The 65,303-nt window shown below is 45.8% G+C and overlaps 1 protein-coding gene and 1 long non-coding RNA gene across 2 annotated transcripts; both read right to left on the reverse strand.

The window, feature by feature from the left end:
- Nucleotides 1-20,589: 20,589 nt before the first annotated feature.
- On the reverse strand, nucleotides 20,590-52,923 carry LOC134935117 (uncharacterized). Its single transcript, XR_010179912.1, has 2 exons — nucleotides 52,839-52,923; nucleotides 20,590-21,434 (listed from the first exon to the last, which is right to left on the reverse strand). It is a non-coding gene; the product is annotated as an uncharacterized LOC134935117 (long non-coding RNA).
- Nucleotides 29,033-30,766, reverse strand: LOC134935116 (uncharacterized). Its single transcript, XM_063930387.1, has 2 exons — nucleotides 30,558-30,766; nucleotides 29,033-29,781 (listed from the first exon to the last, which is right to left on the reverse strand). The coding sequence occupies exons 1-2, from the start codon at nucleotides 30,703-30,705 to the stop codon at nucleotides 29,093-29,095; spliced, it is 837 nt and encodes a 278-aa protein (XP_063786457.1). The 5' UTR covers nucleotides 30,706-30,766; the 3' UTR covers nucleotides 29,033-29,092.
- Nucleotides 52,924-65,303: the final 12,380 nt, after the last annotated feature.

Genomic DNA, 65,303 nt, shown 5'->3' on the forward strand with positions numbered 1-65,303 from the left:
GTTATACTGCAGCAGTGGACATATAGCAGCAGCGTATATCGTCACTAGAATTACTGATGACACAGGACACTACCACTGGTCTGATGCAGCACAACAGGTTGTTGTTGTTATAATTATTATACTGCAGCAGTGGACATATAGCAGCAGCGTATATCGTCACTGTAATTACTGATGACACAGGGCACTACCACTGGTCTGCACAACACAGCACCACTTTATACAGCTACACTGACAGCAGAGAACACCAACACTGTGAATGGCTGGACTGATGCAGCACAATACACTGACTACACTGGACTGGTCTGCACAACACAGCACCACTTATACAGCTACACTGGATATATGGCAGCAGAGAACACCAACACTGTGAATGGCTGGACTGATGCAGCACAATACACTGACTACACTGGACTGGTCTGCACAACACAGCACCACTTATACAGCTACACATTGATATATGGCAGCAGCAGAGCCGGCCATAGGCATAGGTAAAGTAGGCAATTGCCTAGGGCATTTGATATGCATAGGGGCATCAGCAGCTTCTGCTGATTAAAATGATATGCGGCATGCCTATATTCTAAGTGTAGCATTTCATATGCAGATACAGCCACAGTCTCACACAGTATATAGGCATGCTGCATATCGGTTTAATCAGCAAAAGCTGCTTGTGCATCCTAGCCACATAGCAATGCAAATAAAATGCATTTTCATTAAAAAAAAAGGTGTCTGATGTTAGCATTGAGGCAAGATTTATGAGGACACATCTGTATCCAAGCAGAGGCAGAGGTCACAGTGTTAGTGGCAGTGTGAGTGCTGTGTGCATGTGAGTGGGTTGGTTGTGCAGTAGTGTTCGGAATATGTGTAAGGAGCATTATGTGTGTCATGTAAAAATGCATTAATAATGTGCAACATATGTGTAAAGGGGCACTATGTGTGTCATTATGTGTATAAGGGCATTAATAATGTGCGGCATATGTGTAACAGGGTACTACTGTATGTGTGTCATTATGTGTATAGGGGCACTAATAATGTGCAGCAAATGTATAGGGGGCACTATGTGTGTCATTATGTGTATAAGGGCATTAATAATGTGTGGCATATGTGTAAGGGACATTATGTGTAAAAGGGCATTAATAAAGGTTGTCATAATGTGTAAGGCACATTATGTTTATAAGGACATTAATAATGTGTCTCATATGTGTAAGGGGCATTACTGTGTGGAATTGTGTATAAATGCATTACTAATGTGTGGCATTATGTGTATAAGGTGCTCTAATATGTGGCGTTGCGTATAGAAAGGGCACTACTGTGTCGTCTAGTGTGAATAAAGAGCAATAGGGTGTGATGTAATGCGAATAAGGGGCTCTACTGTGAGGAGTAACATTTATAAGATAAAGTGATACTACTGTGGGATGTAATATGAATCATGGACACTATCGCATGATCAAATGTGAATAAAGTTGCAGTACTGTGTGGCGTATTTGGAATTGGGGTTACTATTGTGTGGCCATGCCCCTTGCCAGCAAAAACACACCCCTTTTTGGGCTGTGCGCCAAATGTGTGAACTTTTCCTATTTAAAATATAGGGGGTACAAATACCAAAATAAGGACTGCTATGGGTGAGGGGTGATGGTGCTAGGAGAGGTGCAAGGTCAGAGGTGGAACCAGCGGTGGTGCTAGGGGGCACCAGCCAAAATCTTGCCTAGGGCATCATATTGGTTAGGGCCGGCTCTGACAGCAGAGAACACCAACACTGTGAATGGCTGGACTGATGCAGCACAATACACTGACTGACTACACTGGACTGGACTGAGCAGCACAACACTTGCCACCCCACTTTCCCACCCCAACACAGACACTGAACACTGAGGACACGTCCTCTATATACACTCTCTGAGACAGGAGCGAAAATGGCCGAGACGCCTGGCTCCTTATATGGAATCCAAATCCCGCGAGAATCCGACAGCGGGATGATGACATTTTGCCGCGTCGTACGGGTTTCTGAGTCAGGCTGGAAAACCCGAGCCGGACTCGGATCCGGGCTCGGAAGGCAAAGTTCGGTAGGGTTCGGTTCTCTGAGAACCGAACCCGCTCATCTCTAGTCAAAATGTATTGAAAAGTGTTTATTTATTGCAAATGTGCTTGAAAAGTGTACTTATAATTGATTTCCAACATTTTCATAACCAATTCGGCCAACAAAAACACCTCTAAATTCTTTGGGAGTTTTAGAGCTGTTTTGTGTCCAACTTGCAATATAGGACTCCATTACATCGGCAAAGTTGTATACTTAATAGAGATGAGCGGGTTCGGTTTCTCTGAAACCGAACCCGCACGAACTTCATGTTTTTTTCACGGGTCCGAGCAGACTCGGATCCTCCCGCCTTGCTCGGTTAACCCGAGCGCGCCCGAACGTCATCATGACGCTGTCGGATTCTCGCGAGACTCGGATTCTATATAAGGAGCCGCGCGTCGCCGCCATTTTCACACGTGCATTGAGATTGATAGGGAGAGGACGTGGCTGGCGTCCTCTCCATTAGAAATTAGATTAGAAGAGAGAGAGAGATTGTGCAGAGTCAGACAGAGTTTACCACAGTGACCAGTGCAGTTGTTGTTAGTTAACTTTTATTTATTTTAATATAATATATCCGTTCTCTGCTATATCCGTTCTCTGCCTGAAAAAAAACGATACACAGCAGCAGCCAGTCACACAGTGTGACTCAGTCTGTGTGCACTCAGCTCAGCCCAGTGTGCTGCACATCAATGTATAAAAGGCAAAGCTTATAATAATTGTGGGGGAGACTGGGGAGCACTGCAGGTTGTTATAGCAGGAGCCCCCAGGAGTACATAATATTATATTAATTTAAAATTAAACAGTGCACACTTTTGCTGCAGGAGTGCCACTGCCATTGTGACTAGTGGTGACCAGTGCCTGACCACCAGTATAGTAGTATATTGTTGTATGTATTGTATACTATCTCTTTATCAACCAGTCTATATTAGCAGCAGACACAGTACAGTGCGGTAGTTCACGGCTGTGGCTACCTCTGTGTCGGCAGTCGGAACTCGGCAGGCAGTCCGTCCATCCATAATTGTATTACAATATATACCACCTAACCGTGGTATTTTTTTTTCTTTCTTTATACCGTCGTCATAGTGTCATACTAGTTGTTACGAGTATACTACTATCTCTTTATCAACCAGTGTACAGTGCGGTAGTTCACGGCTGTGGCTACCTCTGTGTCGGCAGTCGGCAGGCAGTCCGTCCATCCATAATTGTATTATTATTATAATATATACCACCTAACCGTGGTTTTTTTTTCATTCTTTATACCGTCATAGTGTCATACTAGTTGTTACTAGAGATGAGCGGGTTCGGTTTCTTTGAATCCGAACCCGCACGAACTTCACTTTTTTTTCCACGGGTCCGAGCGACTCGGATCTTCCCGCCTTGCTCGGTTAACCCGAGCGCGCCCGAACGTCATCATGACGCTGTCGGATTCTCGCGAGGCTCGGATTCTATCGCGAGACTCGGATTCTATATAAGGAGCCGCGCGTCGCCGCCATTTTCACTCGTGCATTGAGATTGATAGGGAGAGGACGTGTCTGGCGTCCTCTCCATTAGAATAGAGATAGATAGATTAGATAGAGAGAGATTGTGCAGAGTCGCAGACAGAGTTAGTTTACCACAGTCAGTGACCAGTGCAGTTGCTAGTTAACTTTTATTTAATATAATATATCCGTTCACTTCTCTCTGCTATATCCGTTCTCTGCCTGAAAAAAAAAACGATACACAGCACAGTCAGTCACACAGTGTGACTCAGTCTGTGTGCACTCAGCTCAGCCCAGTGTGCTGCACAGTCATCAATGTATAAATTAAAAGCTTATAATTAATTGTGGGGGAGACTGGGGAGCACTGCAGGTTGTTAGCAGGAGCCAGGAGTACAATTATATTAATTAACAGTGCACACTTTTGCTGCAGGAGTGGTGACCAGTGCCTGACCACCAGTATAGTATTGTTGTATACTACTAATATCTCTTTAAATATCAACCAGTCTATATTAGCAGCAGACACAGTACAGTGCGGTAGTTCACGGCTGTGGCTACCTCTGTGTCGGCACACGGCAGGCAGTCCGTCCGACCAGAATTGTATTATTTATTATTATATACCTACCACCTAACCGTGGTTTTTTTTTCATTCTTTATACCGTCATAGTGTCATCCTAATTGTTACGAGTATACTACTATCTCTTTATCAACCAGTGTACAGTGCGGTAGTTCACGGCTGTGGCTACCTCTGTGTCGGCACACGGCAGGCAGTCCGTCCGACCAGAATTGTATTATTTATTATTATATACCTACCACCTAACCGTGGTTTTTTTTTCATTCTTTATACCGTCATAGTGTCATCCTAATTGTTACGAGTATACTACTATCTCTTTATCAACCAGTGTACAGTGCGGTAGTTCACGGCTGTGGCTACCTCTGTGTCGGCACACGGCAGGCAGTCCGTCCGACCAGAATTGTATTATTTATTATTATATACCTACCACCTAACCGTGGTTTTTTTTTCATTCTTTATACCGTCATAGTGTCATCCTAATTGTTACGAGTATACTACTATCTCTTTATCAACCAGTGTACAGTGCGGTAGTTCACGGCTGTGGCTACCTCTGTGTCGGCACACGGCAGGCAGTCCGTCCGACCAGAATTGTATTATTTATTATTATATACCTACCACCTAACCGTGGTTTTTTTTTCATTCTTTATACCGTCATAGTGTCATCCTAATTGTTACGAGTATACTACTATCTCTTTATCAACCAGTGTACAGTGCGGTAGTTCACGGCTGTGGCTACCTCTGTGTCGGCAGTCGGCAGGCAGTCCGTCCATCCATAATTGTATTATTATTATAATATATACCACCTAACCGTGGTTTTTTTTTCATTCTTTATACCGTCATAGTGTCATACTAGTTGTTACGAGTATACTACTATCTCTTTATCAACCAGTGTACAGTGCGGTAGTTCACGGCTGTGGCTACCTCTGTGTCGGCAGTCGGCAGGCAGTCCGTCCATCCATAATTGTATTATTATTATAATATATACCACCTAACTGTGGTTTTTTTTGCATTCTTTATACCGTCGTCATAGTGTCATACTAGTTGTTACGAGTATACTACTATCTCTTTATCAACCAGTGTACAGTGCGGTAGTTCACGGCTGTGGCTACCTCTGTGTCGGCACACGGCAGGCAGTCCGTCCGACCAGAATTGTATTATTTATTATTATATACCTACCACCTAACCGTGGTTTTTTTTTCATTCTTTATACCGTCATAGTGTCATCCTAATTGTTACGAGTATACTACTATCTCTTTATCAACCAGTGTACAGTGCGGTAGTTCACGGCTGTGGCTACCTCTGTGTCGGCACACGGCAGGCAGTCCGTCCGACCAGAATTGTATTATTTATTATTATATACCTACCACCTAACCGTGGTTTTTTTTTCATTCTTTATACCGTCATAGTGTCATCCTAATTGTTACGAGTATACTACTATCTCTTTATCAACCAGTGTACAGTGCGGTAGTTCACGGCTGTGGCTACCTCTGTGTCGGCACACGGCAGGCAGTCCGTCCGACCAGAATTGTATTATTTATTATTATATACCTACCACCTAACCGTGGTTTTTTTTTCATTCTTTATACCGTCATAGTGTCATCCTAATTGTTACGAGTATACTACTATCTCTTTATCAACCAGTGTACAGTGCGGTAGTTCACGGCTGTGGCTACCTCTGTGTCGGCAGTCGGCAGGCAGTCCGTCCATCCATAATTGTATTATTATTATAATATATACCACCTAACCGTGGTTTTTTTTTCATTCTTTATACCGTCATAGTGTCATACTAGTTGTTACGAGTATACTACTATCTCTTTATCAACCAGTGTACAGTGCGGTAGTTCACGGCTGTGGCTACCTCTGTGTCGGCAGTCGGCAGGCAGTCCGTCCATCCATAATTGTATTATTATTATAATATATACCACCTAACTGTGGTTTTTTTTGCATTCTTTATACCGTCGTCATAGTGTCATACTAGTTGTTACGAGTATACTACTATCTCTTTATCAACCAGTGTACAGTGCGGTAGTTCACGGCTGTGGCTACCTCTGTGTCGGCACACGGCAGGCAGTCCGTCCGACCAGAATTGTATTATTTATTATTATATACCTACCACCTAACCGTGGTTTTTTTTTCATTCTTTATACCGTCATAGTGTCATCCTAATTGTTACGAGTATACTACTATCTCTTTATCAACCAGTGTACAGTGCGGTAGTTCACGGCTGTGGCTACCTCTGTGTCGGCACACGGCAGGCAGTCCGTCCGACCAGAATTGTATTATTTATTATTATATACCTACCACCTAACCGTGGTTTTTTTTTTCATTCTTTATACCGTCATAGTGTCATCCTAATTGTTACGAGTATACTACTATCTCTTTATCAACCAGTGTACAGTGCGGTAGTTCACGGCTGTGGCTACCTCTGTGTCGGCAGTCGGCAGGCAGTCCGTCCATCCATAATTGTATTATTATTATAATATATACCACCTAACCGTGGTTTTTTTTTCATTCTTTATACCGTCATAGTGTCATACTAGTTGTTACGAGTATACTACTATCTCTTTATCAACCAGTGTACAGTGCGGTAGTTCACGGCTGTGGCTACCTCTGTGTCGGCACTCGGCAGCCCGTCCATAATTGTATATACCACCTAACCGTGGTTTTTTTTTCTTTCTTTATACATACATACTAGTTACGAGTATACTATCTCTTTATCAACCAGTCTATATATTAGCAGCAGACACAGTACAGTGCGGTAGTTCACGGCTGTGGCTACCTCTGTGTCGGCACTCGGCAGCCCGTCCATAATTGTATATACCACCTAACCGTGGTTTTTTTTTCTTTCTTTATACATACATACTAGTTACGAGTATACTATCTCTTTATCAACCAGTCTATATATTAGCAGCAGACACAGTACAGTGCGGTAGTTCACGGCTGTGGCTACCTCTGTGTCGGCACTCGGCAGCCCGTCCATAATTGTATATACCACCTAACCGTGGTTTTTTTTTCTTTCTTTATACATACATACTAGTTACGAGTATACTATCTCTTTATCAACCAGTCTATATATTAGCAGCAGACACAGTACAGTGCGGTAGTTCACGGCTGTGGCTACCTCTGTGTCGGCACTCGGCAGCCCGTCCATAATTGTATATACCACCTAACCGTGGTTTTTTTTTCTTTCTTTATACATACATACTAGTTACGAGTATACTATCTCTTTATCAACCAGTCTATATATTAGCAGCAGACACAGTACAGTGCGGTAGTTCACGGCTGTGGCTACCTCTGTGTCGGCACTCGGCAGCCCGTCCATAATTGTATACTAGTATCCAATCCATCCATCTCCATTGTTTACCTGAGGTGCCTTTTAGTTGTGCCTATTAAAATATGGAGAACAAAAATGTTGAGGTTCCAAAATTAGGGAAAGATCAAGATCCACTTCCACCTCGTGCTGAAGCTGCTGCCACTAGTCATGGCCGAGACGATGAAATGCCAGCAACGTCGTCTGCCAAGGCCGATGCCCAATGTCATAGTACAGAGCATGTCAAATCCAAAACACCAAATATCAGTAAAAAGCCTCTTTTTTTCTTTGCGTCATGTGCTGTTTGGGGAGGGTTTTTTGGAAGGGACATCCTGCGTGACACTGCAGTGCCACTCCTAGATGGGCCCGGTGTTTGTGTCGGCCACTAGGGTCGCTAATCTTACTCACACAGCTACCTCATTGCGCCTCTTTTTTTCTTTGCGTCATGTGCTGTTTGGGGAGGGTTTTTTGGAAGGGACATCCTGCGTGACACTGCAGTGCCACTCCTAGATGGGCCCGGTGTTTGTGTCGGCCACTAGGGTCGCTTATCTTACTCACACAGCGACCTCGGTGCAAATTTTAGGACTAAAAATAATATTGTGAGGTGTGAGGTATTCAGAATAGACTGAAAATGAGTGTAAATTATGGTTTTTGAGGTTAATAATACTTTGGGATCAAAATGACCCCCAAATTCTATGATTTAAGCTGTTTTTTAGTGTTTTTTGAAAAAAACACCCGAATCCAAAACACACCCGAATCCGACAAAAAAAATTCGGTGAGGTTTTGCCAAAACGCGGTCGAACCCAAAACACGGCCGCGGAACCGAACCCAAAACCAAAACACAAAACCCGAAAAATTTCAGGCGCTCATCTCTAGTTGTTACGAGTATACTACTATCTCTTTATCAACCAGTGTACAGTGCGGTAGTTCACGGCTGTGGCTACCTCTGTGTCGGCAGTCGGCAGGCAGTCCGTCCATCCATAATTGTATTATTATTATAATATATACCACCTAACTGTGGTATTTTTTTCTCTTTCTTTATACCGTCGTCATAGTGTCATACTAGTTGTTACGAGTATACTACTATCTCTTTATCAACCAGTGTACAGTGCGGTAGTTCACGGCTGTGGCTACCTCTGTGTCGGCAGTCGGCAGGCAGTCCGTCCATCCATAATTGTATTATTATTATAATATATACCACCTAACCGTGGTTTTTTTTTCATTCTTTATACCGTCGTCATAGTGTCATACTAGTTGTTACGAGTATACTACTATCTCTTTATCAACCAGTGTACAGTGCGGTAGTTCACGGCTGTGGCTACCTCTGTGTCGGCAGTCGGCAGGCAGTCCGTCCATCCATAATTGTATTATTATTATAATATATTCCACCTAACCGTGGTTTTTTTTTCATTCTTTATACCGTCGTCATAGTGTCATACTAGTTGTTACGAGTATACTACTATCTCTTTATCAACCAGTGTACAGTGCGGTAGTTCACGGCTGTGGCTACCTCTGTGTCGGCAGTCGGCAGGCAGTCCGTCCATCCATAATTGTATTATTATTATAATATATACCACCTAACCGTGGTTTTTTTTTCATTCTTTATACCGTCGTCATAGTGTCATACTAGTTGTTACGAGTATACTACTATCTCTTTATCAACCAGTGTACAGTGCGGTAGTTCACGGCTGTGGCTACCTCTGTGTCGGCAGTCGGCAGGCAGTCCGTCCATCCATAATTGTATTATTATTATAATATATACCACCTAACCGTGGTTTTTTTTTCATTCTTTATACCGTCGTCATAGTGTCATACTAGTTGTTACGAGTATACTACTATCTCTTTATCAACCAGTGTACAGTGCGGTAGTTCACGGCTGTGGCTACCTCTGTGTCGGCAGTCGGCAGGCAGTCCGTCCATCCATAATTGTATTATTATTATAATATATACCACCTAACCGTGGTTTTTTTTTCATTCTTTATACCGTCGTCATAGTGTCATACTAGTTGTTACGAGTATACTACTATCTCTTTATCAACCAGTGTACAGTGCGGTAGTTCACGGCTGTGGCTACCTCTGTGTCGGAACTCGGCAGGCAGTCCGTCCATCCATAATTGTATTATATACCACCTAACCGTGGTTTTTTTATACCACCTAACCGTGGCAGTCCGTCCATAATTGTATACTAGTATCCAATCCATCCATCTCCATTGTTTACCTGAGGTGCCTTTTAGTTCTGCCTATAAAATATGGAGAACAAAAAAGTTGAGGTTCCAAAATTAGGGAAAGATCAAGATCCACTTCCACCTCGTGCTGAAGCTGCTGCCACTAGTCATGGCCGAGACGATGAAATGCCAGCAACGTCGTCTGCCAAGGCCGATGCCCAATGTCATAGTACAGAGCATGTCAAATCCAAAACACCAAATATCAGAAAAAAAAGGACTCCAAAACCTAAAATAAAATTGTCGGAGGAGAAGCGTAAACTTGCCAATATGCCATTTACCACACGGAGTGGCAAGGAACGGCTGAGGCCCTGGCCTATGTTCATGGCTAGTGGTTCAGCTTCACATGAGGATGGAAGCACTCAGCCTCTCGCTAGAAAAATGAAAAGACTCAAGCTGGCAAAAGCAGCACAGCAAAGAACTGTGCATTCTTCGAAATCCCAAATCCGAATTCCGAGCCCACCCGCTGGCGGTGATGCAGGGCAGTCTGGAGCGACTGCTGATGCTGACATCTGGTCCGGACTGAAGGACCTGACAACCATTACGGACATGTCGTCTACTGTCACTGCATATGATTCTCTCACCATTGATAGAATGGTGGAGGATTATATGAGTGACCGCATCCAAGTAGGCACGTCACACAGTCCGTACTTATACTGGCAGGAAAAAGAGGCAATTTGGAGGCCCTTGCACAAACTGGCTTTATTCTACCTAAGTTGCCCTCCCACAAGTGTGTACTCCGAAAGAGTGTTTAGTGCCGCCGCTCACCTTGTCAGCAATCGGCGTACGAGGTTACATCCAGAAAATGTGGAGAAGATGATGTTCATTAAAATGAATTATAATCAATTCCTCCGCGGAGACATTGACCAGCAGCAATTGCCTCCACAAAGTACACAGGGAGCTGACATGGTGGATTCCAGTGGGGACGAATTGATAATCTGTGAGGAGGGGGATGTACACGGTGATATATCGGAGGATGATGATGAGGTGGACATCTTGCCTCTGTAGAGCCAGTTTGTGCAAGGAGAGATTAATTGCTTCTTTTTTGGTGGGGGTCCAAACCAACCCGTCATTTCAGTCACAGTCGTGTGGCAGACCCTGTCACTGAAATGATGGGTTGGTTAAAGTGTGCATGTCCTGTTTTGTTTATACAACATAAGGGTGGGTGGGAAGGGCCCAAGGACAATTCCATCTTGCACCTCTTTTTTCTTTTATTTTTCTTTGCGTCATGTGCTGTTTGGGGAGGGTTTTTTGGAAGGGACATCCTGCGTGACACTGCAGTGCCACTCCTAGATGGGCCCGGTGTTTGTGTCGGCCACTAGGGTCGCTTATCTTTCTCACACAGTCAGCTACCTCATTGCGCCTCTTTTTTTCTTTGCGTCATGTGCTGTTTGGGGAGGGTTTTTTGGAAGGGACATCCTGCGTGACACTGCAGTGCCACTCCTAGATGGGCCCGGTGTTTGTGTCGGCCACTAGGGTCGCTTATCTTTCTCACACAGTCAGCTACCTCATTGCGCCTCTTTTTTTCTTTGCGTCATGTGCTGTTTGGGGAGGGTTTTTTGGAAGGGACATCCTGCGTGACACTGCAGTGCCACTCCTAGATGGGCCAGGTGTTTGTGTCGGCCACTAGGGTCGCTAATCTTACTCACACAGCTACCTCATTGCGCCTCTTTTTTTCTTTGCGTCATGTGCTGTTTGGGGAGGGTTTTTTGGAAGGGACATCCTGCGTGACACTGCAGTGCCACTCCTAGATGGGCCCGGTGTTTGTGTCGGCCACTAGGGTCGCTTATCTTTCTCACACAGTCAGCTACCTCATTGCGCCTCTTTTTTTCTTTGCGTCATGTGCTGTTTGGGGAGGGTTTTTTGGAAGGGACATCCTGCGTGACACTGCAGTGCCACTCCTAGATGGGCCCGGTGTTTGTGTCGGCCACTAGGGTCGCTAATCTTACTCACACAGCTACCTCATTGCGCCTCTTTTTTTCTTTGCGTCATGTGCTGTTTGGGGAGGGTTTTTTGGAAGGGACATCCTGCGTGACACTGCAGTGCCACTCCTAGATGGGCCCGGTGTTTGTGTCGGCCACTAGGGTCGCTGAGCTTAGTCATCCAGCGACCTCGGTGCAAATTTTAGGACTAAAAATAATATTGTGAGGTGTAAGGTGTTCAGAATAGACTGAAAATGAGTGTTAATTATGGTTATTGAGGTTAATAATACTATGGGATCAAAATGACCCCCAAATTCAATGTTTTAAGATGTTTTTTAGGGTTTTTTGAAAAAACCACCCGAATCCAAAACACACCCGAATCCGACAAAAAAAATTCGGTGAGGTTTTGCCAAAACGCGGTCGAACCCAAAACACGGCCGCGGAACCGAACCCAAAACCAAAACACAAAACCCGAAAAATTTCAGGCGCTCATCTCTACTATCTAATAGAGATGAGGAATCCGAACCCCCCCCGAACTTCAGCCTTTTTACACGGGTCCGAGGCAGACTCGGATCTTCCCGCCTTGCTCGGTTAACCCGAGCGCGCCCGAACGTCATCATCCCGCTGTCGGATTCTCGCGAGGCTCGGATTCTATCGCGAGACTCGGATTCTATATAAGGAGCCGCGCGTCGCCGCCATTTTCACACGTGCATTGAGATTGATAGGGAGAGGACGTGGCTGGCGTCCTCTCCGTTAGAATAGATAGAGACACTTGAGTTGATTTACTACTAACTTAGTAATTTTGGGGAGCATTACGAGTACTCAGAGTGCAGAGTTTTGCTGATAGTTACTAGTGACCACCACCAGTTTTATTTATTATTTAATATAATCCGTTCTCTGCCTGAAAAAAAACGATACACAGTCACATACCATATCTGTGCTCAGCCTCAGTGTGCTGCATGATAATAACATCTATGTATATCTGACTGTGCTGAGTGCTCACTGCTCACACAGCTGAATTGTGGGGGAGACTGGGGTGCAGTTATAGCAGGAGTACAGTGCACACTTTTGCTGCCAGTGTGACTGACCAGTGACCACCAGTATATTGTCTGCCTGAAAAAGTTAAACACTCCTGTGGTGTTTTTTTTTTTTATTCTATAAACGCATTCTGCTGACAGTGTCCAGCAGGTCCGTCATTCATTATATTATATAAATATTTACCTGCAGTAGTGTTATATTTTTTTTGTTCATCTCTATCATCTTTATCATCTCTATATTAGCAGACGCAGTACGGTAGTCCACGGCTGTGGCTACCTCTGTGTCGTCAGTGCTCGTCCATAATTGTATACCTACCTGTGGTGGGGTTTTTTTTTCTATCTTCTTCATACTAGTAGTAGGAGTCTGCTGACAGTGTCCAGCAGGTCCGTCATTATATTATATATACCTGCAGTAGTGATATATATATATATTTTATATCATTATCATCTCTATACTAGCAGACGCAGTACGGTAGTCCACGGCTGTAGCTACCTCTGTGTCGTCAGTGCTCGTCCATAATTGTATACCTACCTGTGGTGGGGTTTTTTTTTTCTATCTTCTTCATACTAGTAGTTTAGGAGTCTGCTGACAGTGTCCAGCAGGTCCGTCATTATATTATATATACCTGCAGTAGTGATATATATATATTTTTTATATCATTATCATCTCTATACTAGCAGACGCAGTACGGTAGTCCACGGCTGTAGCTACCTCTGTGTCGTCAGTGCTCGTCCATAATTGTATTCCTACCTGTGGTGGGGTTTTTTTTTTCTATCTTCTTCATACTAGTAGTTTAGGAGTCTGCTGACAGTGTCCAGCAGGTCCGTCATTATATTATATATACCTGCAGTAGTGATATATATATATTTTTTATATCATTATCATCTCTATACTAGCAGACGCAGTACGGTAGTCCACGGCTGTAGCTACCTCTGTGTCGTCAGTGCTCGTCCATAATTGTATACCTACCCGTGGTGGGGTTTTTTTTTCTATCTTCTTCATACTAGTAGTTTAGGAGTCTGCTGACAGTGTCCAGCAGGTCCGTCATTATATTATATATACCTGCAGTAGTGATATATATATATTGTTTATATCATTATCATCTCTATACTAGCAGACGTAGTACGGTAGTCCACGGCTGTAGCTACCTCTGTGTCGTCAGTGCTCGTCCATAATTGTATACCTACCTGTGGTGGGGTTTTTTTTTTCTATCTTCTTCATACTAGTAGTAGGAGTCTGCTGACAGTGTCCAGCAGGTCCGTCATTATATTATATATACCTGCAGTAGTGATATATATATATTTTTTATATCATTATCATCTCTATACTAGCAGACGCAGTACGGTAGTCCACGGCTGTAGCTACCTCTGTGTCGTCAGTCACTCGTCATCCATAAGTATACTAGTATCCATCCATCTCCATTGTATACCTGAGGTGCCTTTTAGTTGTGCCTATTAAAATATGGAGAACAAAAATGTTGAGGTTCCAAAAATAGGGAAAGATCAAGATCCACTTCCACCTCATGCTGAAGCTGCTGCCACTAGTCATGGCCGAGACGATGAAATTCCATCAACGTCGTCTGCCAAGGCCGATGCCCAATGTCATAGTACAGAGCATGTAAAATCCAAAACACAAAATATCAGTAAAAAAAGGACTCAAAAACCTAAAATAAAATCGTCGGAGGAGAAGCGTAAACTTGCCAATATGCCATTTACCACACGGAGTGGCAAGGAACGGCTGAGGCCCTGGCCTATGTTCATGGCTAGTGGTTCAGCTTCACATGAGGATGGAAGCACTCAGCCTCTCGCTAGAAAAATGAAAAGACTTAAGCTGGCAAAAGCACAGCAAAGAACTGTGCGTTCTTCGAAATCACAAATCCACAAGGAGAGTCCAATTGTGTTGGTTGCGATGCCTGACCTTCCCAACACTGGACGTGAAGAGCATGCGCCTTCCACCATTTGCACGCCCCCTGCAAGTGCTGGAAGGAGCACCCGCAGTCCAGTTCCTGATAGTCAGATTGAAGATGTCAGTGTTGAAGTACACCAGGATGAGGAGGATATGGGTGTTGCTGGCGCTGGGGAGGAAATTGACAAGAAGGATTCTGATGGTGAGGTGGTTTGTTTAAGTCAGGCACCCGGGGAGACACCTGTTGTCCGTGGGAGGAATATGGCCATTGACATGCCTGGTGAAAATACAAAAAAAATCAGCTCTTCGGTGTGGAAGTATTTCAACAGAAATGTGGACAACAGGTGTCAAGCCGTGTGTTGCCTTTGTCAAGCTGTAATAAGTAGGGGTAAGGACGTTAACCACCTCGGAACATCCTCCCTTATACGTCACCTGCAGCGCATTCATGATAAGTCAGTGACAAGTTCAAAAACTTTGGGCGACAGCGGAAGCAGTCCACTGACCAGTAAATCCCTTCCTCTTGTAACCAAGCTCACGCAAACCACCCCACCAACTCCCTCAGTGTCAATTTCCTCCTTCCCCAGGAATGCCAATAGTCCTGAAGGCCATGTCACTGGCAATTCTGACGAGTCCTCTCCTGCCTGGGATTCCTCCGATGCATCCTTGAGTGTAACGCCTACTGCTGCTGGCGCTGCTGTTGTTGCTGCTGGGAGTCGATGGTCATCCCAGAGGGGAAGTCGTAAGACCACTTTTACTACTTCCACCAAGCAATTGACTGTCCAACAGTCCTTTGCGGGGAAGATGAAATATCACAGCAGTCATCCTGCTGCAAAGCGGATAACTGAGGCCTTGGCATCCTGGGCGGTGAGAAACGTGGTTCCGGTATCCATCATTACTGCAGAGCCAACTATAGACTTGTTTGAGGTACTGTGTCCCCGGTACCAAATACCATCTAGGTTCCATTTCTCTAGGCAGGCGATACCGAAAATGTACACAGACCTCAGAAAAAGACTCACCAGTGTCCTAAAAAATGCAGTTGTACCCAATGTCCACTTAACCACGGACATGTGGACAAGTGGAGCAGGGCAGACTCAGGACTATATGACTGTGACAGCCCACTGGGTAGATGTATTGACTCCCGCCGCAAGAACAGCAGCGGCGGCACCATTAGCAGCATCTCGCAAACGACAACTCTTTCCTTGGCAGGCTACGCTTTGTATCACCGGTTTCCAGAATACGCACACAGCTGAAAACCTCTTACGGCAACTGAGGAAGATCATCGCAGAATGGCTTACCCCAATTGGACTCCTGTGGATTTGTGGCATCGGACAATGCCAGCAATATTGTGTGTGCATTAAATCTGGGCAAATTCCAGCACGTCCCATGTTTTGCACATACCTTGAATTTGGTGGTGCAGAATTATTTAAAAAACGACAGGGGCGTGCAAGAGATGCTGTCGGTGGCCAGAAGAATTGCGGGACACTTTCGGCGTACAGGCACCACATACAGAAGACTGGAGCAACACCAAAAACGCCTGAACCTGCCCTGCCATCATCTGAAGCAAGAAGTGGTAACGAGGTGGAATTCAACCCTCTATATGCTTCAGAGGTTGGAGGAGCAGCAAAAGGCCATTCAAGCCTATACAACTGACCACGATATAGGAGGTGGAATGCACCTGTCTCAAGCGCAGTGGAGAATGATTTCAACGTTGTGCAAGGTTCTGCAACCTTTTGAACTTGCCACACGTGAAGTCAGTTCAGACACTGCCAGCCTGAGTCAGGTCATTCCCCTCATCAGGCTTTTGCAGAAGAAGCTGGAGACATTGAAGGAGGAGCTAACACAGAGCGATTCCGCTAGGCATGTGGGACTTGTGGATGGAGCCCTTAATTCGCTTAACAAGGATTCACGGGTGGTCAATCTGTTGAAATCAGAGCACTACATTTTGGCCACCGTGCTCGATCCTAGATTTAAAACCTACGTTGTATCTCTCTTTCCGGCAGACACAAGTCTGCAGGGGTTCAAAGAACTGCTGGTGAGAAAATTGTCAAGTCAAGCGGAACGCGACCTGTCAACATCTCCTCCTTCACATTCTCCCGCAACTGGGGGTGCGAGGAAAAGGCTCAGAATTCCGAGCCCACCCGCTGGCGGTGATGCAGGGCAGTCTGGAGCGACTGCTGATGCTGACATCTGGTCCGGACTGAAGGACCTGCCAACGATTACGGACATGTCGTCTACTGTCACTGCATATGATTCTCTCACCATTGAAAGAATGGTGGAGGATTATATGAGTGACCGCATCCAAGTAGGCACGTCAGACAGTCCGTACGTATACTGGCAGGAAAAAGAGGCAATTTGGAGGCCCTTGCACAAACTGGCTTTATTCTACCTAAGTTGCCCTCCCACAAGTGTGTACTCCGAAAGAGTGTTTAGTGCCGCCGCTCACCTTGTCAGCAATCGGCGTACGAGGTTACTTCCAGAAAATGTGGAGAAGATGATGTTCATTAAAATGAATTATAATCAATTCCTCCGTGGAGACATTCACCAGCAGCAATTGCCTCCACAAAGTACACAGGGAGCTGTGATGGTGGATTCCAGTGGGGACGAATTGATAATCTGTGAGGAGGGGGATGTACACGGTGATGAATCGGAGGATGATGATGATGAGGTGGACATCTTGCCTCTGTAGAGCCAGTTTGTGCAAGGAGAGATTAATTGCTTCTTTTTTGGTGGGGTCCAAACCAACCCGTCATTTCAGTCACAGTCGTGTGGCAGACCCTGTCACTGAAATGATGGGTTGGTTAAAGTGTGCATGTCCTGTTTATACAACATAAGGTTGGGTGGGAGGGCCCAGGGACAATTCCATCTTGCACCTCTTTTTTCTTTCATTTTTCTTTGCGTCATGTGCTGTTTGGGGAGTATTTTTTGGAAGGGCCATCCTGCGTGACACTGCAGTGACACTCCTAGATGGGCCAGGTGTTTGTGTCGGCCACTAGGGTCACTTATCTTAGTCACACAGCTACCTCATTGCGCCTCTTTTTTTTCTTCTTTGCGTCATGTGCTGTTTGGGGAGTATTTTTTGGAAGGGCCATCCGGCCTGACACTGCAGTGCCACTCCTAGATGGGCCAGGTGTTTGTGTCGGCCACTAGGGTCGCTTAGCTTACTCACACAGCTACCTCATTGCGCCTCTTTTTTTCTTTGCGTCATGTGCTGTTTGGGGGGGGTTTTTTGGAAGGGCCATCCTGCGTGACACTGCAGTGCCACTCCTAGATGGGCCAGGTGTTTGTGTCGGCCACTTGGGTCGCTGAGCTTAGTCATCCAGCGACCTCGGTGCAAATTTTAGGACTAAAAATAATATTGTGAGGTGTGAGGTGTTCAGAATAGACTGAAAATGAGTGGAAATTATGGTTATTGAGGTTAATAATACTTTGGGATCAAAATGACCCCCAAATTCAATGATTTAAGCTGTTTTTTAGGGTTTTTGAAAAAAACACCCGAATCCAAAACACACCCGAATCCGACAAAAAAAATTCGGTGAGGTTTTGCCAAAACGCGTTCGAACCCAAAACACGGCCACGGAACCAAACCCAAAACTAAAACACAAAACCCGAAAAATTTCCGGTGCACATCTCTACTATCTAATTAGCCCCGATAAGCTGGTGCATGCCTTGGCTTATCAGGGAATTTGTTTCACCTGCCTCCTGCAGGCAAAGCAAAATCCCCGATAACAGCCCCGTTTTCACCCGAAAATGGGGCCATTTCATCCGAAAACACACAGGTTTCACTGAACCTGTGTGTTTACGGGTGTAACAGTATGTTTTATCGGCCGAGCTAATCAAATAGTCCGACTGCAGCACCCGAAGAAACATCGGGGGTTGTTACTCCCGATGTCTCTTCGGGCCAAATTGAATATCCCAGTATTTCTTGAAATGGAAAATGCTAATAAATATTATTTGTGGTGCCTCTTTTCCTCTTGGATTCTGCGCAGGCATGAAGAAAAGCATGACTCTTCAGGAAGAACATGTAAATGAGCCAAGGGTGCCAAAAATGTTGATGGAGCATGGTATTTCTTATGTGCGTCTGACACTTGAAATCCCAAGACAAATAGTGCCATCACTTTCTAGACTTGTGAAAGTACTGCAGTCTGGCACTGTGGAGTCTGCAGCAGCATCACCAAGAGAAACTGGTTGTTGATACTGGGGTAGATAATGGAGAATTTGAGGGAGGGGTGGGGGTGGGTTGTAGATGTCTCATATCTCAAAAGTCATCCTTAGGTCAATGTGTTCAGAGCAATTTCAGAAGCCCTAACAAATAAGACTATGCAACAACTTTGTCAGATATTATCTTGACCTATTAGGGTCACTTTTGACAGCTGTCCTAGAAAGGAAATGAATGAGGGGGAAGTTAAACAACTGAAAAAGGAGAATGAGATTCTTAGAGATCATGAAGATTTATAAGGAAGATATAGAGTCCCCAGAGATTTCTAAATGTAATAGAAAATCTATTTTTAAGTGGGGGTCTTGCTGAGGTTTGCAGATAAAAACTATTATTATGACATCATCAAGGACAATTAGAGTGGTAGAGTTTGCCATGCATTGCAGTAGTTCTCGTGAGAGCATCTGATGAGAAGTGGGGCCATTTCACAAAGGCCTTAGCTTAAATTTGCTAAACAATATCACAGAAGCCTGTTATACAGTCTCATGTTGGCTGACATGTCATAGTCTTCTAATATTTGTGAGAACATACAAAAAATGATGTGCATACAAAATGTGTCCACTACTAAAGCAATTGTCTTTAAGTGTCTGAGAAAATTCTGTACATTGTTGAAAAGAGTTAGGATGAATTTGCTCAAGTGCCATTACTGTATGCCATTGCACAAGCCATAAATATGGGTTACGACGGTCATTGAGCTTGACAGGACTTCTCATGAGAGTCTGTGGATATGGGGTGAAACTAATCAAAGGTAAATTCCATGTTACAGTATCTTTAAATTTGAGGGTCCGTAATTCAGATCATCAGAAACTCCAGATCACATTAAGTATGTATGGTTGACTACATTATCTTCTATATTGTGTTAAAAGAACTGTAATATTTGTGTTTGTAATTGCATCTGGAACAACTACCAGGACATCGTACCTATGCATTGCTTTAAATATATACACATCTAAGTTTGCCACTTTAAAATAACGTTAAAAACTTTTTGAGGGGTCTGATTGGTCTTTCCCTTCACACATTCCCTCCACAGCACTAGGCTGTGTGATGAACTAAAAGCCCCTAACATAGTGTTCTTCTGCGAGAGGAGAACTGCCAGTTGGATCTCACACGCTTCTATAGTAAAGTGGGTGGTCTGTGGACTTAGGAGTCTATTTACTAAGCCTTGGATGGAGATAAAGTGCGTGGAGATAAAGTCTCAACCAACTACAGATCCTCCAACATGACCCGCCCCACTAGGTACAAAATGCTCTGTTCCTGGACTTCCCTCTTAATTTATGATTTCTATCTCCTGTGTTGAACTAGTTAAATGATAAGAAAGCTGTTTCTTCACAGGTGATTGCAATAATAAATGAAGAGGGAAGTCCAGAAACAGAGCATTTTGTACCTAGTGGGGCGGGTCATGTTGGAGGGTATGCAACTAGCTCCTAGCTGCTTTTTTTTCAAACACAGGGGCAGATGTATTAACCTGGAAAAGGCATAAGGAAGTGATAAACCAGTGATATGTGCAAGGTGATAAAGGCACCAGCCAATCAGCTCCAATATGTAAATTAACAGTTAGGATCTGATTGGCTGGTGCCTTTATCACCTTGCACATATCACTGGTTTATCCCTTCCTTATGCCTTCTCCAGGTTAATACATCTGCCCCAAAGTCTGTAACATGTAAGTTAGGAGCTGATTGGCTGGTACTTTATCTCCATCCACTTTATCTCCATCCAAGGCTTAGAAAATAGACCCCTTAATTTGCTGCAAATTGTGCCTTTATGGCCTTGTTGCCCAATGGCACAAATTGGCTGATTCTAAAGTTAATTCAAAGCAAGTAGGAATGCATATGAGAAATAAAGCCAGATACAATGTCCTCTTCCCCTGATGATTTATTTAGGTCTCTATATACAAGTGTATAACAATGCTGCATCCTGTATGTCTGTTATTGTTTCAAAACACCTCTGTGATTTGAATATAGATTTTATTCTTTACTACTCTTGCATAGTAATCTAGAATTTTGAGCACAATATCTTAAACATGCATGAGGCATATACAGATACACAGGATGAAATAAATGTCTGTGATCAGATGGCAATTATGTTTGTCCTATCCAGTACTGTAACATAGATGAGAACATTTTAAAATAGCTTCCAGGGCTGTTGAGCGGTTGCATCTGATCTAAGTTGTTACAATACTGTATTGGTAGATCTTTGGGCATTATAAATAATCATAAAGATATTTATTAAATTTTATCATAACACTCTCCTCAATAAATAATAACTTAATAGCCCAGAGGATTTAAAAATGCGGAGAGAACTGTGTTCAGCATGCTGATTGAGGGGACTTGTATTCTGTAGTTGGTCAATATTGAAAACTGGGAATATTACAATGGAGAACATTTTCAGGGGATGTGTCTTTAAACCCTGTACATATCCTTGGAAAAAAGACATACTTGCCTAGGAGACTCAAATATTGTACAGTTCCCCTTGTCTCCCAGGAGAGCAGGAAGCCCTCTGCAGAATTGGAGCAGGGATCACTATCACACTGTGCTGGCCCCCGGTCCCGAACTCATGGCATTATGCGAGTGGAAGAGGCACCCTGGTGTCATATCAAGTATAAATAGTGTCATTATTGTCCTGCATAGTGATGAGACAATTCTCAGGAAACAGGGCCATGGTGACACTAATCACATCGTTGCGCCCTCTGAATTGCCATTTGGACCTGAAAGACAGCAAGTATGCATAAAGGACGGCTAGCTATTATGGTCCAGCCTTATATTTATATTTATAGAAATTTAATAAAATATATTGTTAAATGCTTAGCTCTATGACATACAGTATACATATACAAGTGGATCCTTGTAGTCTAACTGAAAACAGCAGAGATAGAGAATATATGGTTCTCTTGTTGTTTTTAAATTTCTGAAGTTGCAGTTCAAAATAATCTGTTTTAAAAATAACTGCACAATTTTTTCCGCTATTTATGAGTAGTAGGGAATTCTTATGGATGTCACCTGGTTTAGTACATAACAGTCATCGACTTAGTTCTCTGTGGGTACAGCCAGGGGTTCATCTAGCCACTGTGCCAGAAACATACTGTATGTCCACACTGTGCCAGAAAACATATGCCTCCAATGTGCTCACTGCCGCTGCTGCCTGCTATCAGGGACATCCTGCCTGGCTGAGTGTGAGGGCAGGAGAATGCAGTGCATGCCTCTCCTGCTCCTCAGTCCAGTCTCCGGTGGCGGCACGGGTACCTTAAGTCAGACGCCAGTTCGTGAGCCAATCAGAGCTCGTGGACCGGCAGCTCCTGATTGGCTAACATTCCGGCGCCTGATTTAAGATACCGGCGGCGCCGCCGGAGAAGGTAGTTGGGCCGCAAAAGGAACCCTGCCTGACCGCTGCATGTGGGCCACAAAAGGAAGCAGAGGGGGTTGCATGTGGCCCGTAAGTTTGACACCCCTGATCTAGGTGTCTGAGCGCCCCTGGCAACGTAAGGGTTGGTGCCGCCCCCTCCCCAGCATTTGAAATAGAAATGTGTGTGTACCAAAAAAGGGGTGTGTTCTTGTAGGGAAGGAGTGGGACCACACAATAGTGCCCAACATACAAATTATGCCACACAGAAGAGCTCCATACTCACATTACCCCGCATAGTAGTGTTCCTTATTTACATTACACCACACAGTAGTCCCATACCCTCCAACGTGACCCATTCCATTAGGTACAAAATGTTCTGTTCCTGGACTTTCTTCCAGTGGCGGCTCCAGAGGTTGGGTTGCAGCACAGTCCAAAATTCAAATAGGGGAGACACACCAACTGCTGCCCCAAACACTGGCAAACATCGCTGCCGGGACTCACTGGCAGTTGGTGTGGCTCCCCTATTTGAATTTCGGACTGTGCTGCAGCCCGCCACTGTAACTGCCACTAGTAAGAAAGTCCAGGAACAGAGCATTTTGTACCTAATGGAATGGGTCATATTGGAGGGTATGTAGTCCCTATATTCACATTACACCACACGTTATAGTCCCTTACTCATGTTATGCCACACAGTAGTAACACTTACACATGTTACGTCAAACACTACAGCCCCTTATTAATGTTACGCTACATAGTAGTACCCCTTATACACATTATGCCACACAGTAGTGCCCCTTGCACATTATGCCACAAAGTAGTAGTGCCACTAACACATTATGCCCACAGTAGCAGCGCCCTTACACATTATGCCACTCAGTAATAGCACCCTTTACACATTATGCACACACAGTAGTAGTTCCTTTTACACATTATGCACAGTACTAGTGCCGCTTACTGATTATCCGCACTGTAGTAGTGCCCCTTATACATTAAATCCACAGTAGTAGTGTCCCTTACACATTAAGCCCACAGTAGTAGTGCCCCTTATACATTAAGTCCACAGTAGTAGCACACTTACATATTATGAACACACATAAGTAGTGTCCATTACACATTATGCCACACAGTAGTAGAGCCCCTTATACATTATGCCACAGAGTAGCAGTGTCCCATACACTTTATACCCATACCGTAGTAGTGCCCCTTACACATTAGGCCATATAGCAGTAGTGCCCATACACATTATGCCACACAATTGTAGTGCCCCTTACACAATATGCCCACAATAGAAGTGCCCTTTACAAATTATGTCCACACAATAATACTTATCACACCCAAGATTTACTTGATCTTTATTTTACTCAATCAAAATAAACGTGAGCTCCTGGCAGCACCCCTTGAGAGTGCTATCCTGGCCAATGGGTAGATATGCCCCTGGCTACAGCATTATGATCCTGATCAATAAGCTCTGAAAACATTAGCTTGTGTCCGTTAGCTAACACTATATACTCATTGTGCCTATAGAGTCTGATCAGAAGTTCTTCTGATGCCTCCCTGGTAGGCTGGGCATGCCTCCCCTCCCTCCTTTCCCCATAAATGTGTATGCGTATGTGCAGTGCTAACAGATGATATCTATCAGAGAAAATATATGAATAACAGTCTGGAAATTAAAGTGTTGAAAATTTCAATTAACAAAGGCTTCACCCTGCATTGTTGCACTGAGATTCTGATGTTCAGTGCAACCCTGCACAAAGGATTTTTATTCACTTTGTTACAGTATCACTTCCATACTGCAAAACTCAGAGGGAACAGTGGCCAGGAAGTCCATAGGCAAATGCAGAAGGGGTGGGGGTACCAGTTGCCCATAAACTGCCCCACTAGGTTTGAGAATAAGTGATTTAGGCCATCTATAGTGTTAAATAGGAAATATGTATTATATGGAGAATCCAGTGTATAAGGAGACCAGTGTGTACATGTATGCCCAGTGCATGTGCTAAGTTCTTCTGCAACTCCCAGAGACCCATTCCAATACTCCGCACAGCAGGAGACTTGGAGAGCTCAAGGAGGCTGGTCCTACTGCCGCATCTAATGAATTAGGAGCTGATACTGAGGTGCAGGCAAAGTGGCTGTAGCTGCAGGCAGCCATGGAAGCCTGATTCACTATCTTATTCTAGTGTGAGAATCCATAGGGCATCAGCACATGGAAACCCATGCCGCCCATTGTAGTTATGACAGCTGTTTCAACCATCATTAATATTGGCACTTGTACAAGTCCCATGGTAGGTGCTACATATCTGTCCGAAGAAGGCTTCTATTCCCAGTACTGTTGACTCAGAGCCTTTGTTACATGCTGATAACACTCCCTCAAGGCAGGCAGTTCTGCGCACTCGCATTTTTGTCAATCAGTTGCCGCCCTTTCATAGAAAGACATCCAGCAGAGTTCCGTACCCAGTGGTTAAAGTGGGCCGGAACGGGACGGAACTGCGTTCCGTCACCTCTAATTGCAGGTGGAACCAGTTCCGCCTCCGCCCGGCCACAGCATCATGTCCCTGTTCCATTATAAAGGTGGCAGCGGCCGCCAGCCAATCACGGCTCGCGGACCGGCTGCAGCACCAATTAGAAGTAGATGAGGCTTTTTCAAAATCTGGCGTGAGCCAATCACGGCTCGCAGACCGCCAGCCAATGAAAAGCTGCCAAGTGGCAGCTTCTCATTAGCTGACGGTCCAGGAGCCGTGAATGGCGCTCAGCCGGCGCCAGGTTCAAAGTGCCCTCACTCCCCCCCTCTGCCGCAGCCACAGCCGCCGGAGTGTGACTGAGCCGCGGGCTGTAACGCCCGATCCCCCCCCCCCCCGCCCCCCCGCAAATAGACTGTGCAGCTGCCTCCACTAACTGAGGAGAGGACGGAGGCAGGCTGGCTGAATGTACGGGGAGCAACAGTAGCTGCAGAGAAAGTTGCAGCTCCTCCCAGGCAGACCTCCCATGTGACAGAGCTGGCCGGCCGGGTGAGGCAGGACGGAAATGTTTGCAGTGAACTGTACTGCAGTTGAGCACAGGTATTTGTTTTAAGTGTGGGGGGGGGGGGGGGCTTAGTTGGCCGGGTGAGGAACCCACTGCCCTGGTGTTTGGAAGGAAGAGGGGGGGGTGCTATGTGTTCATAAGCTACGTGTGTATCATGTGCTGTGTGCATGTATCCTATGTGTGTATCATGTGCTGTGTGCATGTATCCTATGTGTGTATCATGTGCTGTGTGCATGTATCCTATGTGTGTATCATGTGCTGTGTTCATGTATCCTATGTGTGTATCATGTGCTGTGTGCATGTATCCTATGTGTGTATCATGTGCTGTGTTCATGTATCCTGTATGTGTATCATGTGTCTGTGTGTATGTATCCTGTGTGTGTATCATGTGCTGTGTGCATGTATCCTGTGTGTGTATCATGTGCTGTGTATGTATCCTATGTGTGTATCATGTGCCGTGTGTATGTATCCTGTGTGTGTGTATGTGCTGTGTGTGTGTGTATGCATGCTATGTGTGTATGTGTATATGCTGTGTGTATGTATGCTCTGTGTGTATATGTATTCATGCTTTGTGTGTATGCATGCATGTATGCTCCGTGTGTGTGTCTGCAGTGTGTATGTTTGATCCGAGTAGTTATGTATTGTATATATGTTTTTGAAAGTACGCCATGAATGTATGTATGCTGTGTGTAAGTATGTATGTATATGTACAGAAGTGTATGTATGTGTGTGTGTGTGTGTATGTGTATATATCTATATATATATATATATATATATATATATATATATCACAACATATGTACATGCATACGTGAACGGAACCCCCCCCAAGAAAATCCTGCGTTTGCCCCTGCCTGGGCGTCTGGTAGGAGAGTCAACTCTCCCTCCTCATGAAGACCTCCAGGTAACTGCTGCCACAATTCACAGCTCTGGGTGCCCAGTCTTTCTGCTGCTGATATTCTCTCTCTCTCCATGTTCCTCTCTCTCTCTCTCTCCATGTCACTCTATTTTGCCATGTCTCCTCTTCATCTCTCTCTTTTGCCATGTCTCTCTCTCTCTCTTGCAATGTCTCTATCTCCATGTCTCTCTCACCCTCTCTTGCCATGTCACTCTTTTTGTCTGTTTTTGCACTTTCAAGACTGTGTGTGTGTGTGTGTGTGTGTGTGTGTGTATATGTATATATATATATATATATATATAACCCCCTCATAAAATCCTGCGTTTGCCCCTGGAAGGGGCTCTACCTGTCGTACTGTGTAAAAGGGGACGCTGTCTGCCGTACTGTGTAAAAGGGGGGACTCTGAAAATTGTGGGCATTGTGTGTAAAGGGCACTAGTATGTGGGGCGGGCAATGTGAATAAGATTGTGCTACTGTGAAGCATTATTTTGAATTGGTGGTACTTTTGTGTGGCCACGCCCCTTCCTTGTGAGGCCACACCCTTTCTGTGGCATTGCAGGTGAGGTGAGTTCCCCCACCTCTCCAAGACCACTTTAAGCCCTGTCCGTACCACTCAGGATATGTTCTAATGTAAGCAATAACCAGTCCAGCAAATTAACCAGGCTTTATGCTTTATTGGCTCATATGATTGTGCAGCTGTTCTCACTGCTTGGATGACAGAAAGAGAGGAGCCTGGAGCGGAGCAGGGGTGTAGGCTATTCACCAGCCGGTGACTGTCTTCTTTATACAAGGTAGCTGTGCAGGGATCTGGAACAGTGATCACAAGCAGGTAAACACGCTGGGGTCAGGAGCTAAGGGAAGGATGTCCGTCCTCCAACATGTTGCTCTTACACAGTGACAAGATAGCGTTGTGCATGCGCAGATACCCTATTAGCGGCCATCTTTGTTAGGAAATGAGGTCTCTCTATTGGAGACTGCACAGTAGCGCACTTCACTTCTAACAGTTGTTGGGCTGGACACACTCCCACTAATGTAATGCATTTAGAACCGTCCCCCATCCCTCGCCTTTCCTCCAGAAATCCTGCATTGGCCCCTGAGGTCTGGAAGTATTTTCTCAATTTAAATAAAAAATTATTCATTGTGTTTTTTAACACATTTATCTACATGATAAGCCAGTAAATCACTTAGTAGGAAGAAACATAAGCTGCACAAACCACTTACTTTCATACACCAGCCTGTATTAATCAGTGCATGTTGCCTTGAGTAATCCATGCTCTATGTGCACTTAGAAGTAGAACATGTCTTTCCCTCACAGTGTTTCGTGTTCTGCATCTCTAGACAGAAAGTTTATTGGAAAATAAGATAATCCACTGAAGCAATTACAGCAAGGGTGTAATCAGGAAATTCAGCTGTTTTGTCTTCTGCTGGTTGGTATGCAATTCATGAAGATGTGGCCAGTTTTCTCAGATGAGGAAATTGTAGTTATTGCCTTTGGCAAAACATCTGCTGTAATGGCTTCCACAAATAAACTGCTAAGTGTTAAAGAGTTGTGCTGAAATCCCGGTACATTTTGGAATAGGGACAAGATGTCACGTGTAGCCACTTTTAGGGAATTTACTGATCTCTGGACATTCCTAATACATAAGAACTAAAACTAGGGGGTATATTTACTAAGCTCCTGATTTTGACCGATTTTGTGTTTTTTCTTCAAAGTGTCATCTCGAGAATTTACTAAACTCAAACCTCGGCAGTGTTGAGGGCATTCGTATTTTTTTTTTAAGTCAAAGTTAAAAAATACGAATGAATACACCATCGGTCAAACGCAGCTGTTTAGGTATACAACTCGGTAATTTACTATGCATTCGTATTTTAAATCTCTACCGTGAAAGTGCATTGGCGGCCGTGAAAAAAAATGAATCGTAAAAAAAGGCAGGAAAAAAATAGACCTGCTTTTGAGAAGCGTGTTTACATGTGTTTACAATTCTACATTAATCACACCTTCATTTTGGGCCCTTTAAAAGGGAAACAAGCACATTTTTTTACATCTCTCACTCTGAAATAACTGCTGCCGTGTGTAGTTTTTATTTTATTTTTGCCTGTGGGATACCTGAGAGTGCTCCAGCAGGCTACAATAAACCAGGGCCACGAAACTGACCATGGTCAGCAGGTTGTCCATGTTCCGCGGAGGCTGCGCAGGGCTAGTTTTTTTAGGGGGCGTTTAAACTTTAACACATTGGCCGTTGACCACCTCATACAGATGTTCTGGCTACATACAAACATAATTTCCCATATGTATGACCTTGTCAAACTGGACTTAGACCCTGAGACAGCATGCTCTCGCTCTGTCTCAGGCCTGGACAAGCTCCTGCCTGTGTTGCACTTTATGGCTACTGGCAGCTTTCACGCTGTGACTGGCGATGTAATTGCTATCTCACAGGCCACCTTTTCTAAATTTTAAAATCAGATAAGTTAACACATACATACTCCTCTATGTCTAAGTTGTGCTTCTGTTATGTACTCTAACACAGTATTGTATTTTAAACACTTCATGACACTCACATTATATTTTGAAATGTCCACTCAGGTTTGGGATGCTTTGTATCCACACATAGATGCCTCTTTCTGCTTCCCTACCCAGGAGTCGTAGTGGCATGCAGTCAGGGTATCTTTCTATGAGCTTGCAGGCATGCCCAATGTGCTGGGTGCCATAGATTGCACACATGAAGTAAACAGTCAGCAAGTAGAGGAGATAGAAACATCTTTCCACAGTGTGAGTACAGATGTAGGGAGGCAGGTAAGGCGGTAACTGATTTTGCGTCATTTTACAGGTAACTCTTAATTTATGTAACTCAACATTGGCTAACCCAAAACATAAAATATATGTATGTATGAATTATGTTTGTGAAGCGTTTTTGTTTGATATTAGCCATGTTGTTTACAATTACTCAATAACATTTTTAGATTACACTGTCAGGTTATAGCAAAGTAAACATTACACATATAGCATTTGAATTCTTTATTATCTTAAACACTATAATTGTGTTGGGCACAAATCTAGAATCGTGAGTGATATGTGACAATACTTTATTTTTTGTTTTTTTGCTTGCTCATTTTCGTGTGCTTTTTTTGGTGGCAGCAGAGGATTCTGTTGGCACATTGGGCCGTGTTCTGCTTGATCGCCTAACTGGAGAGGAAATTGGGGTCTGGCTAGGTGTGGTTGTCCCTGAGCTTGAGCCTTGTTGCTGTGCTGCCAACAAATTGATGTTTTGGCTCAAGTTGTTGATGCTTGCTGTCAGTTGTGTTGTTGCTGCTGTGTTGTTGGCAACTATTCTGGACATACTTTCTGTGATCATCTGATTGTTCTGGATTAGTTGTATGAGGACTTGTTGCTGGCGGTTTTGTTCATCCATGATGCGTTGAAAGCTTCCTATCATTTGGCTGTTGTCTGCTCTCATTTGTTCCATGCTATTGGCCACTCTGCCAAGTTGAACAATCAGTCTGCCTGAGTTTCTACTCAGTCTCGGTAGATGATGTGGCAGACTGGCAAGGTATTGGCTGTGGTTTTGCAGACAGGCATAATGTTGGGCCTGTTGTGTGGTCCAACTGGACCAAAAGTCTTGTCCCATTTGTGGCTGGGGTGGTGTTGGGCTCACTTGTTGGGTGGGGGTTGTTTGGGGTGGGGGAGTAATGTCAGCCGGCGTGGGTGGCTGGTTAGGATCAACTGCTTGCAGGTGTAGTGTGTAAGTTTGCTGCAAGTCAGTTTCCTGCTGGGTATCCTGGGGCATGACGTCTGGATCTGTATGGGGTTGAAGACAGTCACAATTTAGTTACTGTTGGGCTTCTGCTTTTATTGTGCTTTATGACAACATGCATTACTTCTTAATATGCATGTTGAAAAATATAAATAGAGTGTGGCCTAAACTTATGATATTGGGCATTATATTTTCAAAATGTCACTTCTTTGGTTCCCTACTCATTACAACAATCTTTAAGGTAAATGTTGGGCTATGAGCTTAACGTAATGGTCAAACACGTTGAACTGTAAAAATGCTACATTACACACTTTACATATTCTGTTTAAAGCTTCCTTTTGACCAAAAAACAGAATACATTAAATGTGTACAACAATGCACTCATACATTGTTAAAGGATGTCAGTCTTTACCAGTAAACATTTTCAATTATAGTGAAAAAACATATACTTACAAATATGTTTGGCATGAGTGGCAACACCTATGTAGCGCATATTGTTAATTTGAGATGTGTACCACGAAAGAATGCTTACCATGGGGTCAAATTAATAACATTGAATTTGTTTTTAAGATGGGATGTTGTCCATAGCAACAAATAACATTGCAGGGAGTATATTGGAGAAGGTGCTGTATTAATGTTACGGAGAATAGGATTGGTTGGTATGGGCAACATCACATCTTAAATAGAAGTTCCATCATAGTAACGTTACCCACATGTGTTTGCTGGTGTTGCTTACTACAAGGATGAGTGTGTGCTTTTGTTTAAATTTGGTAAACACTGTGTAAAATGCATTGAATTTTTAGAAATAAGGTTTACTCACCAGACAGCTGAGGGGATTGAGGCTCATCGGTTTGTGGACTGGCCAAAATGGCATTGGGTGGCTGAGGCAACACAGTTGAGATGCGCCGTTGTGGTGGCGAGGATGCGGGTGTAGGTACGGACTCAAGACGGCGTCTCTTACTACCCATCTTCTGGAGACTGCCAGACCCCTGCGAATGTCGTCTTAGTGGAGTGCGGTGCGATGATGAAGTTCCTATGAAATAAAAACATTATAATTCTGTATTTATATGGGGCCTATTCATAAAGAAGTGAAAAGTGTGGAGAAGTGAGCCAGTGGAGAAGTTGTCCATGGCAACCAATCAGCATTAACGTTACATTTATAATTTGCATACTTTAAGATTATACTGAGCCACTGATTGGTTGCCATGGCCAACTTCTCCACTGACTCACTGCTCCACTTTTTACACTGCTTCTTGAATAGAGCCCTAGGTGTTAAAGAATATGTGTACCCACAACATTCTTACCTGCATCGCCAGCATCCGCATCTCTTGCCTGTGTGGTTTGTGACCTGGCTGTGCTGGCTCTCTTTCGTACTGTTGAAATATGAATTTTGACCTTATGTTCAGTAAATTGTGAATACATATTTACTCCAAAACATTATTGTGATGTGGACATATGAAGAACATTAAGACTATTACACTAAACTTGGCTTATGCTTTTATGGCTGAGTTCATTAGGTGTGTTTACTTTAATCATGAACCAATTACAACAAACAATCCATACCCTAAGGCAGGCCTGTCCAAAATGCAGCCCTCCAGCTGTTGTGAAACTACATATCCCAGCATGCCCTGACCCAGTTTTGTTGTCAGAGAATGCTAAAGCTGTGTCAGGGCATGCTGGGATATGTAGTTTCACAACAGGTGGTGGGCCGCATTTTGGACATGGCTGCCCTAAGATGCATAATTAACGATATTATGCAACTACAAAACCAACCGTGGAACTTTTAAACAACAAGAATATTAGTCTGTTAGAAACATAAAAATTGTAGCCACAAATAACTCACAATAAACAAATATATTATTTAAATTTTAAAAGTATAAAATTTTTAGGCGGCAAAAATCACATCTTCCACACAAAGCCCTATCCACAACAACATACATTAACCAAAAAAAATAAAAAATGGATTAAACATTCATGAAAACACATGAGTCACATTTCATTTAAATGGAAAAAAAAATTACATTTAAAATTTTTTAAAAAAAATAATGCTGCAAAAGGGACAGGCCAACTGCTAACTTCACAAAACAATGGGAAATAACATAACTATTTATGTTAAAAAAAACATCACCAACACATTACAATATTTAAGCCACTTACAAACAGAATCAGCTACAATGCATTTCACACAACTAAGGACAAAGCAAATATGTTAAAATAATATAAATATTGAACCACAAACTCACCATCCTGCCTTGGACGATCCGAATCCCGGACATGAGTCGCACCAACCACTTCAGGCGGAATAAGGGACCGCACAGGCTTCTCCCAATCGCGATATGATGCTCTGAAGGGATGGCCACCCCCTGTTTGCCTGGCAGACTTTGCCTCCTTGGCCATCTTCGCCTTGACACGGCGCTTGATATCGTAGAATCGCTTACGACACGTGTCCTCGGTCCTCCTCACCACACCCTCACTATTAACTGCCGCTACTACCTTCCCCCACAGAACACTCTTCCTGCGTGAAGGTACCTTGGCAGCATCATACCCAAACAGATGACAATGATGTTTCATCAGCTCCTGCACCAATGCCACATTCTCTGCATAGCTGAATTTAACATTGCGCCCAGTCTTTGTAGTGGTGCGCAGTGCCGTAACTAGGCATTTTAGCGCTGTGTGCAAGAAACGACATTGGCGCCCCCCATGCAAGATAGGGGCAGTGCGCGCCGTAGGCGTGAGAAAATATATATAGGGGCGTGGCTTCATGTGGAAGGGGCGTGGCCACAAAATAATAGCAATTCATACTACGGTGCACAGTAGTCTCCATTATTCAAATTACGCTGCACAGTAGCGCCACTACACCAGGTAGAGCCCCTTTTATACATTACAGCAGACAGCGTCCCCCTTTTTACACATTACAGCAGACAGTCCCCCTTTTTACACATTGCGGCAGCCAGGCCCCCTTTTTACACATTGCGGCAGCCAGGCCCCCTTTTTACACATTGCGGCAGCCAGTCCCCCTTTTTACACATTGCGGCAGCCAGGCCCCCTTTTTACACATTGCGGCAGACAGCGTCCCCCTTTTCTCTAACGTCCTAAGTGGATGCTGGGGACTCAGAAAGGACCATGGGAATAGCGGCTCCGCAGGAGACTGGGCACAAAAGTAAAAGCTTTAGGACTACCTGGTGTGCACTGGCTCCTCCCCCCATGACCCTCCTCCAAGCCTCAGTTAGATTTTTGTGCCCGGCCGAGAAGGGTGCATTCTAGGACTCTCCTGAGTTTCTAAGAAAAAGTTTAGTTTTAGGTTTTTTATTTTCAGTGAATCCTGCTGGCAACAGGTTCACTGCTCCGAGGGACTAAGGGGAGAAGAAGCGAACTCACCTGCGTGCAGAGTGGATTGGGCTTCTTAGGCTACTGGACATTAGCTCCAGAGGGACGATCACAGGCCCAGCCATGGATGGGTCCCAGAGCCGCGCCGCCGGCCCCCTTACAGAGCCAGAAGACTGAAGAGGTCCGGAAAATCGTCGGCAGAAGACGTCCTGTCTTCAATAAGGTAGCGCACAGCACCGCAGCTGTGCGCCATTGCTCTCAGCACACTTCACACTCCGGCCACTGAGGGTGCAGGGCGCTGGGGGGGGCGCCCTGAGACGCAATAAAAACACCTTAGATGGCAAAAAATACATCACATATAGCTCCTGGGCTATATGGATGCATTTAACCCCTGCCAATTTTTCCTTAAAAAAGCGGGAGAAAGGCCGCCGAGAAGGGGGCGGAGCCTATCTCCTCAGCACACTGGCGCCATTTTCCCTCACAGCTCCGTTGGAGGAAAGCTTCCTGACTCTCCCCTGCAGTCCTGCACTACAGAAACAGGGTAAAACAAGAGAGGGGGGGCACTAAATTGGCAGATAAATCTATACAGCAGCTATATAAGGGAAAAACACTTATATAAGGTTATCCCTTTATATATATAGCGCTCTGGTGTGTGCTGGCAAACTCTACCTCTGTCTCCCCAAAGGGCTAGTGGGGTCCTGTCCTCTATCAGAGCATTCCCTGTGTGTCTGCTGTGTGTCGGTACGTTGTGTCGACATGTATGAGGAGGAAAATGGTATGGAGGCGGAGCAATTGCCTGTAATAGTGATGTCACCCCCTAGGGAGTCGACACCTGACTGGATGGTCTTATGGAAGGAATTACGTGATAGTGTCAGCACTTTACAAAAGACTGTTGACGACATGAGACAGCCGGCAAATCAGTTATTACCTGTACAGGCGTCTCAAACACCGTCAGGGTCTCTAAAGCGCCCGTTACCTCAGATGGTCGACACAGACCCAGACACGGACACTGACTCCAGTGTCGACGGTGAGGAAACAAACGTATTTTCCAGTAGGGCCACACGTTACATGATCACGGCAATGAAGGAGGTTTTGAACATTTCTGATACTACAAGTACCACAAAAAAGGGTATTATGTGGGGTGTGAAAAAACTACCTGTAGTTTTTCCTGAATCAGATGAATTAAATGAGGTGTGTGATGAAGCGTGGGTTTCCCCCGATAAAAAACTGCTAATTTCTAAAAAATTACTGGCATTATACCCTTTCCCGCCAGAGGTTAGGGCGCGTTGGGAAACACCCCCTAGGGTAGATAAGGCGCTCACACGCTTATCAAAACAAGTGGCGTTACCGTCTCCTGATACGGCCGCCCTCAAGGAACCAGCTGATAGGAAGCTGGAAAATATCCTAAAAAGTATATACACACATACTGGTATTATACTGCGACCAGCAATCGCCTCAGCCTGGATGTGCAGTGCTGGGGTGGCTTGGTCGGATTCCCTGACTGAAAATATTGATACCCTGGATAGGGACAATATATTATTGACTATAGAGCATTTAAAGGATGCATTTCTATATATGCGAGATGCACAGAGGGATATTTGCACTCTGGCATCAAGAGTAAGTGCGCTGTCCATTTCTGCCAGAAGAGGGTTATGGACGCGACAGTGGTCAGGTGATGCGGATTCCAAACGGCATATGGAAGTATTGCCGTATAAAGGGGAGGAGTTATTTGGGGTCGGTCTATCGGACCTGGTGGCCACGGCAACGGCTGGGAAATCCACCTTTTTACCCCAGGTCGCCTCTCAGCAGAAAAAGACACCGTCTTTTCAGGCTCAGTCCTTTCGTCCCCATAAGGGCAAGCGGGCAAAAGGCCACTCATATCTGCCCCGGGGCAGAGGAAGGGGAAAAAGACTGCAGCAGGCAGCCTCTTCCCAGGAACAGAAGCCCTCCCCCGCTTCTGCCAAGTCCTCAGCATGACGCTGGGGCCTTACAAGCGGACTCAGGCACGGTGGGGGCCCGTCTCAAGAATTTCAGCACGCAGTGGGCTCACTCGCAAGTGGACCCCTGGATCCTGCAGGTAGTATCTCAGGGGTACAAATTGGAATTCGAGACGTCTCCCCCTCACCGGTTCCTGAAGTCTGCCTTACCAAGGTCTCCCTCCGACAGGGAGGCGGTATTGGAAGCCATTCACAAGCTGTATTCCCAGCAGGTGATACTCAAGGTACCCCTTCTACAACAGGGAAAGGGGTATTATTCCACGCTGTTTGTGGTACCGAAGCCAGACGGCTCGGTGAGACCTATTTTAAATCTGAAATCCTTGAACACTTACATACAAAGGTTCAAATTCAAGATGGAGTCACTCAGAGCAGTGATAGCGAACCTGGAAGAAGGGGACTATATGGTGTCTCTGGACATCAAGGATGCTTACCTCCATGTCCCAATTTGCCCTTCTCACCAAGGGTACCTCAGGTTTGTGGTACAGAACTGTCACTATCAGTTTCAGACGCTGCCGTTTGGATTGTCCACGGCACCCCGGGTCTTTACCAAGGTAATGGCCGAAATGATGATTCTTCTTCGAAGAAAAGGCGTCTTAATTATCCCTTACTTGGACGATCTCCTGATAAGGGCAAGGTCCAGAGAACAGTTAGAGGTCGGAGTAGCACTATCTCAAGTAGTACTACAACAGCACGGGTGGATTCTAAATATTCCAAAATCGCAGCTGATTCCGACGACACGTCTGCTGTTCCTAGGGATGATTCTGGACACAGTCCAGAAAAAGGTGTTTCTCCCGGAGGAGAAAGCCAGGGAGTTATCCAACCTAGTCAGGAACCTCCTAAAACCAGGCCAAGTGTCAGTGCATCAATGCACAAGGGTCCTGGGAAAGATGGTGGCTTCTTACGAAGCGATTCCATTCGGCAGATTCCACGCAAGAACTTTTCAGTGGGATCTGCTGGACAAATGGTCCGGATCGCATCTTCAAATGCATCAGCGGATAACCCTGTCTCCAAGGACAAGGGTGTCTCTCCTGTGGTGGTTGCAGAGTGCTCATCTTCTAGAGGGCCGCAGATTCGGCATTCAGGACTGGGTCCTGGTGACCACGGATGCCAGCCTGAGAGGCTGGGGAGCAGTCACACAAGGAAGAAATTTCCAGGGCTTGTGGTCAAGCATGGAAACGTCACTTCACATAAATATCCTGGAACTAAGGGCCATTTACAATGCCCTAAGTCAGGCAAGGCCTCTGCTTCAGGGTCAGCCGGTGTTGATCCAGTCGGACAACATCACGGCAGTCGCCCACGTAAACAGACAGGGCGGCACAAGAAGCAGGAGGGCAATGACGGAAGTTGCAAGGATTCTTCGCTGGGCGGAAAATCATGCGATAGCACTGTCAGCAGTGTTCATTCCGGGAGTGGACAACTGGGAAGCAGACTTCCTCAGCAGACACGACCTCCACCCGGGGGAGTGGGGACTTCACCCAGAAGTCTTCCACATGATTGTGAACCGTTGGGAAAAACCAAAGGTGGACATGATGGCGTCCCGCCTCAACAAAAAACTGGACAGATATTGCGCCAGGTCAAGGGACCCTCAGGCAATAGCTGTGGACGCTCTGGTAACACCGTGGGTGTACCAGTCAGTGCATGTGTTCCCCCCTCTGCCTCTCATACCCAAGGTACTGAGAATCATAAGAAGGAGAGGAGTAAGGACTATACTCGTAGCTCCGGATTGGCCAAGAAGGACTTGGTACCCGGAACTTCAAGAGATGCTCACGGAGGACCCGTGGCCTCTACCTCTAAGAAAGGACCTGCTCCAGCAGGGACCCTGTCTGTTCCAAGACTTACCGTGGCTGCGTTTGACGGCATGGCGGTTGAACGCCGGATCCTGAAGGAAAAAGGCATTCCGGATGAAGTCATCCCTACCCTGATCAAAGCCAGGAAGGATGTAACTGTGCAACATTATCACCGTATTTGGCGTAAATATGTTGCGTGGTGTGAGGCCAGGAAGGCCCCTACAGAGGAATTTCAACTGGGTCGTTTCCTGCATTTCCTGCAAACAGGACTTTCTATGGGCCTAAAATTAGGGTCCATTAAGGTTCAAATTTCGGCCCTGTCGATATTCTTCCAGAAAGAACTAGCTTCAGTTCCTGAAGTTCAGACGTTTGTCAAGGGGGTACTGCATATACAGCCTCCTTTTGTGCCTCCAGTGGCACCTTGGGATCTCAATGTAGTTTTGGGGTTCCTAAAATCACATTGGTTTGAACCACTCACCACTGTGGACTTAAAATATCTCACATGGAAAGTGGTAATGCTGTTAGCCCTGGCTTCAGCCAGGCGTGTCTCAGAATTGGCGGCTTTATCCTATAAAAGCCCTTACCTAATTTTTCATACGGACAGGGCAGAATTGAGGACTCGTCCTCAATTTCTCCCTAAGGTGGTTTCAGCGTTTCACTTAAACCAGCCTATTGTGGTACCTGCGGCTACTATGGACTTGGAGGATTCCAAGTTACTGGACGTAGTCAGGGCCCTGAAAATATATGTTTCCAGGACGGCTGGAGTCAGAAAATCTGACTCGCTGTTTATCCTGTATGCACCCAACAAGCTGGGTGCTCCTGCTTCTAAGCAGACTATTGCTCGTTGGATTTGTAGTACAATTCAGCTTGCACATTCTGTGGCAGGCTTGCCACAGCCAAAATCTGTAAAAGCCCATTCCACAAGGAAGGTGGGCTCATCTTGGGCGGCTGCCCGAGGGGTCTCGGCTTTACAACTTTGCCGAGCAGCTACTTGGTCAGGGGCAAACACGTTTGCTAAATTCTACAAATTTGATACCCTGGCTGAGGAGGACCTGGAGTTCTCTCATTCGGTGCTGCAGAGTCATCCGCACTCTCCCGCCCGTTTGGGAGCTTTGGTATAATCCCCATGGTCCTTTCGGAGTCCCCAGCATCCACTTAGGACGTTAGAGAAAATAAGAATTTACTTACCGATAATTCTATTTCTCATAGTCCGTAGTGGATGCTGGGCGCCCATCCCAAGTGCGGATTGTCTGCAATACTTGTACATAGTTATTGTTACAAAAATCAGGTTATTATTGTTGTGAGCCATCTTTCAGAGGCTCCTCTGTTATCATGCTGTTAACTGGGTTCAGATCACAAGTTGTACGGTGTGATTGGTGTGGCTGGTATGAGTCTTAACCGGGATTCAAAATCCTTCCTTATTGTGTACGCTCGTCCGAGCACAGTATCCTAACTGAGGCTTGGAGGAGGGTCATGGGGGGAGGAGCCAGTGCACACCAGGTAGTCCTAAAGCTTTTACTTTTGTGCCCAGTCTCCTGCGGAGCCGCTATTCCCATGGTCCTTTCGGAGTCCCCAGCATCCACTACGGACTATGAGAAATAGAATTATCGGTAAGTAAATTCTTATTTTTACACATTACAGCAGACAGTCCCCCTTTGTACACATTGCGGCAGCCAGGCCCCCTTTTTACACATTGCGGCAGCCAGGCCCCCTTTCTAGAGATGAGCGGATTCGGTTTTACTCGGTTTTACTCGGTTCTCAAAACCGAATCTTATTGGCTATCCAAAACACGTGACACCCGTGAGCCAATAAGATTCGGTTTTGAGAACCGAGTAAAACCGAGTAAAACCGAATCCGCTTATCTCTACTTTTTACACATTGCAGCAGCCAGTCCCCCTTTTTACACATTGCGGCAGCCAGGACCCCTTTTTACACATTATGGCAGACGGTGACCCCCAGAGAGAGAGAGAAAGAGAGAGAGAGAGAAAGAGAGAGAGGGATATACTTACCTTCTCCCCGCTGACAGGCTCCTCGTGCTGGCATCTCCCTCTGTGCAGGCATCGGACAAGGAGGAGGAGGGAGGGGGACTGGAGCCACAGCAGCGCTATGTCATTGGTAGTAAGCGCCGCTGCAGCATCCCCCTCTCCTTCCGTATAGGCTGCCTGGCGCTGCTGTGGATGCTGGGATGGAGGAACCGCATCCCAGCATCCACAGCAGCGCCGGGCAGCCTATACGGAAGGAGAGGGGGATGCTGCAGCGGTGCTTACTACCAATGAAATAGCGCTGCTGCGGCTCCAGTCCCCCTCCCTCCTCCTCCTTCTCAGCTGCCTCCGGCGCTTCTCTCTCCTCCAGCGCGGCTGCGGCGCACGGCGCAGACTTCAGAGGCGGCATGTAATGAGTCAATTTGACTCATTACATGCCGCTGGCCGTGCGCCCTCAGGGCAACTGCGCTGTGTGCCAAGCCCACTTGGCACACACGTAGTTACGGCCCTGGTGGTGCGTGGATGCGGAGCCACAGCACCATCACTGTCACTCTCACTCGAGGCCGCAGCAACAACCTCCCCCTCCTCCTCACTAACCTCTTCCACCTCAGTCACCTCCTCCCTCTCACTCACCTCCTCCACCTCACTCACCTCCTCCCTCTCACTAACCTCCTCCACCTCACTCACCTCCTCCACCTCACTCACCTCCTCCCTCTCACTCACCTCTGACTGGGACATATTCAGGACAAACAACAAATAACAAATATAAAAAAAAATACACAACACACTCCTCCACTACCACTACACACCACACACCAAACACACACACACACACACACACACACACACACACACACACACACTCACAAACAATGACAATAGACTGTAAAAAAAATGTACAAAGACAAAAAATAAAACAGACTTTTAAATAACTACACAACAAGTATGACAAGACTACTTACACACACAGTACAGCACTCACAATCTCAAAAAACCACCTCCAAACCACAAAATACTCCAAACTACTCACCAACACCAAACACCACTTCCTCTCACCTCTCCACTAGCTAAACCCACGAGGTACGGACGGTTTGGGGGCGTTTTTATGGTAATGAGCACAGACACTCCTCCATCACTAAACAAACCAATCACGGACGAGTGACAAAAACAAAAGTTAGACCAAAATCGCGTCCGGGAACGGAAAAACACTGCCGTAACATTCAAATGACGCATTCATTAAAAAAAAAAAAACACGCCCGCAAAAACACAAAATCGGCCGCATTCTATCATTAAAAACCACAAATGACATCGACATCGATAAATGAAAATAATCAAAATACGACAGCTTAGTAAATGAGGCGTAATAAAAACAAAAAGTTGCACATTCACACATTCGATGTCATTCGTGTTTAATTACACTCCAAATCGACACAGATACGAATTTTAGTAAATATACCCCTAGGTACACAATGGGGGTAATTCCAAGTTGATCGCAGCAGCAATTTTTTTAGCAGTTGGGCAAAACCATGTGCACTGCGGGGGGGGGGGGGGGGGGGGCAGATATAACATGTGCAGAGGGAGTTAGATTTGGGTGGGGTGTATTCAAACTGAAATCTAAATTGCAGTGTTAAAATAAAGCAGCCAGTATTTACCCTGCACAGAAACAAAATAACCCACCCAAATCTAACTCTCTCTGCAAATGTTGGGGGTAATTCCAAGTTGATCGCAGCAGGAATTTTTTTTAGCAGTTAGGCAAAACCATGTGCACTGCAGGAGAGGCAGAAATAACATGTGCAGAGAGAGTTAGATTTGGGTGTGGTGTGTTCAATCTGCAATCTAATTTGCAGTTTAAAAATAAAGCAGCCAGTATTTACCCTGCACAGAAATAAAATAACCCACCCAAATCTAACTCTCTCTGCACATGTTATATCTACCCCACCTGCAGTGCACATGGTTTTGCCCAATTGCTAACAAAAATCCTGCTGCGATCAACTTGGAATTACCCCCCGTTATACAGTATCTGCCTCCCCTGCAGTGCACATGGTTTTGCCCAATTGCTAACAAACTTGCTGCTGCGATCAACTCAGAATTACCCCCAATATACAATAATTGTACCAATGGTCAATAATCGAGCACTCAGCCACTTTTATTGGACAGTCTATATGAACTATTGTTTTGGTGTCTCGCTGAAAAACAAACACACTTTTTCGATTATCTGATCAGTTGGCCAAGACCGACAATCTCAACCTCAATCTCTGGATATTGTTCAGTGTGTGAGCATTCTCGATAATCTGCCTCTATTTCCTATGCTTTTTCCTTAAATACGTCATCCTCTTTGTGGGTGACATATGCAGATTCAGGGCCTGATTTAGGTTTGTTAGCAAAAAAGCAAGCAACTGGGCAAAACCATGGGGGTCATTTCGAGTTAGACATGTGGGGGGACGCCCAGCAGAGGGCTAGTCCGCCCCGCATGTCAGTGCCGCCTCCCCCCACGCAGAAATGCAAAAGCATCGTACAGCGGCGATGCTTATGCATTTCAGGAGTAACTCCCGACCAGCGCAGGTTCTGCGGCTGGCCGGGAGAACCTCTCCGCTGCCTGGGTCGCAGCGGCTGCGTGTGATGTCACGCAGTCGCTGCGGCCCGCCCCCCCCCCCCCCATTGTTCCGGCCACGCCTGTGTTGGCCAGACTGCGCCCCCTAAATAGCGGCTTACCACCGCCATCCAGCCCCCTCCCACCCAGCGACCGCCTCTTCCTGTCAATCAGGCAGAGGCGATCGCTATGGTGCATGCGCAGATCCGGCCCGATCGCTGCACTGCGATAAACTGCAGCGAGCGAACGGGTCAGAATCACCCCCAATGTGCGCTGCAGGTGGGGCAGATATAATATGTGCAAAGATTTAGATTTGGGTGGGGTGTGCTCAAACTGAAATCTAAATTGTAGTGTAAAAAAAGAAGCAGCCAGTATTTACCCTGCACAGAAACAATATAACCCATCTAAATCAAAATCTCTCTGCACATGTTACATCTGCCCCACCTGCAGTGCAACGTGGTTTTGCTCAGTTGTGTGCTTTTTTGCTTTGCTAACAAACCTAAAACAGGACCTCAGGGTGGTGTGTCAGAAAATCGTTAACTTTAAAACTGTGCTCAGATATTGGAGCCTTTGATTTCCCCCAAAAATCACACCAATTGTCGTCATGACCAAAAATCAGCCAATGTGTACCTAGCTTACTAAGCACCTAGACCAGACATGTCCAAACTGTGGCCCTCCAGCTGTTGAGAAACTACACATACCAGCATGCCCTGACACAGCTTTTGTATTCTCTGACAGCAAAACTGTGTCAGGGCATGCTGGGATATGTAGTTTCACAATCAGTGCCGTAACTAGGCATTTTAGCGCTGTGTGCAAGAAACGACATTGGTGCCCCCTCCTGCAAGATAGGGGCAGTGCGCGCCGTAGGTGCGCAAAAAATATATAGGTGCGTGGCTTCATGGGGAAGGGGCGTGGCCACAAAATAATAGCAATTCATACTACGGTGCACAGTAGTCTCCATTATTCAAATTACGCTGCACAGTAGCGCCACTACACCAGGTAGAGCCCCTTTTATACATTACAGCAGACAGCATCCCCCTTTTTACACATTACAGCAGACAGTCCCCCTTTTTACGCATTACGGAAGACAGCGCCCCCTTTTTACACATTACGGCAGACAGCGTCCCCCTTTTTTACACATTACAGCAGACAGCGTCCCCTTTTTACACATTACGGCAGACAGCGTCCCCCTTTTTACACATTACGGCAGACAGCGTCCCCCTTTTTACACATTACGGCAGACAGTGTCCCCCTTTTTACACATTGCGGCAGCCAGTCCCCCCATTTTACACATTGCGGCAGCCAGTCCCCCTTTTTACACATTACGGCAGACGGTGTCCCCCTGAGAGAGAGAGAGAGAGAGAGAAAGAGATATATATATACTTACCATCTCCCCGCTGACAGGCTCCTCGTGCTGGCAGCTCCCTCGGTGCAGGCATCGGACAAGGAGGAGGAGGGAGGGGGACAGGAGCCGCAGCAGCGCTATTTCATTAATAGTAAGCGCCGCTGCAGCTGTCCCCTCTCCTTCCGTATTGGCTGCCTGGCGCTGCTGTGGATGCCGGGAAGGAGGAATCGCATCCCAGCATCCACAGCAGCGCCGGGCAGCCAATACGGAAGGAGAGGGGACAGCTGCAGCGGCGTTTACTACCAATGAAATAGCGCTGCTGCGGCTCCAGTCCCCCTCCCTCCTCCTCCTTCTCCGCTGCCCGGCTCTGCTCTCTCCTATACAGCGCGGCTGCGGCGCACAGCACACAGCAGAGGCGGCATGTAATGAGTCAATTTGACTCATTACATGCCGCTAGCCGTGCGCCCTCAGGGCAACTGCGCTGTGTGCCAGGCCCACTTGGCACACACGTAGTTTCGGCCCTGTTCACAACAGCCAGAGGGCCGCAGTTTGGACATGCCTGACTTAGACACTGGCCCAATACACCACTCTAGCGACCTAATTACCCCAGATCACCACAGTACACATTTGCAGCCTAGACGCAATAAAAGAGAACATTGATTGCTAGGGTTCCCCTGTGGCTATGAAGACTGCATCATGTGGAAAGTTACAATTTACAGGTAGGTATTAGGGAGTAAGTTAGTTTCCCTGGCAATTCACAATATAGGCCCTCATTCCGAGTTGTTCGCTCGCTAGCTGCTTTTAGCAGCATTGCACACGCTAAGCCGCCGCCCTCTGGGAGTGTATCTTAGCTTAGCAGAATTGCAAACGAAAGATTCGCAAAATTGCGAATAGAAATTTCTCTGCAGTTTCTGAGTAGCTCGGGACTTACTCTGCCACTGCGATCAGTTCAGTCAGTTTCGTTCCTGGTTTGACATCACAAACACACCCAGCGTTTGCCCAGGCACTCCCCCGTTTCTCCAGCCACTCCTGCGTTTTTCCCAGAAACGGTAGCGTTTTTTCACACACACCCATAAAACGGCCAGTTTCCACCCAGAAACACCCACTTCCTGTCAATCACACTCCGATCACCAGAACGAAGAAAAATCCTTGTAATGCCGTGAGTAAAATACCTAACTTTTGAGTAAATTAACTAAGCGCATGCGCTCTGTGAACATTGCGCAATACAGCGAAATTCGGCAACGAGCGAACAACTCGGAATGAGGGCCATAGTTCAAATTACAATTATCACAGACATTAATTACACAGTTGCTCCACAGTAGTTTTTATTTAGCTGGAACGCTTCTGGGTAACTTTTTCTCTACTGTAAGGCTTCGAAGTAGTTATCACAATTTATAATAACACTTTGTGCATGCAATACACATTGCCACAAAACATTACAGAATGTATTATCTACCACCAACAATCTTAACGAACTAATAAAAGCAACAAAAGTAATAACATAGATATTGCATTACTAGTGAGGGCCCCATGTACTAGTTTATGTCATTAAATAGTTCACGTAGCAGAACTCAGTCATAATAACTATACAGTAGCTCCTTATTCAGTGATCACAGTTTTGAAAGTTCGCAGTCTTATACTCCTTTCAGACAGAACATGAAATTACTGGGTGAAGCAGTTCCACCCGGTAATTTCATGAAACACGCGGGTCCTTTTTCTGTGTGAAAGGGTCAACCCGTGTTGTAATTCCCGGGACTTCGACCCAGGAATTTACTAGAGATGAGCGGGTTCGGTTCCTCGGAATCCGAACCCCCCCGAACTTCAGCCTTTTTACACGGGTCCGAGGCAGACTCGGATCTTCCCGCCTTGCTCGGTTAACCCGAGCGCGCCCGAACGTCATCATCCCGCTGTCGGATTCTCGCGAGGCTCGTATTCTATCGCGAGACTCGGATTCTATATAAGGAGCCGCGCGTCGCCGCCATTTTCACACGTGCATTGAGATTGATAGGGATAGGACGTGGCTGGCGTCCTCTCCGTTAGAATAGATAGAGACACTTGAGTTGATTTACTACTAACTTAGTAATTTTGGGGAGCATTAGGAGTACTCAGAGTGCAGAGTTTTGCTGATAGTTACTAGTGACCACCAGTTTTATTTATTATTTAATATAATCCGTTCTCTGCCTGAAAAAAAACGATACACAGTCACATACCATATCTGTGCTCAGCCTCAGTGTGCTGCATGATAATATCATCTATGTATATCTGACTGTGCTGAGTGCTCACTGCTCACACAGCTGAATTGTGGGGGAGACTGGGGTGCAGTTATAGCAGGAGTACAGTGCACACTTTTGCTGCCAGTGTGACTGACCAGTGACCACCAGTATATTGTCTGCCTGAAAAAGTTAAACACTCCTGTGGTGTTTTTTTTTTTTATTCTATAAACGCATTCTGCTGACAGTGTCCAGCAGGTCCGTCATTCATTATATTATATAAATATTTACCTGCAGTAGTGTTAGATTTTTTTTGTTCATCTCTATCATCTTTATCATCTCTATATTAGCAGACGCAGTACAGTTGTCCACGGCTGTAGCTACCTCTGTGTCGTCAGTGCTCGTCCATAATTGTATACCTACCTGTGGTGGGGTTTTTTCTTCTATCTTCTTCATACTAGTAGTTTAGGAGTCTGCTGACAGTGTCCAGCAGGTCCGTCATTATATTATATATACCTGCAGTAGTGATATATATATATTTTTTATATCATTATCATCTCTATACTAGCAGACGCAGTACGGTAGTCCACGGCTGTAGCTACCTCTGTGTCGTCAGTCACTCGTCATCCATAAGTATACTAGTATCCATCCATCTCCATTGTTTACCTGAGGTGCCTTTTAGTTGTGCCTATTAAAAATGGAGAACAAAAATGTTGAGGTTCCAAAAATAGGGAAAGATCAAGATCCACTTCCACCTCGTGCTGAAGCTGCTGCCACTAGTCATGGCCGAGACAATGAAATTCCATCAACGTCGTCTGCCAAGGCCGATGCCCAATGTCATAGTACAGAGCATGTAAAATCCAAAACACAAAATATCAGTAAAAAAAGGACTCAAAAATCTAAAATAAAATCGTCGGAGGAGAAGCGTAAACTTGCCAATATGCCATTTACCACACGGAGTGGCAAGGAACGGCTGAGGCCCTGGCCTATGTTCATGGCTAGTGGTTCAGCTTCACATGAGGATGGAAGCACTCAGCCTCTCGCTAGAAAAATGAAAAGACTTAAGCTGGCAAAAGCACAGCAAAGAACTGTGCGTTCTTCGAAATCACAAATCCACAAGGAGAGTCCAATTGTGTCGGTTGCGATGCATGACCTTCCCAACACTGGACGTGAAGAGCATGCGCCTTCCACCATTTGCACGCCCCCTGCAAGTGCTGGAAGGAGCACCCGCAGTCCAGTTCCTGATAGTCAGATTGAAGATGTCAGTGTTGAAGTACACCAGGATGAGGAGGATATGGGTGTTGCTGGCACTGGGGAGGAAATTGACAAGGAGGATTCTGATGGTGAGGTGGTTTGTTTAAGTCAGGCACCCGGGGAGACACCTGTTGTCCGTGGGAGGAATATGGCCATTGACATGCCTGGTGAAAATACCAAAAAAATCAGCTCTTCGGTGTGGAAGTATTTCAACAGAAATGTGGACAACAGGTGTCAAGCCGTGTGTTGCCTTTGTCAAGCTGTAATAAGTAGGGGTAAGGACGTTAACCACCTCGGAACATCCTCCCTTATACGTCACCTGCAGCGCATTCATCATAAGTCAGTGACAAGTTCAAAAACTTTGGGCGACAGCGGAAGCAGTCCACTGACCAGTAAATCCCTTCCACTTGTAACCAAGCTCACGCAAACCACCCCACCAACTCCCTCAGTGTCAATTTCCTCCTTCCCCAGGAATGCCAATAGTCCTGCAGGCCATGTCACTGGCAATTCTGACGAGTCCTCTCCTGCCTGGGATTCCTCCAATGCATCCTTGCGTGTAACGCCTACTGCTGCTGGCGCTGCTGTTGTTGCTGCTGGGAGTCGATGGTCATCCCAGAGGGGAAGTCGTAAGACCACTTTTACTACTTCCACCAAGCAATTGACTGTCCAACAGTCCTTTGCGAGGAAGATGAAATATCACAGCAGTCATCCTGCTGCAAAGCGGATAACTGAGGCCTTGGCATCCTGGGCGGTGAGAAACGTGGTTCCGGTATCCATCATTACTGCAGAGCCAACTATAGACTTGTTTGAGGTACTGTGTCCCCGGTACCAAATACCATCTAGGTTCCATTTCTCTAGGCCGGCGATACCGAAAATGTACACAGACCTCAGAAAAAGACTCACCAGTGTCCTAAAAAGTGCAGTTGTACCCAATGTCCACTTAACCACGGACATGTGGACAAGTGGAGCAGGGCAGACTCAGGACTATATGACTGTGACAGCCCACTGGGTAGATGTATTGACTCCCGCCGCAAGAACAGCAGCGGCGGCACCAGTAGCAGCATCTCGCAAACGCCAACTCTTTCCTAGGCAGGCTACGCTTTGTATCACCGCTTTCCAGAATACGCACACAGCTGAAAACCTCTTACGGCAACTGAGGAAGATCATCGCAGAATGGCTTACCCCAATTGGACTCTCCTGTGGATTTGTGGCATCGGACAACGCCAGCAATATTGTGTGTGCATTAAATCTGGGCAAATTCCAGCACTTCCCATGTTTTGCACATACCTTGAATTTGGTGGTGCAGAATTATTTAAAAAACGACAGGGGCGTGCAAGAGATGCTGTCGGTGGCCAGAAGAATTGCGGGACACTTTCGGCGTACAGGCACCACGTACAGAAGACTGGAACAACACCAAAAACCCTGAACCTGCCCTGCCATCATCTGAAGCAAGAAGTGGTAACGAGGTGGAATTCAACCCTCTATATGCTTCAGAGGTTGGAGGAGCAGCAAAAGGCCATTCAAGCCTATACAACTGACCACGATATAGGAGGTGGAATGCACCTGTCTCAAGCGCAGTGGAGAATGATTTCAACGTTGTGCAAGGTTCTGCAACCTTTTGAACTTGCCACACGTGAAGTCAGTTCAGACACTGCCAGCCTGAGTCAGGTCATTCCCCTCATCAGGCTTTTGCAGAAGAAGCTGGAGACATTGAAGGAGGAGCTAACACTGAGCGATTCCGCTAGGCATGTGGGACTTGTGGATGGAGCCCTTAATTCGCTTAACAAGGATTCACGGGTGGTCAATCAGTTGAAATCAGAGCACTACATTTTGGCCACCGTGCTCGATCCTAGATTTAAAACCTACCTTGGATCTCTCTTTCCGGCAGACACAAGTCTGCAGGGGTTCAAAGAACTGCTGGTGAGAAAATTGTCAAGTCAAGCGGAACGCGACCTGTCAACATCTCCTCCTTCACATTCTCCCGCAACTGGGGGTGCGAGGAAAAGGCTCAGAATTCCGAGCCCACCCGCTGGCGGTGATGCAGGGCAGTCTGGAGCGACTGCTGATGCTGACATCTGGTCCGGACTGAAGGACCTGCCAACGATTACGGACATGTCGTCTACTGGCACTGCATATGATTCTCTCTCCATTGAAAGAATGGTGGAGGATTATATGAGTGATCGCATCCAAGTAGGCACGTCAGACAGTCCGTACGTATACTGGCAGGAAAAAGAGGCAATTTGGAGGCCCTTGCACAAACTGGCTTTATTCTACCTAAGTTGCCCTCCCACAAGTGTGTACTCCGAAAGAGTGTTTAGTGCCGCCGCTCACCTTGTCAGCAATCGGCGTACGAGGTTACTTCCAGAAAATGTGGAGAAGATGATGTTCATTAAAATGAATTATAATCAATTCCTCCATGGAGACATTCACCAGCAGCAATTGCCTCCACAAAGTACACAGGGAGCTGTGATGGTGGATTCCAGTGGGGACGAATTGATAATCTGTGAGGAGGGGGATGTACACGGTGATGAATCGGAGGATGATGATGAGGTGGACATCTTGCCTCTGTAGAGCCAGTTTGTGCAAGGAGAGATTAATTGCTTCTTTTTTGGTGGGGGTCCAAACCAACCCGTCATTTCAGTCACAGTCGTGTGGCAGACCCTGTCACTGAAATGATGGGTTGGTTAAAGTGTGCATGTCCTGTTTATACAACATAAGGGTGGGTGGGAGGGCCCAAGGACAATTCCATCTTGCACCTCTTTTTTCTTTCATTTTTCTTTGCGTCATGTGCTGTTTGGGGAGTGTTTTTTGGAAGGGCCATCCTGCGTGACACTGCAGTGCCACTCCTAGATGGGCCAGGTGTTTGTGTCGGCCACTTGGGTCACTGAGCTTAGTCATCCAGCGACCTCGGTGCAAATTTTAGGACTAAAAATAATATTGTGAGGTGTGAGGTGTTCAGAATAGACTGAAAATGAGTGGAAATTATGGTTATTGAGGTTAATAATACTTTGGGATCAAAATGACCCCCACATTCTATGATTTAAGCTGTTTTTTAGGGTTTTTTGAAAAAAAAACACCCGAATCCAAAACACACCTGAATCCGACAAAAAAAAATTCGGTGAGGTTTTGCCAAAACGTGTTCGAACCCAAAACACGGCCACGGAACCGAACCCAAAACCAAAACACAAAACCCGAAAAATTTCCGGTGCACATCTCTAGAATTTACCAGGGTCGGAGAAACGGGAATTATGACACGGGTTGACCCTTTCACACAGACAAAATACCCGTGTTGATCTGCAAATTACCGGGTCGAAATTTTCGACCTGGTAATTTGCATGTCTGTGTGAAAGGGGGGTTCAGGCAGGTCTTTCCTGTTTGAAAGCCAGTGGCAAACGCAGGATTTCTAGAGGGGGGTTTCCAAATGCAATCTGCAAATATCCCACTCTGCGGAACATGGAATACAGTATAGATCAGTGATGGCTAACCTTGACACTCCAGCTGTTGTTGAACTACACATCCCAGCATGCCCTGCATCAGTTTTAGCATGGCCAAATAACAAAACTGTAGCAGGGCATGCTGGGATATGTAGTTCAACAAAAGCTGGAGTGTCAAGGTTAGCCATCACTGGTATAGATGGTCTATAGCAGGGGTGTCAAACACAAGGCCCGCGGGCCAAATCCGGCCCGCCAGACCTCGTCTGATGGCCCGCGGACTCACATTTCAAACATGGGTGGGTCCGTGGGACGCGCTTCGCTGCAGCCAATCCCTAGCCTGCCAGATTGATTGATGGCTCTGTGGCCCGGCTGCAAACTTTAAAAATAGGAGGTGGAGCCTTGCCAGTGCGGACTTGATGGCGCAGCTCTCCTCGATTTGGTGAGTTGTGCTTCGGACAGTGGATAACCTGCGGCTGGAGGAGGGTGTTGGGGTCTGAGAGCTGCCAGTGTTCCGCAGCCGGGGATCGGGGCTGGGTACTCCGTGATCCCGCGGCCAGCTCCGGGTGGTAATGCTGCTTTAGCTCTGAGCTGTTACAATCAGCGGTGACAGGGGGGCTGACTGTTCCCGCGGTGGGGGCTGGTTCAGGTCCCCGAGCTTCCGGCATTACAATGAGTCTCACTGACTCATTTAATGCCGCCACCAACGCTGCGCCTGTCTGCCCACCACCAGTGCCCCGGAGCCCTGTGCATTAAGACAGTCACTGCACAGTCAGTGACTCGGGTCCCGACTCCCGGCCGGAGGGGGAGAAGGAGATGCTCTGCTTTCAGCTCCTCCACCATAAACTCAAATGCTGCATGTGCCCGACTTGTTTAACTATTCCAAGTCCCTCTCTCTATTGCTGTTCACACGGACACCTGGCTGTTACACCCCGGTCCTGATTGTCACCAGCGCCAAAAGTTCATGGGAGGGATGCATAGAGTCACTGGCAGCCATCTCCATGCACAGTGACAGCCCCTGATTGTAAGCACTACTGATGCCAGGCAGGAAAATGCAATACTATTGTTGTACAAGTGGAAAGTGCTGCTCCTCCTCTCTCTCGCTCCTCTGCCCCCCCTCTCTCTTCATGTATCCCCCTCTATGCATCTCCTTCCTCTCTGTCTCCCCCCACTCTCCGTCTCTCCTCCTTTCTCGCTCTCTGTCTGTCTCCCCCCTTTCTCTCTCCGTCTCTCCCCCCTCTCTATCCCTATCTCCTCACTATCCATTTCCCCTCTCTGTCTCCCCCTCTCTCTGCTCCTCTCTCCGTCACTCCCCCCTCTGCGTCTCCCCCCTCGCGCTCTCTCTCTGCGTCTCCCCCCTCGCGCTCTCTCTCTGCGTCTCCCCCCTCGCGCTCTCTCTCTGCATCTCCCCCCTCGCGCTCTCTCTGGACACATAGACCTACAGATACAACCAGCCCTTTGATGGGGACCAAACTGCTGATGCGGCCCCCGATGAATTTGAGTTTGACACCCCTGGTCTATAGTATAGACTGTATCAAATATATTTAAATAATATAAGTAAGTGGTCAGGAAAAGGTTAAACATACTAAAATAAATGCACAAACATTATAGAACCAGTACTGCACTTTCTAGGCACACATTCTCCTACCTCATGGTAAGGCCCCTGTCCCTTCTTTCTGGCAGCTACTCTTTGGTCCAGTGCACTGAATGAGGGATCAGATTCACACACTGCAAACTTGATAGAAAAAGCTGCTACCACTGGGCATGTGCAGCAGCTCTGCATGATGCGGCGGCAGCTCTAGTAATCATATTATATACCATTGGTGTTGTTGTCATAATTTGACACTTGCCAAGAGGAGGAGGGTTTCTGGGCAACCAGAAACCCCCCTGCGTTTGCCTATGAAAGCGGTATGATATAAAGTATGTAGCTCTTGCAGGACTAGACTGACTGAAATACAAAGAGCAAGGCCACAGTCAGACAGTCTTGCTACCCTGTAACTACCTCCGTATAACTTCTGTGACAAAAGTACAGTATCTGTCCTTATCCGACAGTTTCCCTGTATAGCTGTGTGACAGTGATGTCTATAAATTGCAAGTCGAGAGAGAGGATGTACTGAACAGGCTGTAACAAACTTTGTCCAGCTTTTTGCCATCCGGGAGAAACCAGCAGAGTCTCTCACACAGGACGGCTTTGAGCCGTGTGTGATGCTGTGCGCATGCACAGCATTAGACACGGCTTGGGAAAAAACCGTTGTGTGTGAAAGCTCGCCTTCACACACACGGTTTACTGGCTGCAAAGACGGCCCGGCGCCGACCCGGCAGCCGGACCTTCCAGTGGATATTTCCGGCTGCAACCCGGCAGCCGGGCCGGGACCGTGTCGTGTGTAAGGACACATTGCGCTCAATGTGTCTTTGCATCACGGCAGCGGTTAAAAGCCGGCTGGGTTTTTGCCGGGTGGCGCCAGCCGGGTAGTGTGTTTCAGCGTTATCACTATGGCCCCTGCAATGCTGATACTCCTTTAACTGCAGATTAACAGCTGTAGTCAATTAATGGTGTCCTTGGATAAAACTAGCTGCTGATTGGAATTGCATTTAAAAAGTACTTATGCAGCTTCATGTTCCAAAACTATGCTTGCCTGTAGCATTTGAGGTAAGATACAATGTAAGCAGCTGAACTGTCTTTTGTCCCTGAGGAAGCTTGTGATGTGTGGCTAGTGCAGCAGTGTTACCGACCTGTGTTACAAGGGTTAGGTTGGCCTTAATTAACCATCATAAGCTGACCTCTGTCTGCAGCTGCACCAAGACACTGTCTATGCTCCTCCCACCGTCTGTTACTCCAAAGCAAGGCTACCTCCAGGGCTGTCCTTCAAAAGGGGGTGTATCATACTTGCCTACCTGACCCTCCCCATGAGGGAGAAAATGCTCTGTTCCTGGACTTTCCTGGTAATGCATGATTGCCATCACCTGTGGTGAGCTAGTTAATTGATAAGAAAGGTGTTTCACCACAGGTGATGGCAATCATACATTACCAGGAAAGTCCAGGAACAGAGCATTTTCTCCCTCATGGAGAGGGTCAGGTAGGCAAGTATGGGGTGTATGTGTAGCCTAGTTTCCAGCTACACAGTCAGTAGAGCCCATCACTGTTCTGCTTTGTCAGATGCATGTTAGCTGGCCTTACATAAGCTGTACAGCACTCCTGTCACACACCAGCAGCTGCCTCTGCTCCAAGTTGCTGCTCTGAGTCCCTCTAAGATGGCTGCTGCCCAACTGCCAACTGTCTCTGAAGATGGCTGCAACTGCCACTGCCCAAACAGTCTCTCTCTCTCTCTCTCTCTCTCTCTCTCTCTCTCTCTCTCTCTCTGGGATCAATACTCCTGTTGCTTATTGGTCAGTGTCCCCATGCCAGACACAGCACTCAAGGCTCAGCTAGCCCTATCCCTGCTGTAAGTTTAATAGTGTCCAGTCTGGGATGCACTTAGCATGGAAAGGGGCATAAAAGTCACACTACAGCTCGTGGCAGCTATGATGGGGTGCCACATTCTCCACACATGCTGGCTTCACTAAGTCCCTAATTATACACTGCCACCAATGCATGTTGTGGCCACAGGATGGCTGACGACACACCCCACTTTCACCAATGTATAAGGGGCATAACATACAGGGCATCTTATGCATTTATATCTATACATACTATTACAATAGATCAGGTGTATATATATATATATATATATATATATATATACACACAGTATAAATATAAATAAGGCACTCCACAGTAAATGTACAAGGGGATAAAGTTCTTTTGGTGGGGTGCCACAGATGTGGCAGTTGCAATGCTGGTGCCATGTTTCTCTGCGTACATGATTGCAGTTGAGGGCATATCTGGGCCCTAAAAACAGCAATGACATGCTTGCCTTTTTGACACTACTCCCCAATAACTCCCTATTAAAACCTCCAAAAGGCCACTTCCTGTCAGTCACTTTTCCATAAAATCATTGCGAGTGGGATTGCAGCAGCATCAAGGCGCATGTGCAGTACGATCATCATACATTCGCAGTCTGCAGATAATGTGTGAACATCAGCCATTGCGTACCGCTCTTTCCTGTCACCCTGAGTTTCTTTTGCTATCTTGCACCAGCCTTTACTGAGGTAAATTATATCCAAAAAGGGTTGTGCTGGTCATTAAATGGACTCCCCTGTTGAAAGGTACAGTATTTAATACTGTCCAGTACTCTTAATAGCTGTGTCTGCCAAGTAAAAGGAAGTGTCTCTCTCTCTCTCTCTCACTCTCTCTCTTTCTCATCTGAGCAGACTGATGTCACTGCAGCAGCTGGTGGCTCTCACAGCGGTATCCTCAGCGGCAGCTCCGCTCTCCACGGCGTGTCTCCTCACAGCGGTCTCCTCTGCAGTGGCTCCGCTCTACATAGCGTGTCTCCTCTCACACACACTAGTGCAAACTCCGCCTCCTCATTTTCCCACTCTGCCAAAGCTAATCAAAACTCCATCAGCCTTCTCACTCCCTCCTCCATTATAAGTAAGTCCAAGGGTCCTAGTGCCTGTCTGCTCACTGGTTCTGCTGGCGTCTCCCAGGCAACAGCTTAACTGGATGGGTAGTAAGCTCAGCAAGGGGAAAATTAAGGGACCTTACTCATATCTTATCCAGTCCGACAGTTGCCTACAATGCATACCCTTTGTAGTACAAATTAAGGGGGTCCAGTTAAGTGTCACATATTTCTCCGCTAAAAGCATGTGTGTCCTCACGCAAGTTGCCACAATCAAGAGTTCTGAGCCACAGTTCTGCAAATCCTAGCTCAAGTTTCTGAGGTGGCAGAATATTCGTTAGCACAAGGAAAATACTCAAAATAACCACATACACATTACATTATATACACTTTCATAAGTATGTTTATACAGCAGCAGTGGTTAAAGAAGCATACTGCATTATAACATTTTAGTCGCTGTACCTTGTACTGCGTTCTGGCCTCTTATGAACTGGAGTTAGTGCCCCTTTGGCCGGATCATGTACAATACAAAGTGTGTCATCACATTTAATAGATATCTCTTCCCTGGGTCTCGGGGCTACCGGTTTCATTGAGCTTGGAGTTGTGCTAACCATAAATAGTAAGAGCTCTATGGGGTCATGGAATGGAATACCCCCTGGGGTTCCCCGCCCTTCTGCCAGAGGTGAGTCTTTCTCTATTGCCAGGACTTCAACGGTGCAGAGCCTCAGTTGGACACGGGGAACGGTACTCAAATGTCCATCTGGTCTCTGGATTTGGTAAGTATATAGTCCATCAGCTGGAACTTGGCCAATAACATAGGTAACATCTTCCCACATGGCATCCAGTTTGCTTGATCGGCGATTTCTCCTTTTCCAAACTTTATCTCCGATCTTGAGATGTGTTGGCCGGGCATCAAAATGGTAGTTTTTCTCCTGATGGTGATGCACCGTTTCCATCCGTTGTTCCACCAGTTGCCAAGCAGTTTCTATCCGGTACTGATGTTCTTGCACCCAGTCAGTATGCACGGTGTTAGGCTCCTCCACCATTGGCATCAGCTCTAAATCCTTTGAGAGTTTGCCCTGTCTCCCGAACATTAGGTAGAATGGAGTGAACCCCGTGGAGCAGTGTTCTGTGTTATTATAAAGGTTGGTCAGTTCCGGATGGAGGTTAGGCCACTGGATACGCTTCTCTGCTGAAAGACTTTGGAGCATGCTAATTACAGTCTCTCTCACATAAGCCATTCTCCTGCGGGTGAGAGGCCATATTCCACAATTTCTTGCAACCGTAGAGAGAACAAAGTTCTTGAAACAACTGGGACTCGAACGCAGGGCCTTGGTCGGTAAGAACTTTAACGGGGTAGCCGTAAGGGCATACGAAGTGCTTGAGGAACAGCTCAGCCATTGTTTTTGCTGTCAAGTCCCATGCTTGCACCACCTCCAAGAATTTGCTGTAGTGATCTGTAATGGTCAGAGCATACTGGCACCCACTGGAGCTATGTTCAAGTTTCACATGATCAAACGCAACAATTTCAAGTGGATGGGAACTCTGTATCGGATGTAGAGGATCTTTTTGGGATGAGTCAGCTGGTCTCTTCAGATTATATATCCTGCAATCACGACACCACTTGTCGATATCAGATCACATCCCGACCCAAAAGAATCTCTGTCGGAGCATCGCCTCCATCCTCTGGGTGCAGAAGTGTCCCAACTGACTGTGATAGGCATTAAGCAACATGTCAGCTTGCTGTCTAGGTACTACAATTTGAGAGAGGATTGGTGGGTGCCGGGATAAAGGCTGGTGTGGACGACAAGGCCCTGTCGGAGGCTGATTCGGTCTTGTTGGTGCAACAGTTTAATCAGTTCAGGATCAGCAGCGGCTCTCTGGGACTTAGACGACTTTTGCTGTGGATTAGGCCCATTAGGTCATGTAACACAGGACTTGCTTTCTGTACTTGTTGCCAGTCGAACCCAAGACTACTTGGCAAAGCATTTTCAGAGGTGAGATCTGCAGTGGCGGTAACAGGGTCAGAAGAAACTATTGGTTTCCTTTGCTTTGAAGGCTTAACACAGGGGTCTCAATGTCTTCAGACCAATCCTTTTCCTCCTCTGCGACATCAGCAGTTGGGAGGCGAGACAAACCATCTGTGTTTCCATTGGACTTGCCACTCTGGAAAGACACTGTATATCTAAAGTTGGTAAGATGTGCCATCCATCGCTGCTCTAACGCTAAAAGATGGGCGGAGGACAAATGTGCCAATGGATTATTGTCCATGACGATCACGCAGGGTGTGGCAGTCAGATAATTCTTGAACTTTTCGGTAACGGCCCAGATAAGGGCAAGGAGCTCCAGTTTAAAGGTGCTAGAGTTTTCGCTGTTTCTTTCGGTCTTCCTTAGACCTCTGCTGACATAAGCTATAACTCTCTCTCTCGTTCGTCTTGTATCTGAGAGAGTATCGCTCCCAGTCCATGGTAGGTGTCCGTATAGACCTGAAAAGGTTTCTCATAGTCCAGGTATGCAAGAAGTGGGGCTTCCGTTAGTGATGACTTCAAACATTCAAAAGCATTCTGTTGCTCTTCTGCCCCAGGTGACCAGGGCAGTACTCCGCCTCTACAGACCTGATTTGCCACGTAGTAACTCATGAAATGGTGTTGCCACATTGGCGAAATGCTAAATATAGCATTGGTAATACCCAATGAAGCAGAGAAAGCTACGGACGTCTTTCATCGTATGGGGAACAGGCCAGTCCCACACCACTCGTATCTTCTCGGGGTCAGGCTTCACCTCATCAGAGCTAACTATGTGGCCCAGATATTGCACATTTGGTTTTAGAAGATGGCAATTGGACGGCTTTAACTTTAGACCACATTTGGTCAATTGGATGAAGACCTCCTCTAGATGTTTCAAGTGATTATCGTAGGACTTCGAGAATATGATGACAGTGTCAAGATACAACAGGACCATCTCAAAGTTCCTGTGCCCCAAACAGTGCTCCATAACTCGTTGGAAGGTGGCAGGAGTGTTGCACAGCCCGAATGGCATGCGGTCAAACTCGAATAGACCCATGGTAGTCTTGAATGCAGTCTTTTCCCGGTTTTCTGGAGCCATTGGGATCTGCCAGTATCCACTTGTCAGGTCAAGAGTTGAGAAGTACTGAGCTGTCTTTAGTGCTGTCAACGATTCCTCTATCCGGGGCAGTGGATAAGCATCTTTGTGCTTCCCCGCGTTCAGTTTCCGATAGTTGATGCAGAATCTGAGGTTGCTGTCTTTTTTCCACACAATCACTAACAGTGCTGCCCATGGACTATGGCTTTCACATATCACACCTGCTTCTTTCATCTCATGTATCATGTTTCTCACCGGTTGGTACATGGCTGGTGGTAGAGGCCTGTGTCTTTCCTTCAATGGCGGCTTAGTTCCAGTAGGGATGTGGTGTTGGACTTCCTCAGCCTTCCCAAAGTCTGACATGTTCTGACTAAAGGCTTCGGCATTCCTGCGCACAACCTGAAGTATGCCCTCACGCCGACTCTCTGAAGTATCTGGACCGCCGATTTGTACTTCACTATACCATGGAGCTTCACCAGTGGTCATACTTTAATGGCCAGCCACCGCTTCCTCAGGAATCTTGGGTAAAGCCTCACCAAGGACGTCTTGAAAGTCTACCAGAATTACTCTAGCCACCGGACAGTGACGAAACAATCGTACTGGATAGCTATGTGGGTTTAATATCCGGACAGGTACTCTCCCACGTGTCACTTTAGCCAGCGTTCGTGCCACCGCGAATGGTTGCTGTCCATCGAAGTCACAGGGTTCCAGGAATACCTCATAATCTCGCCCCCCAGGGCCAATCCGGGCCTTGCACCACACTACATGCTCAGAATTTGGTCGCAGGATGACGTGTTGATGATTGGTGATCCTCGCCTTTCCAACTTCTCCCCTTGTAATGATGAATCTCTTTTGCCCATCAAGCTACCGGACTGTCTGCTGTAGAGTCTTCCGCTCCATTGGGGCCGCGGACCACATTTCCAACTTAAGAGCCTCCACCAATGCATCCGGGCAGTTCTTTAAGATGTTCATCCCTAAGATGACCGGAGGTAAATATTCGTTGTACGTAGTGGTGACCAGACACCCTTGCTGCTCCATGTTAGCCTTGCCGATAGTAAGGTCAGCCTCCCAATAGCCGCGGAACTTGATTTGCTGTCTATTACTGGCCAATAGGTGTAACCAGGTATTTGGTGGGCTTACTATCTCGAATTTGTCCCAGTGTCTATGAAACTCTGCAAGTTGGATCGACGTCACCTGTGAGCCTGTGTCCAGAAGAGCAGATACCTCCACCCTGTTAACTTGAATCTTTAGGTGAGGACACTCTCCAACATATCGAGGCCATCACCCCAGCTTTGATGGACCTACTGATGCATCTACTCCCGAGTATCGGTTCCTTGCCTCGGGGTCGGCCGTTTAAAGACTCATTGGGACACTGCCACTCGATGTGCCCACTCTGTTTGCATCGCCTGCATATAGGTCTTCCTTGTGCATCAATTTTATCCATGGGGTGTTGCCCTGATTCATGTGGCATATCCCACCACTGTCGTCCTTTTCTTCCTTGATCCTGGCGCCATCAGTTGCATTTAGCTTTAGCCTGTTCCAGCCATATTTCTTTTAGCTCTTTCGTCAACTCATGGATGACACTGGTGAGCGCCCCCACTTGGTCTTGACCAACTTGTAACTGTTGTACAGCAGTTCCTCTTGAGACAAAATGTTTGGTCATCGGACTTAGTTGTGAGTCTCCGTGCATTTCACTCTCGAGTGGCCTCGACACAGTCCCATACTCGACATCTGTATTTTGTTTAAGGCCTAAGATGTACATCATCGCCTCCTTGAACTCTGAAAACGTGCAGACAGGGTTCTGACGCCTCCACATCCGCAACTGAACTCTTGTTGCTTCCACCTAGCTCCTTCTAAAAGTAAGTTATCATGGTCTCATCCGCTTCCTCAGTCTCTTTTGGATCTCTGGCCTGTATCACCCACATGGCTTCTTGTAGCCTCAGTGCGAAATTTCGTAAGGACTCATGTGGTTGTTGCTTCCTGGCATACAGACGACCCTTTAACTCTGCAATTGTCAAGTTGAAGATACCAGCCAACTTATTCAAGCTGCCGTCAGCTGACTTTCGCTCTTCATCAGACCAGGATCTTACTTCCCGTAACCTTTTAGTTGCCCGATGACGACCTTCGCTTTTTGTTCCTCATTAAGGGGGTACAGCCTGAACATAGAGCTTAATTTTTCTTTAAATTCTGTAAAAGAACTCGTGCCAGCCTTTTTAGTCTCTCTCGAGTATTTGGGAAGCCATGGGGCCCCAAAATAGTAAGGCATCATGATTGGTGCAGGCTGTGATGTTGCCAAGTGAAGCAAGTAGCCTCCTTCTGCCTGTGGTCGATGAGGGCGCCTGAGGTTCCTCTGGTTCTGACATCCTGAATCCTGTTCATGGACGCAAAGTTGTAACAGGTAGGTATAGGTGGAAATGTCTGTGCAAGTGCAGGTGTCGGTGGACAAACCTGGATTCTTCACCTGGGATCACCTCTTGTACAGGATTGCACTATTGGAACCCCCAGAGGACCCAACACAATAGTCACCACACATTAAGATGGTGACATAAAGATTTATTAATCAGAATCAAACTGGTCACCTCTGTGAGACTAATTGATTAAAAGGCAAATACAGTTCCACAAATAAGACAGAGGGGGCACATGAGGATATAGGAAAAGGTTGCAAACGGTACAGCAATATCACAGTATACTAATAATCAAATCAGTAAACCATTTGCATATGCATTTACATACTGAGAATTAGTAATATTCTACTATGCCCGCTCAGGGCAGTAACCTTTGTTGTTGTCACAAGCTGATGGTGACTGAGTTGTATACCTAGTACCGGAACTAAACCAGAGCAGCAAAAGAGTAAATTTACATGCGAAGATTCTGAACCCTTTATAATCTACTGTCTTAATAGTAGCAGGTAATGCTGATAATTAAAAGTCAATAGCAGAATTAAGCACAGTTCGATATTGCGGGTTAGCAAACAGTAGGTATAGAGTACTGATAGAGTCAAATATTTACCTTTGAACATAAGCTATATACTTATTATGGACTAGTACGCAATCGGCACACGGAGTACCATAAGGGTACGCACTTAGCGTAGCAGACGCTAAACCGTGGGCGCGACGCACGAGCGGCACGTACGCTCACGGGCTTACGCTTGGTATCGAGCACGCTATAGGCGGCCCGAGTACAGTACTGCTACGTATTAATTCACCCATATCTTCACAATTCATCACATATTTTTCTAAAGCGTGCCCTGGAAAAGACATATAGCAGCTCTTTGTCTTTTGCTCTTTTCTTAAGACCACATTTTCCATTTAGTTTTCTGAACTATTTTCCGGGAGCACCACCAACCCATTGCTGAAATTATTTTATTATACAGTAGGCATAATGTTGGTTTAATATATTACAAAAGTAATACAAATATCATTAAGTGTATTCTGTGCAGATTTATCAATCCTTTTGCAAGTTGATTATACTGAGGCCTATCCCAGCTCTTAATCTGGCACGAATCTAGATTTACTCAGATATATACTTACCTTCTCCACCGCCTTATTATGACCAGTTTTAATCTAAAAACTGAACTAAGCGCAAAACGCAGAACGGATGACCTTGAAAATATTTTCCCAACTGGCAATGATACCAGCGATCCAGATCCAAACTGGGAAGAGGAGGTTTCAAAACTAAAATACATACTACAACGACAAACTCGAACCAACTGGGACCTAACAAGCTTGGAGAACTACCAGAAACAAAAAATTGTACCTAGAGGCCTTAGGCCGAAACTCTTTCCGGCATTTGAATTGTTTACTGATAATCTCCGACAGGAATGGGAAACTACATTATTAAAATGCTCACACGAGCTAATTAATATCTTGATCAAACACAACAACCTTGTTTTGGATGACTGTACTAAGGAAATTGACAGAATAGCTAAAAACTTAGAACCTTGGGAACAAGACCAGAGATTCCAAAGCAACTTTGATAAAATCAAGAAAGAACTTAAAGTATATGAACAAACCATAATTGACAGAAAGAAGAACAAATTCTTAAGGGACAAAAAGGATTTTGTGAACCAAAAAAATCTTCCATTGGACCAGACCAATTAGAAAAGAACGACCCGTGGAGCGTTCATATACCCCTTCCTCATCAGAGGTGGACTTATCCAGTACGGATGAGAACGAAAGCTACACTTACGACCGCAGGAACACCTCAGCATCAAGATTGGACAGTAATTCTTTGACTGGTTTTTTAGAACAAACCAGGGGAGCACGAGGCCACTCAACAAAAGGAAAAGAAAAACGCGACGTAGTAAGAAGAAGAGGAAGAGAGAAATGGGGCTCACCACCTCCAAATCGATATCCAAACCGCAGAAACCAGAACTAGTTCCAGATCATAACAAATATAAAATAATCAATCTATCGGATCACATTCTAACTGAGGAACAAAAGACAGTCCTAGAAAAGGGCCTTACATTCTCACCAACTAAAAAATTGAACCGATTTCAGTGGCAGGTAAATCTACAGTTATTCGGACGCAAACTGTTACTAGCCAAATTTTTCTCTGGAAACAGAGAATCATTGGAGATAAGTGCTGACCTTGGAAACCTTTCATCACAAGAGAGGGATGCCCTGATGATACTAGAAGAACTTGCAGGATCCTCGGAACCCACATCCCCAGCACAAAGTAAAAGAGTGATACTCAAGAAAAAATCAACCTTTTTTCCAAAGGACACCATATGCCCTGAGGTCAAAGTGTTCACCAACTTGGTATCCAAGGACCTAGACAAATTATACCTAAACAGGAAACACTACCGATCCACAGGTAATCTTACAATCAATGAACGCAAAGCACTCCGGGAGATCAAATCTTGGACTGACATAGTTCTAAAACCATCAGACAAAGGCGGAAATGTGGTAATCTGGCCAATAGAAAAGTATTTACAACAAGCCAAAAAACAATTGGACGATAAATTATGTTATCAGAAGAGCTTCTTTGACCCAACAGAAAACTACACAAAGCAATATATGAACATCATAGATAGGGCCTATCAACTAGGCACCGTGACCAAATCAGAACATGACTTTTTGTCTGTCAAAAATCCACGAGTACCAACGTTCTACCTTCTGCCTAAGGTACATAAAAACCTTAGAGATCCCCCAGGCAGACCAATCGTCTCAGGAAATGGTGGCCTCCTTGAAAACGCCTGTATCTTCCTGGACATACACCTCAGAGATCATGTGCTGGAACTCCCATCCTACACCAGGGACACGACAGATGTCTTAAAGAAAATCCACGATATTCAATTAGAAGATACACATCTACTTGTCAGCCTGGATGTCGAGGCACTGTACACGTCCATACAACATGATTTGGGTATCCAAGCAGTTGAATACTTTCTGATGATGAAGGGAATGGATGAATTTCATGAATTTCTAATACAACTACTTCATTTTGTATTAAATAAGAACTACTTCACCTTCAATAACCTCTTCTACACCCAGGTAAGGGGGACAGCGATGGGGGCAGCTTGTGCCCCTACTTACGCCAACCTCTTCCTGGGTTGGTGGGAGAGGGAATTTGTTTTCTCAGATGACCAAGAAGATACACTAAGCATATAACCCTTTGGACACGCTATATCGATGACATCCTCATCATATGGGATGGCACACAGGATGAACTCTTAGAATTCATCAAAAGACTCAATAACAACACCCTTAACCTTACTTTCACCTGTGTATATGACCAGAATAGCATACCATTCTTGGATCTCCGAATCTACAGAGATAACAAAAACATGATCTCTACAGAAATTTACAGGAAAGATACAGCCACCAACACTCTACTACACCAAACCAGCTCTCACTTTCCACCGACCATAACAAACATTCCTAAAGGAGAATTCTTACGCCTCAAACGAAATTGTTCTAGCGACGACGTCTATGAAAAAAGAAGTCAAGAATTAACACAGAGACTGAAGGAACGTGGATACAGTATGCGGTCAATAAAAAAAGCCAAGAGAATACTTACCAACACTAAGAGAGACTCTTTAATTTTTCACACCAAAACCAACACGGAAGAATCTCAGACCATTAGATTTGTGGGTGATTTTTGTGAAGAATGGAGGGAGATAAAATCAATCCTACAAAAACACTGGCCCGTTATACTCTCAGATGAAGATCTAGCCAAGAAACTTAACACTAAAATAGACTTGAGCTGGCCCTGCAGTGTATGGCTTCCAAGATCAGACGAGGTTGGGCATACTCAGTGCGGTTTGACCGTAGGTGAGTGAGTCTCAAATTTTGTGCGATCAATTCCAGTGTGTGGTTGTTTCAGGCAAATGTGATAACTGAGACACTCTACTGATAATTACTCCCCTAAAAACATAAGGGGAGATGAGGATGGTGCTATGCAGTGGAAAAAAATATAATAAATAAATAAACCTTATTCAATTAGGTATTGTTTGTTCCCTTATAGGGATCTATCCTTAATGATCCCTAGGGGATGGTGTCTCCACTGAGTATTCCTAAAAATCACATCACAGCTGTATATTCAAATAGCATGAAGAAAGTATATCACTTTTCTCAAGAGATAACATATGATATTTGTTGCGCTTAATATCAGAATAGCAGTGACAGTTAATGGATAAAACAAATAACCCTTTGTATTAGGCACTTAAGGTATTTACAGCTACATGCTGATAGTCCGTCTGTGTATAGAGACAATGTTATCCCCACTGTGTCCCTGAGTTTACTAAGGCACAGTGGAAAAAAACACTTGTACTGTGCCCATATACGAACCCCCCTGGTGGAGAATAAGAAAACCAATTGCGGTGTGATATTAGCTGGGTACCTCACTGGGTGTGAGTTTCAAACCTTTTTGCCCAAATGTCTAAATGCATTGGTGGGCAGTGTGACATCCGAGGCGTCCAGTGGGTATGAGTAGTGATTTCCAGCCTGGGAGGGTCCGGGTTGTGGAGCCGATGTTCGCGGTCCGCGCAACCGGAAGTTCGGGCGCCGGGACCGGAAGTGAACGTACGTTTCGCTCTGGGAGCTTGATCACCTGATCGCCTGCTCCCAGAGCTCACGGCCGCCTTGTTTATGTTGATGTCCAGCCTACCAGACACTGGGGTGTGTGAGGAGGTGTGTCTGGGGGCGGATCAACTGGGATTATTGCAGCCAGATTTATTCTGCTGTGTGTAAATGGGTAAATGCCGTGGCTGGATTGTTGGAAAAAGGGGGAATGTGAGAAATTGCTGATATGAACACTTATATCATATTGGTGAAGAGTAAATACCAAATTGGGACTGGAGTAACAGTATTAAATTCCATAGGACATGATTACATACAAAATAGGAACTTATAAAGGGCTGTGACATGTGTATCATAGAGACAGCTATTTTTGTGCGGGGGGATTGGTTATAATGATTATTGCTTTTATTCTCATGTCTGTATATAATAAGTATTGATGAAATATTTATTACGTGTGGGAATATGAATGCAGGAATGCATGTATGGGTACATTGTGGAATATAGGTTGAGATGAATTAAATGTGTGAGAAATGTTACAAATGTGGTGACTGTGAAAATAAGGTTTGAATAGGATGGGGGGGCGGGAGTGCACTGTATAGGTGGATGGAGAAAAAGTAAGGGGAAAAGAGTTGAAAGTGAGGGAAGCAAAAATATGTGTATGTGAATGAGATGTTTGGATAAGGATGGGGGGGAAAGGAGGGTAAGTGATGTGTATGTGAGTAGAATTATAATTGGGGAAGGGGGGGGATTGAAAGATTGGGAGATGTATGGGATAGAGTGGGGGGGAGGGGGTTTGGGTGTGTTAAACCAATGGGGGGGGGGGGGGTTTGTTGGTGTGTGGGGGGGTTTGGGTTTAATTTATGGGGGGGGAAAAAGAGAGGGGTTTTGGGGAGAAAACATGGGGGGGAGGGGGGGGGGGAGAAGGGGATGGTGAGCTTGAATGAGTGTATGAATGAGACCATTCTGAGGATGAAGTGTGCTGGTGTGAGTGAATCAGGGGAGGAGGGGAAAGGGGTT

Source organism: Pseudophryne corroboree, chromosome 6 (assembly GCF_028390025.1).
Source record: "Pseudophryne corroboree isolate aPseCor3 chromosome 6, aPseCor3.hap2, whole genome shotgun sequence".
NCBI classification, from domain to species: domain Eukaryota; kingdom Metazoa; phylum Chordata; class Amphibia; order Anura; family Myobatrachidae; genus Pseudophryne; species Pseudophryne corroboree.

Excerpts from the sequence above, each read along its gene's own strand:
- LOC134935116 (XM_063930387.1), bottom strand. The coding sequence starts at position 30,705 with ATGGGTAGTAAGAGACGCCGTCTTGAGTCCGTACCTACACCCGCATCC. Across the intron at positions 29,782-30,557 it reads TCAATCCCCTCAGCTGTCTG|ATCCAGACGTCATGCCCCAG; the intron begins GTGAGTAAACCT and ends AACCCCATACAG.